Raw genomic sequence first — 60,948 nt, 5'->3', positions numbered from 1 at the left:
GATATAATTCACATATTATATAATTTACTGATCTAAAGTGAAACCAATGTTGTTTTATCTATCTCTCCTTCCACTCCTCCTTCTCATATAATTTATTTATCTATCTATTTATTTATTTATTTTTAGGCCCCACCTGTGGCATATGGAGGTTCTCAGGCTAAGGGTCAAATCAGAGCTGTAGCCCACGCCGCACCCACAGCAACACCAGATCTGTGCTGCATCTGCGACCCACACCACAGCTCATAGCAATGCTTGATACTTAACCCACTGAGCCAGGCCAGGGATCCAACTTGCGTCCTCACGGATGCTAGTCAGATTTGTTTCTGCTGAGCCACAATGGGAACTCCCTCCTCATATATTTAAAAATTTTTTTGAGGAGTTCTCTTGTGGCACAGCATGTTAAGGATCTGGCTGACATTGTCACTACTGTGACTTGGGTCACTGCAGTGGCATGGGCTCAATCCTTGGCCTGGGAACTTCTGAATGCTGTAGGCACGGCCAAAAAAGTGGGGTTTTTTTTTTTTTTTTGAGATACAATTCACATATCATAAAATTCACCCTTTGCAAGTGTACAATTCAGTGGTTTTTAACACATTAACAAAGTTGTGCAATCATTACTAGTCAATGATTTTGGTACATTCAGAGTTAGACAACCATCACAAGTCTCTCTCTCTCTCTTTTTTTTTTTTTTTTTTGGTCTTTTTTGTCTTTCGAGGGCCGCATCTCAGGCATACGGAGGTTCCCAGGCTAGGGATCTAATCAGAGCTACAGCTGCCAGCCCACACCACAGCCACAGCAACACCAGACCTGAGCCTCGTCTGCCACCTACACCACAGCTCACGGCAACGCCAGATCCTTAACTCACTAAGCAAGGCCAGGAGTCAAACTCGAAACCTCATGGTTCTCAGTTGGATTCATTTCCACTGAGCCACGATGGGAACTCCCACAAGTCTCTTTTTAACCTATAAAATTTTTTCCCTTCAAATCTGTTCTTCTATTTTTTTTGCTGAAGAGATTTGCTTGTTTATTGTGTAGATGTCCATAGTCTTCCGGATTCTGCCTTTTGCATCTTTGGGTTTTCTTTTTTTTTTTTTTTTCTCTTTGCTTTTCAGGGCAGCACCTTCGGCATATGGAAGATGCCAGGCTAGACACCAAATTGGAGCTGCAGCTGCCAGCCTAAGCCACAGCTACAGCAGTGTAGGATCCCAGCTGAGTCTTCAACCTACACCATAGCTCACTGGCAATGCCGGATCCTCAACCCACTGGATGAGGCCAGGGATCAAACCTGCATCCTCATAGATACTAGTCAGGTTTGTAACCTGCTGAGTCACAACAGGAACTGTATTTTAAAAAAAATGTTCCTGGGTCCTTGAATTTCCTATAAACTGGTCATTAGAGGTAGACATCTGATGAGATTCAGGTTCAGTTTTTTCTACAAGGCTACTTCTTGGGCATGTTTATTTTCTAGAAGCATATAGGTCTCAGTTTTCATTTTGCGATAACACCAGTGGTTGATGTTCAATGTGTTGATCTCCGAATTCATCAGGGGTTGCAAAATGGTGATAGTTTGTCATTCGTTATTTGTTACTTGGACTATTCTTTTTTTTTTTTTAGGGCCACACCCATGGCATATGGAAGTTCCCAGGCCAGAGGTTGAATTGGAGCTGTAGCCACTAGCCTACACCACAGCAACAGCAACGTCAGATCTGAGCTAGCATCTGCGACCTACACCACAGCTCCTGTTAACACCAGATCCTTATTCCACTGAGCGAGGCCAGGGATCAAACCCATGTCCTCATGGATGCTAGTCAGATTCCTTTCCACTGAGTCACTAAAGGAACTCCTGCTTGGACTGTTGCTATGAAAAGAAAATTTTCTTCATCTACTATTTGATTACTCAGTGGTACAGATTCTTTAAAAATTAAGATTTATTAATTTTGATTTTCCTATCTTAGAACCTTAGAGCTTTTTTTTCATGTCTCATTTTCGTAAGCAGTGCTTTCTAATGCTTCATGGGTGAAATACTTCCACAGGGCCTGGAAGTAGCAAAACAAGGAGGCGGGGCCCTGGGGGGATGTGAAATTTGCACTAAGGGAATAGCATCATGAACTCAGCAGGTTTTTTTTCTTTGCTTTTCTCTCCTATAGGAAGCGTCAAGCAAGAAAGAAAGGAAGAAAAAAGTCCTCAGATCTAAGAATCTTGAAAAGTTTTCTTTCTCTCGAGGAATGTATATAATTTCCCCTTACCATTCAAACATCAGTAAACACTCTATTTTCCCACTTTGCCCCGCGCCCCGTAAGTTCAAAGCCAAACTCTGTTTAATTTTGGAACAATAGCAATTTCTGATCTGTACATCGACGTTTTCCTTTGATCCTGATTCTCAGTACCTGTTCCTGTCTTGCAGCTGATTCAAATTTTCTAAGAGCAAAAAGGAGTTTGATTGAACAAAAGCATTTACATAGCCATAAATCACCTATGAAAGAACCTTTTTCTTGGCGCTCTGTTCACTGCTGGATGTTATTTTAAAAAATCTTTACTAACTTCATAAGCCTGAAGTGGTTTCTCATTGGGGTCCTTAATTGCATTTTTATGATTACTGGTGAGGTTGAACATCTTCCCACGTTTGTTAACCAGGTTTAAAATTGTTTGCTTGCGACGTGGCTTATATTGAATAAGGAGGAATTCCGCCAGTCGGCTGAAAGACAAGACAAATGAAACCTCATTCCCTTAGTTAAGCTTAGACTCCGCCCCTGGCTATTTTCCCCTCGAAGAGAGCTCTTTGTGTGTGTCAGAGAAAGGGATCTCAGTTTGTAAAGCAAGACACTGCATTGCCCCCAAATATGTGTAATATGTGCGCGTCCCGTTTCTGATTTAGGTGTTTATGCGGAAGAGTTCCCGAATCCTGAACTCCTGGAGTCAGGGCTGCCGCGGGGACTCTTTCTGCAGGAGTGGTCTCTCTCACTCGGCCTTCGATTGGCCCGCCTGATCCCGCCGGAGTCAACGCGATGCGGGCTGCCTTAACGCGGTGGATGTGAGTGATGAGTGGCTGCTTCTGCCTTTCTCTCCCCCGACTTTTTTTTTTTTTTTTTTAGCCATAGCTATGGTTACCACGTCTCTCCACACCTCTCTCAACCTGCCAAGAAGACGACTAGCCATTGGCTGCCTGTCACCAAGTAAGTCAGTCATTGGTCGCTGGTGAGACCAGGCGCTCCCCCTTCCCCTGTCTCCCGGGTCTCTTGAGGAGCGCAGGAAGGAGGCTCCGCTAGTGCCGCCGGGCCACGGGCTGCCGCGACCGGGCTGCGGCAGTCGTTAGCGGGTCATGTCGGCCGCCCAGGGCTGGGACAGGAACCGCCGGAGGGGAGGAGGCGCCGCAGGAGGTGGCGGCGGCGGCGGAGGTAGCGGGGCCGGCGGGGGCAGTGGGGGCAGCGGGGGTCGGGGGACTGGCCAGCTCAACCGCTTCGTGCAACTCTCCGGGCGGCCGCACCTGCCAGGTGAGTCGTGGGACACGGTCCTGATAGCCCGCGGACGCGGCGGGAAGGCTACTGCTTCCTTTTCTTTTCTCCTTGGCTTTCTTTTCTTTGGGAGGTGGAAAGGCAGGCCCGGGCGTAGCAGAGCGACCGGGGCTCAGAGCTAAGGAAAGGTGTCTTTGAGGTCAGGGAGGGAACAGGAGTAAAGCGGGAAAACAAAGTATTTTTGCTCTGTTGAAAGCTCTGTGCTGAGAGTTGTGTTTTCTTTTCAAAGGAGAGGTCGCTGTCTCATTGACATTCCCAAATGTTTCCTTACTCGATTCCCGGTCTCGTCCTCTTCCGCAGTTTGATCGTGTAAAAAAAAAAGAAAGACATTGGCGCCTAGCTGTGGGAAATCATTTTTAAGGAGAGAAGAGGGAAGAGCATTCCAAAGAGTGATTTTGGAAAACAAAACAAAATACCTCGTGTAAAAGTTAGGCATTCTGAAACAAAAAAGGAGTAAGAAGGGTGGGTGGGAAACAGAACCATGAGAATTAGGGAAAACTAGTAGAGTTATTAATATTTTGGAATGTCCAGAGACAGAATCGATAGTGTGTTTGAATTTTAACGGGAGGAAATGAAGATGAAAAATGTATAATTTTGAAGTGACAAAATTATGCTGTGTCTACCATATGAAAACAGATGGTTGAGAACTGGAATAATGTACCTCAGTGTGATTATTTCACGTTTTTGCCCACAATTTCCTATTGTTGTGTTGATATGCCTTGAAAGTCAGACAAATCAAATTGATGTGTGTGCAGACAATTTTAAAGAGCTACATTTTGCAAGTGAATATTTAGCACAATAAAATGAAGGTGTACTACCTAGAGTGTCAAATATTATATTGGGCAAGCTTATTTTTGCCATAAAGAGAAAATGATGTGTTAATCATTCACCATGTTTTTGTAAATAAGATTGAGGTTGATTTTATCAGTGCTATGTTTGTTTAACTGATGAGTCTTGAGACTATGATGGTTTTTGAATTGTTTTTTGAATTGTTTTTGAATTGTGTTTACTACCGTGCCTTGTACTTATAAGTAGTCAAAATTATCTTATTAATTCGAAGATAAAGGGAATTTTGCACTTTCACTGTGTCGATTGCTTATGTTTGTGATAAGGTTATTGATGTGTGCTAGAAATGCATATTAGTGCATTTATATGCGCCATTAAAATGAACAATGAAGCAGTTTTAGTCAAATATGTGATTCACCAGGAGCTGGGTTTGAGATGATAGTATCAGACTAGATATTGCTAAATATGTGTTCTTTAACATGAAAAAGAAAAAGGGGAAATCTTTTTTCTTACCCCAACTTAATAGCATAACCTTTCATTTTTGTGTACTAGCAGGTTAGAAGATAAATCTCTTACCAAAGGCTATCCACTAGTGTGTCCTCTACTACTGCAATCTTTAGGTCTTTGATCTTAGATTAATTATACCATAGTCTGCATATAGGCATTCCCAGGCTTCAAGAAACTGCTTGGTGCACTTCCCACTGCTACCACCTGATGGCAGTCGAAGCCATGATTTCTGATAAAGTGCTAAGGTGTGGAGCTATTTCTGCATTTTCTTAGCACACAAGGCCAAGAACAGCCATTTGGCCATAGGTAAAGATAAATGTGTTTAAACTCTGAAAATCCATGCAATGAATCAGCTCTTCTTTCTGCTTTCTTTTCCCCTTGACTTGCACTTCAGTCTTCCTTTTCCAAGTAGGAAGCCTCCGCCTTTTCTTCATTCTCAGAATTGATCTGATATTTCAGTATTTGCTTTGAAATTCCCAGAATTGATCTGATGTTTCAGTATTTACTTTGAAATTCTTTCACACCAATTCTTTAATTTTCAAAGTATTGCATTTTAAGTCTTCCATCTCTCCTGTATTGCATGGTTTTATTTTGAGATGTTTAAAAAGATTTTAGGTGATGAGGGGTGGAATTATTTAGGTCTGTTTCATGACTGATCCTGGAGGTTAAAAAATAATAAAAATACGTTTTTGCAGCTTTCTCCCACCTCTGAATTTTAATCCTATTTTCTGTTTTTTCATCCCCCCTCCCCCCTTTTAACCAAGATTTCCAGATACTGGGCACTTAGAACCCTTTCTTACTTGTTTGCACATCTACCCTCTGTCCAGCCCCCAAAGAAACAATAAAACAGCCTGGTCCTCTTGGACTGTTCTCTAATTCAGTGATAGCATCTTTATCCATGCAGTTATGTGAACCTGCAACTTGTGCATCCTCCTTAACAGTTTCCTCTCCCTTGCATTTCAGGTGTAATCAATCACCGAGTCATTTTATTTGTGCCATAACTCCAGTCCATGCTACCATCATCCCTCACTTATGTCTTCTGCACTAGCTCTCTAAGCGGTTTTCCTGCTTCTCCTCTTGCCCTCCAGTTTGCACAGCACACCAGTCTTTTGCAAGCACAAGTCTCTTCTCATCTCTGCTTACAACCCTTTACTAGCTTTTCATTGCTCTTAGGATAAAGAAAAAATTCTTAACATGGCCTTAAAGGCACTGCGTGGTCTGGCGCCTGTCTAGCTCTCCAGATAATCCCACATCATGTTCTATTGCTCTTTAATCTTTTTCCACCTCCTTAGATCATGGTCCCTTCTGTACAGGGTGGTCGTACATGCTATTCCATCATCCAGCAACCCTCTTCCTCCCTCGTCCTATTCTATTTTTTAAACTTATCTTCCATTGAATCTCAGCTTGATCACACTGTGTTTTTCAGGGAAGTTTTCTCTGACCTTCTGTTTGTCCTCTTCTCCCTACTTATACTTATAGCCCCATGTGGTTCTCTTTGGGCAAAATTACCATTTGTGTGTGATTCCTTGTTATGCATAATTTGTACTCTTGATATATACACACACACACAAAAATGTATATGTATATACATATATACATATACATATATACATACATATTCTTAAATTCTAAATTAATACATGGGCATTATGTGTAAGCAATTAAATTCCTATAAATGTGTTGATAAGTGTGGAACAATTCCCTGTAGCCCCACTAAGTCTGGACAAATGGATAAAATCAATTTCTTAAACATAGAAATAGTGGACTAGACTCTGCATCCATGGTAGCAGCACAAATAATATTTTGTTTGAGCAGCTTCTTGCTTCTCCTAAAATACAATAGTGATTATTTGTTTGCCCCATAGGGCAAGAAATTCATAGCTTCTTAGTCCTGGATTTCTCCTAATTTATAATCTCTAGAATAGGGAACAGTGCTCTCGGTAGAATAGGTTTGCAGAAGTGGAGCTCAGAGGCAAGGAGATCCTGGGGACAATGGAATCCATGATACTACTGTGATTTAATTTAACTCTGTGAATTTGAGTAAATGCTGTGTATTAACTGGGAAACAGTTAAACATTGTTGCTAAGGCAGGAACGAAAAATGACAGGATGAAAAATATAATTGGTAAAGCTGGGTAAAAATAAAACTGAAAATCTTAAAAATTTTCAATGTGATATATGTTCATGATCTAAAATTCAAATGGTACAAATGGTAAAAGGCAAGTTTTCCTTCTTCCTTTGACTCCAGCTAATAGGCTTCTTCCTTAGAAGTAGCCAGTTTTTTCAGAAAGGTGTGTTTGTGTGTGTGTGTGTGTGTGTGTGTGTGTGTAGGGGAGAGCAATGCTAGCATTTCTCTGGATGGGCATTTAAAACATTTATAGCCTTGCTAATGCAAAGGATGATACAGTTGATATTCTTGTACACGTATCATTTTGCAAGTGAGTCTGTCTTTAGAATAAATTCCTAGAAGTACAATTGCTGTGTCAAAGGATATGTGCTATTTAAGTTTTGATAGATATTGTCAAATTGCCCTCTTGTAGGGGTTGTACCAGGTTGTGTTCTACTATTGAGTGTTGGAATATTGGCTTTACATACCTTTGGTAGCAGAGTAGATTATTAGGTTTTTATTAAATTACCAATTTAAGAGGTATATTTTTCTTCATCTTTTTAATAGGTATAAGAACCATATTTATTTCCATTATTACATCTATTGATAGTTCTTATCATCTGGTTATAATTTTTGTTCATTTTCCTATTGGGATGCTTAATATTGTTTATAAGAACACTGTTTTAAGGAAATTAGTTCTTTGTCTCTGATATGTATATGATATTTTTCACAGTTTCATTTGGCTGTTGACCTTGTTCATGGTATATTTTTTCAGCAGAAATTTAAAATATTTCTTGCAGTCGTAATATTAATCTTTTTTGGGATTTTGGATTTTGTGTCATAAGAAAAGCTTTCCCAGAGTTGCTGTTGTGGCTCAGTGAGTTATGAACGTGTTAGTATCCATAAGGATGTGGGTTCAATCCCTGCTCTTTCTCAGTGGGCTAAGGATATTGCATTGCTGTGAGCTGTGGTCTAGGTCGAAGACACCGCTCGGATATGGCATTGCTGTGGCTGTGGCATAGGCTGGCAGCTATAGCTCTGATTTGACCCTTAGCCTGGTCCATATGCTGCAGATTTGGACCTAAAAAGAAAAAAAAAAAAACCTTCCCTGTTTCAACATTATTTCTAATTAAAATGAAATGAAAATCCTTGGAATTCTTCTGTGGTGCAGTGGGTTAAGGATCTGGTGTTGTCACTGCTGTGGCTTGGGTCACTGCTGTGGCTTGGGTTCCATCCCTGACCTGGGAATTTCTGCCTGTTGTGGTTGGGGCCAAAGAAAAAAATTCCTTTTTTTTTTTTTTTTTTAAAATCTTGTAAATTTAAGTCAAATGTGCTTATTCATAGAAAATTTAAGTTGTGTACAGTATTGAGGTAGGAATCCAACTTGAAAAAAAAATTTTTTTTAATAGCTGCACCCTTGGCATCTGGAAGTTCCTGGGCCGGGGGTTGAATCTGAGCTGCCACTTGTGACCTGTACCACAGCTGCAGCAATGCCAGATCCTTTAACCCAGCTGTGCCAGGCTGGGGATTGAATCCACACCTCTGTAGCGACCCAAGCCACTGCAGTTGGATTTTTAACCCACTGCACCACAGGTGGAACTCCTAATCTGGAGTTTTTGCTGGACTTTTGCTCTTTTTCTTTCTTCAGTTTACCTATTTATACCTAATGACCCTATTGTTTGATTATAGTCCTGTTTCATTCTACTTCCAAGTTTTCCTGGATATCCTTGCTGGTTTCATAGAACTTAGAATTATTTTATCAAGCTCCCCCTCCCATCTTGTTGGTATTTTTATTGGTACCGCATTGTATTTATATATTGATATAGAGATTATTGACATCTTTTTGAGGTTCTGTCTCCTGTTCAGAACAGGGTGTACATTCATTTCTTGTTTACCCTTCTTTTGTATCCCTCAATAACATTTTAACATTTTTGTTTTTTTTTTTTTTTCATGTAGACTTTTTACATTTCTTTTGTGTTTATTCCTTGGTATTTTATCTTTTTATTGCTATTGTCAGTGAGGTTTCTACTGCTGTAATGTCTTTGTCTTGTTTAAATATGGTAATGCTATTAACTTCTGAATATTAATTTTGTACTTAGTTACCTGGAATTCTAATACTATCTGTGATAGCTTTCCAGTTGTTTTTCTAGGGTTTTGCAGTTAAGTAATCATATCATTACCAAATAATGATACTTTTATCTTCTCCTTTCCAGTTTTTATACTTATTTCTTCCTTTTGCCAAATTGATTTGGCTAGTACTTTCCAAAAATATTAAACAATAAGATAGTAGTGGATTTTTCTCTTATTCCTGACTTCAATGGGAGTATTTCAGTGCTTTCCTATTAAGGTTAGACCTGACTTTAGATTGAAGTGTACATATTATGTTAAAGTTGTCAGCTCTTACCATTTTATTAAGATTTTTTTTAAAAATGGAAGTAAATTTTCAGACTGTATCAGAATTATATAATTTTTCTCCTTTGGTCTGCTGTTGTGGTGAATGGTACTAACAAATTTACTATTGCTGGACCATCCTTGCTTTCCTGAATCAGTTCACTTTGTTATTGTGTACTATTATTATTGTTATTCTTTTTGCTTTTTAGGGCTGCATCTGTGGCAAATGGAGGTTCCCAGGCTGGGGTCGAATCAGAGCTACAGCTGCCAGCCTATGCCACAGCTCACAGCAACGCCGGATCCTTAACCCACTGAGCAAGGCCAGGGATCCAACCTGCAACCTCATGGTTCCTAGTCGGATTCATTTCCGCTGTGCCATACGGGAACTCCTGTGTAGTGTTATTTTAAATGTGCTCCTGGGTTCTATTTGCTAAACTTTATTTAGACATTTTGCATCACTCATAAGCTAAATTGTTTTGTAGCTTTCTATGTTTTATCTTTGTTGGAGTATGCCACTTTCATAAAAGTAATTTCAAAATTTTATTTTTCTGTGTTTTTTTTTTTTTCTTCTCCAGTTAAATGGCTTTGAAGTTAAAGGTTTGATCGAGTTGACTGTGAATTATTTGGAACTTGAGTATTTTGGGGGAGAATGGCTCTTTGACAGTTACCTCTCTACTTCTATGATGTTTTAACTGCTTATAATTTATATCTCTGAGAGGATGCTTTGCTAGTTTATATTATCCTAGGAAATAATCCATTTCATCCAGATTTTCAAAATTATTTGTGTGAAGTAAGCAAGACACTCTTTATGATTTAAAAAAATTTTTCCTTTTAAGTTCCTGCTGTGGTGCAGTGGGCCAGCTTTTCTCTGTGGAGGTGTGGGTTCGAGCCCCGGCCTGGCACGGGGGATTAAGGGTCTGGCATTGCCACAGCTGTGGTGTAGTACACAGCTCCAGCTTGGATTTGATCCGTGACCTGGGATCTTCCAGGTGCCTCAGGGGTGGCTAAAAAAGGGAAAAAAATTTCCTGTGTCTGTGAATGCGTTATCTCTTTACTTTCTATCACTTCTGACCTTGTACATGTGAGGCCTTGCCCTTTTTGTTTTTATTTGGAAACCAGCTCTTGGATTAAAAAAAAAAGTTATATTTTTTCTTTTCTTTTTTAAATTATTATTATCATGTTCTGTATTTTTTTCTGATCTTTTTTATGTACTTTTCACATAGATGAAACCATATATATAGATAAATGTCCTGCACTTTTCATGTGTTATTAAATTACATAAATTCATAAAAGAAAATATTTGATATACAGGGTTCATAAATATAAATTTTAGTGATTGCATAACAGCCCGTGTTGACATGTATACCCTCATAAACATTGAAATGAAACTAATGAAGAATTATTGTGCTGATATTTCTAGAAAATCCACCCCAGATGGTTTTATTAGACAAGTCTTTCTTTTTTGTTATTCAGTGAATTTTATTATATCTATAGTTGTATAACCATCATGACAATCTAATTTTAGAAAATTTTTATCCCAAACCTCCAGTCCATCCCCATAAGTTTTTCAAAGTCTGTAAGCCTGTTTCTTTTCTGCAAATAAGTTCATTGTATCCTTTATTAGATTCCACATATAAGTGATAGCATATGATGTTTGTGTCTCACTGTCTAACTTCATTTAGCATGATAATGTCTAGGTCCATCCATGTTGCTGCAAATGCCATTATTTCATTCCTCTTTATGGCCGAGTAATATTCCATTGTGTGTGTATACCACATCTTCTTAATCCATTCCTCTGTCAGTGGACATTTAGGTTGCTTCCATGTCTTGTCTATTGTATATAGTGCTGCAGTGAACACTGAGGTACATATGTCTTTTCTGAGTAATGGTTTTCCCCTGATAGATGCCCAGGAGTGGGATTGCAGGATCATATGATAATTCTATTTTGGAGTTCTTCGTGGAATCTGTGTACTGTCTTCCATAGTGCTTGTAGCCATTTACATTCCCACCAATGTAAATTTTTTCTCACTGTTTTTAAATCCTTCCTCTAGGATTTCTTAGGTTTATTTTGTTGTTTTCCATCTTCTTATGTTGTATACTTAATGTTATTTTCATCCTTTCTAATTGTTAAAATTTGAATTTTCTTTTGAACACTACTTGAATTGTGTACTGTAGGTTGTAGGCTTCTTGTAATTTTCTTAGTATCTTGTAATTCAATTTTTAATTTATTTTATTTGGCACAGAGTAGTTAATCCTTTTAAGCTTTGTTTCCATTTATATGGTTTTAGTAGCTTTATTGACATATAATTCACATGCTATATAATTCATCTTTTTTTTTTTGTCTTTTTGCCTTTTCTAGGGCCGCTCCTGCGGCATATGGAGTTCCCAGGCTAGGGGTCGAATCGGAGCTGTAGCCACCGGCCTACGCCAGAGCCACAGCAACGCGGGATCCGAGCCGCGTCTTTGACCTACACCACAGCTCACGGCAACGCCGGATCGTTAACCCACTGAGCAAGGGCAGGGACCAAACCCGCAACCTCATGGTTTCTAGTCGGATTCGTTAACCACTGCGTCACGACAGGAACTCCTAATTCATCTTTTAAAACGTACAGTTCAGTGGTTTTTTAGTGTATTCAGATATGTGAAGTTACTACAACAGTCCATTTTAGAGCATTTTCATCACCTCAAAAAGAAACCTCATGTCCTTTAAGCTGTCACTCCCTTGTCCCTGCATCCATCCTCCCCTGCTCATTATCCCAGCCCTAAGGAGCCACTAATCTACTTTCTATCTCTAGGATTTCCCTATTATGGATTTTCTTATGTGAATGGAAAGTCTTTTGTGACTGCTTTCTTTCACTTTCCATACTGTTTTCAAAGTTTATTCTTTTGATGGAGGTGTCAGTATTTTATTCCTTTTTTATGGCTAATTAATATTCCATTGTATGGTTGCACCACATTTTGTTCATCCTTTGATGGACATATAGCTTTTTTTCACTTTTTGGCTTTTATAAATAGTGCTGCTGTAAACAGTTGTGTACAGATCTCTGTGACATTTGTGTACAGATCTCTCTGTGAGGCCATATTTGCATTTCTCTTAGGTATATACCTAGGTATAGAATCATTGTTCATTTAGCAATTCTCTCTTCTGTATTTATTCATTTTAGGAACTGTCAAGCTGTTTTCCAAAGTAGCTGGAGTTTTATATTCCCACCAGCAGTGTAAGAGGTTTCCAGTTTCTCCATATCCTTGCCAACACTTATTGTTACCTGACTTTTTGATTCTGATCATCCTAGTGGTATGAAGTGGCATCCATTGTAGTTCTTGCTTTTTATTTATCTGATGACTAATGATGTCAAGCATCTTTCCTTTTTCTTTTTATTATCTTTCCTTTCCTCTTTCTTTATTAGCTTTTTAAGAAAAAAGCTGTGATTGATATTGAGTATCTTTTCCTGTGCTTGTTGACTAATTGTGTCTTCTTTCAAGAAATGTCTCTTAGATCCTTTGATTAATTTTTAGTTGGATTATATGTCTTTATTATTGAATTGTAAGAATTCTTTATAAATTCTGGATACAAATTCCCTATCAGATATATGATTTGCAGGGTTTTTTTTTTTTTTTCCTGCTTTGTAGTTGCTTTTCACTGTAATTTTTTTTTTTTTTTTGTCTTTTTGCCTTTTCTAGGGCCACTCCCGTGGCACATGGAGGTTCCCAGGCTAGGGGTTGAATCGGAGCTGTAGCCACTACACTGGCCTACGCCAGAGCCACAGCAATTTGGGATCCGAGCCACATCTTCAACCTACACCACAGCTCACGGCAACACTGGATCCTTAACCCACTGAGCAAGGCCAGGGATCGAACCTGCAACCTTGTGGTTTCTCGTTGGATTCGTTAACCACTGAGCCACGACAGGAACTCCTCTTTTCACTTTCTTAATTGTATCCTTTGAAGCATAAAAGTTTTAAATTTTGACGAAGTCCAGTTTATTGTATTTTTTTCTTCTGTTCTTGCTTTTGGTGTCACATCTAAGAATCTTTTGCCAAATCCAAGGTTATGAAGACATACCTCTGTGTTTTTTTCTAAGAGTTTTATACTTTGCTCTAACATTCATGTTTTGATTAATTTTCAACTAGTTTTTATGCTTGGTATGTGGTAAGAGTTATCTCAGCTGGCTATCTTGTTGTGCCATCAACATTGTTGAAAAGACTGTTCTTTCCCCATTGAATAGTCTTGGCATTCTTGTTGGAAATCAGTTCACCTTAAACATATATAGGTTTATTTCCTGACTCTTGATTCTATTCCATTGATCTATATGTCTATCCATGTGCTTCAGTTACCATTGATTTATAGCAAGTTTTGAAATCAGAATCTGAATTATCCTGCTTTATTCTTTTTCAGGTTTGTTTTGGCTGTTTTGGATCCCTTGCGATTCCATATATGTTTTGAAAATCGGCTTGCCAATTTGTATGAAGAGCTCAGCTGGAGTTCTCATAGGGACTGGATTGAATCTGTACATCAGTTTGGATATATTACAGTCTTAATAATGTTAAGCCTTCCAGTCCCTGAACATGGGATGTTTTTCCATTTATTTAGATCTTCTTTAATTCTTTCAACAATGTTTTATGGTTTTCAGAGTTCACTTATATCTTTTTTTTTCTTTTTATGGCTGCACTCACGGCATATGGAGGTTCCCAGGCTAGGGGTCGAATTAGAGCTATAGCTGCTGGCCTGCACCACAGCCAGAGCCACGTGGGATGGGAGCTGTGTCTGTGACCTACACCACAGCTCATGGCAAGACCGGATCCTCAACTCACTGAGTGAGGCTAGGGATCAAACCCCCATCCTCATGGATCCTAGTCGGGCTCGTTAACCCTGAGCCACGAAGGGAACTCAGAGTTCACTTATATCTTGCTTGCTTTTCTCAGTCCTGTTGTCCAGGTCCTTAAATATGTTTTCAACAATGTTTAAACTGCTTTGTGCTACTTCCAATGAAGATTTCATTTCTGTATTTTTAGTTTTCCTTTCCATTCTGCCTGCTAATACTTCATCTCTTTCTGTTATTTATCTGCTTAAAGTTAGAATCACCTAAATCTTTTCTGTCCTTGAAGCATCATTGATTTTGGTAAAGCTTATTGTCATCCACCTTTTACCATCACCACTTCTAAAAGGAATACAGGAGTTCCCATTGCAGCTTAGTGAGTTGAAACCCAACATAGTGTCTGTGAGGATGTGGGTTCAATCCCTGGCCTCACTCAGTGGATTAAAGATCTGGTGTTGCTACAAGCTGCGGCATAGGTCACAGATATGGCTCAGATCTGGTGGTGCTGTGGCAGTGGCATAGGCCAGCAGCTGCAGCTGTGATTCAACCTCTAGCCTGGGAACTCCCATATGCCACAGGTACAGATGTTTAAAGAAAAAATACAAGCTTCCATAGCAGCACTATTTACAACAGCCAAGATACGGAACTTCTTTAGTTCTCTAGTCTCTCCCTAGAGGTATCATCTGTTAGAGTTTCTGGTGTACCTTTTCAGAATTAGAATTTGCATATATAGGTATACGTTATCTTTATTTTTGGACAAATTTGAGTATAACATAAAATATTCTCTACCTGTCCTTTTCTTTCTTTTTTCTTTCCTTCTAACAATATATTTGGGGGATTGTTCTATATAAGCACGTTTAGACTGATCTAATTCTTCTTCATGGCTGAAAGTATTGCATTGTATGGATGTGCAGATATTTATCAGCCACACGATAGATATTTAGATTGTTTCTTCAGAAACATTGTGCTATGCATAGTGATAAATATTGCCAACTTGCTCTATAGTATCTGTATTTTTAAAGCTTTTAAGTTATCAAATTTAAAAACTCATAATAATATATCTCTTTCTTTTATTCAGCTTTTCCATCCAGCTAGTCTTTTAAGTCCTTATATTTTTTCCCCATATAATATTATTAACTTAGCACTTTATAAACATTTACTCATACTTCAGTGAGGTGTGGGTACTTTCAATGTCTTTTCATAGAAAGAAGGTGAGGTCCAGAGGATAAGACCTTGTCCAAGGCCATATAACTAGCAAGGGACAGAGTCAGGATTTGGATACAGCCATGTGGCTCCAAAGTCCACGCTTTTAACCACTGCGCTGTGCTCTTTGTTGCCTGACCGTCTCAATTCTGCTGTAATTTAGGCCTTTACATCTCAAATTGGACTGTATTAATACAGATAGCCCCAGCTTTCTAAGTTTTGCCTTGTGCTTAACTTTACTTTTAAGAAAGACCTACGTTAGTGCCTGTTTTCACTAACTGGAAGAAATCTGAAGAGGATTTTTACTTTTCTTTTTTTTAGGGCCGCACTCTCGGCATATGGAGGTTCCTAGACTAGGAGTCTAATTGGAACTACAGCCGCTGGCCTGCGCTACAGCCACAGCAACACAGGATCCGAGCCACATCTGAAACCTACACCACAGCTCACAGCAACACCGGATCCTTAACCCACTGAACAAGGCCAGTGATCAAACCCGCAACCTCATGGTTCCTAGTAAGATTCATTTCTGCCTCACCACAACGGGAACTCCAGGAGTTTTACTTTTATGAAAAAAGTTGAAACGCAAAAATAGGGTTCAGCATTTGTTTTGCAGTGAGCTGTTATAGAGGCAGTGCATACCCTGGGCAGCCAGAGTGGCATTGCCAAGCACCTTCCTTAGGAACTACACTCAGCATGTCAACTTCAAGCCACCATAGCTTTGCACTATTTGTGTGAGCATCTGTGCTTTATCGGGATTTATTTTGTGCATCAGTTAGCACAAAGGTAATTAAGGTAATTGCTTCTTCGCATTACACCATTTTGGCTTAATAAAGGTTTCATTAGGAACAGTCTACTTTAGGATAGCAAGGGAAACCTGTAATGTTTTTGTCTTTCTCAGCCTTCCTTTCCTATTTCCTTCTGTATACTGACACAAGATGAATTTTCTCAAAGCACAACTATGATTATTACTTCCCAGATCAAAATCCTTCAGAGGCTTTCTATTGTATTTAGAATTCAGCTTGATCTTCTCATGCTCTTCCCTCTTTTATATACTATACTGTCAGTGAATTTACTCCAAGCTTTATCTAAGGTATTACCATTGAGTTGTCTATAAGACTAGATAGAGAAATATGGAATACAATGATATATTAAAATAATTAATTCTCAATTAAAAAAAAAGACTAGATAGAGAAATGGAAGTAATTAGGCAAAAAAAAAAAAAAGGGTAGGTAATCATTGAATGGAGTTGAGTGGTGCATTTTAAAATGTTGTTTCCCTTTTTACCCACAGTAGCTCTTGCCATATGGTTTCATCAAGAAACTGTTAACGCAGTTAATTTGAATCAGATGTGACAAATCTAACCACAAATATCTTGGTGTCACATAAAACAAATTCCTTAAAACACACAAAAACAGATAAACTTGATCCAGGAATGGGAAATTTTTAACATGAACTCCAAACTAGGTACCTTAGAAAGAGGTGATGTATTTAATTTTAAATACACATGCATATACAAAAGAAAACATTGAGCACACCATTCAGGGAGAGAAATAACTTCTAAAGCTACATCAAATTTTTTTCTGTTCAGTTATTAAGTTCAAAACTATTCATATATAGAAAAAATACTTCAGTGCGGACGTTCTTGTGAAACATTATCTTTTGAAATTTTTGTTTCTGAGTAAAGAATAGCTGGTATTTCTGAGAATAATGTTTCATGCAAATGTCTTACTAGAAATCATGTCTACTTTGGCTATATTCGTATCTGACATTTTTTAGTTTTGCATTTGAGTTATTAATTGGCTTTCTGCTTGTTACATAATAGGACGATTATCAGTTTTTCACAATAGCTTGTTTCTAAATATTTGGCTTTTTAAAATGTTTTTTAAGAGTACCAGACGGGGAGTTCCCATCGTGGCTCAGCGGTAATCCGACCAGGATCCTTGAGGACGCAGATTCGATCCCTTGCCTCGCTCAGTGGGTTAAGGATCTGGCTTTGTCTTGAGCTGTGGTATAGGTTGCAGATGAGGCTCAGATCTGACGTTGCTGTGGCTGTGGTATAGACCAGCAGCTGTAGCTCCGATTTGACGCCTAGCCTGGAAACCTCCATATGCTGCGGGGTGGCCGTAAAAAGCAAAAAAAAAAAAAAAAAAAAATCCAAAAAACCAGACATTACAAATTTGTTATCTAGGGAAGATTTTGTAGCTTTTTGCCAGATTTAGCCCAACACAAGCTCTGATTGCTTTTGGTCAAGTCTAAATATTTTCTGTGAAGACATTGCATTTGCCAACAGAAAATGGTAACCTGAGAGAAAGGAAAGTGAGTTCATAGAGAAGAGTTGTGTCTTCTCTTTGAAAACTAACACTTTTCTAGTTTTAATTAAGGAACAGAATGGGTAGCAAAAGTAATAAATGATGTTTTTGGATACAATCATTTAACTGTATTTGTAATTTCCAAACAGAATTTGTAGTTTCCTTCTCCTTAGTTCCTCAGTTTCACTTGCAGAAATAGTGAGGACTCTTGTCTTTAAAGAGCTACCCATTTTTGATGCTCCTTAAAGGGAGGTTTTAGAATTGCAGTTCAGCAAGCTTTGTCAAAAATGTATTTTGATTTTGTTTTGTTTTTCATGTTTAGTCTCCTACATATATACTCTCCCAGTACATAAGTCTTTTTTCCACACGCCCCCCCCCCCCTTTATCTCAGGGCTATTTTAGGGGAGAGAGGTTATTCTCTGGAAACTCAAGTTATAGAGGACAAGAAATCTAGGAGTAAGAAAAGACCAAATAATGAATATAGTCTCGCTTTTGCGTGGGTTATTACTATACGCTTTTATTTCAGTATAATTAGGATTCAGGTAGCTATTAGTGAAGAAATTGATTGGGATATTTTCTAGAGTTGTAGAATATATTCTATTCTTGTTTTTTATTTGCTTGTTAATGAGATTTTGCTTGAGATAAAAAGGAAGGAGATGATATTAAGAAAAATAGATCCTTTGGCTAGAGTTTACATTTCAAGAAGGCACATTGGCATAGCTAACATAGAGCACAAATGCAGACAGTTTGGGGTATTTTAAAAATCTTAAACATGGAAAACAACCTATAAGGAGTAAAAAAAAGTTTTGAAATTGACTTGTTATCTTTTGAAATTGACTTTTTATCTTTTCCTTTCCCCCCTTCTTCTAAAACTCTTTGGTATCATAAAATATTAAAGTTGAAAAAGACCTTGGAAATCATCTTGCTTTATCTTTTGCTGAATGTGGGAATCTTTTCCATAGTCGTGCTACAGTAAATCTTTTTTTTTTAACCTCTTTTAAAGAGATCTACTTTTTTTTTTTTTTGTCTTTTTGCCATTTCTTGGGCTGCTCCCATGGCATATGGAGGTTCCCAGGCTAGGGGTCTAATCGGAGCTGTAGCTGCCAGCCTACGCCAGAGCCACAGCAACGTGGGATCCGAGCCATGTCTGCAACCTACACCACAGCTCACGGCAATGCCGGATCGTTAACCCACTGAGCAAGGGCAGGGACCGAACCTGCAACCTCATGGTTCCTAGTCGGATTCGTTAACCACTGGGCCACGACGGGAATTCTGGTCTACTTATTTTAATCTAAGTTAATGGGCTGCTTATTTGTGGAGAGAGCTGTCAGATTATTTTTGGCTATAAGTGTTTCAAAGAGTTGCCTTAAATTCAGCTGCAACTTTATGGGTTTCTCCTAGTTGTGTCTTCTGATAGAATATGGAATAAATCTATTCCTTCCTCCATTTAACTACCCTTTGAAAACAATTATAACATTCTAGGTCTTTTTAATTTTTTAACTTGGGGTCCATAACTTCATGAGTCTGTGGATGATCCAGAAGGATTATATCATATTTAAAATTGTGAGCCTATATATGTATTTTTCTGGACTGAGAGCAATATGTTTTATTAGTTTCAATAGAACCTGATTCTCTACCGAAATTAATATGATAGACCTACTGGGATGGACCTGGTAATCTGCTTTTTGTTTTTATTTTTATTATTTTTAATAAGCTTGCAAATGAGCCAGCTAGTCCAGCATCTCAGGAACCATTGCACTAGGTAAGTTCTAAGATTCTTAGAGCATTTGATACCATTGAAAATTGTAGAATTTTTAGAGCTCTAGAGACCATCTAGTATACATATAGTTCGTAGCATATTTATAGTTAATTTTTCCCATCAAAAGATTAAGCTGGTCCAAAAGGGTGGGGTTTTTTTAATTTAAAACTTTATTTCAAGCTCTTAGCAGCCATTCATAAACATTAGGAATGTGATGATGCTGTTTTAAATCAGGAATATTCCTAGGATTTTTGTTTGTTAGATCCAGAGTTAATATATTAATCTAACACAGGTTTATGAATTACAGTACCTTTTTTTTTTTTTTGCGTTTTAGGGCCTCACCTACAGCATATGGACGTTCCCAGGCTAGGGGTCGAATCGGAGCTACAGCTGCCGGCATACACCACAGCCACAGCAATACAGGATCTGAGCCCAGACTGTGCCGGCGACCTACACCACAGCTCACGGCAATGTCGTAACCTTAACCCACTGCGCGAGGCCAAGGATCAAACCTGAATCCTCATGGATCCTAGTCAGATTACTTAACTGCTGAGCCATGAAGGGAACTCCCAATTACAGTACTTTTTCATTATTTTTTACTCTGTAAAAATTTTAGCCTATTTTTTTTTTATTCTTTGCTTTTTTGTTTTCGTTTTTATTTTTATTTTTTTGGCCTTTTTAGGGCTGTGCCCATGGCATATGGAAGTTCCCAGGCTAGGGATTGAATTGGACCTGCAGCTGCCAGCCTAGGCCACAGCAATACCAGATCTGAGCCATGTCTGCAACCTACACTGCAGCTTACAGCAATACTGGATCCTTAATCCACTGAGCGAGGCCAGAGATCTAACCCGAGTCCTCGTAGATGCTAGTCCGGTTCATTACTGTTGAGCCACAATGGGAATTCCTGTTTTTGTTAACTTTATGGCTGCACCTACAGCATATGGAGGTTCCTGGGCCAGGGACTGAATCTGAGCCACAGCTGCCATCTACACAGCAGCTGCTGCTGCAATGCCGGATCCTTTTACTTCACAGGGCTGGGAATTGCACCTCTGCTGTGGCCTTAGCCACTGCAATCAGATTCTTAACCCACTACACCATGGCAGGAACTCCTGTTTTTATTCTCTCTAAAGAAGGATAGTATAGCTTAGAATTCCGTCATTTATAAACACTGGTTTCAATATCACATCTACCTTTTGGAACAGTTTGAGCCTGATATAGCTCCTCCTGTGCTCCTTTCCTCCCCCAAAGATGGAACGCTTCACCTAGCAAGGCTGTTTTTTCAGCAAAGTAGCATTTGAATAACTAGTGATATAAACCAGAACAACAAAGAGAAGCTTAAGATTTGGAGATGTCTTTTAATGTGCTGTGATCACTTCATTTTTATAGAAAGAAAGAAGTCTATGTTAGGCCTACCTTTTGCTACAAATGTTAGAGGAGGAATGTCAGAAGAGACAAGAGTCAAGTGAAGGAAAACAGAAAAAAATGAAGCAGGGCAGGGGAAATAAACATGTTTTAATGACCAACAGAAGTGACAAGCAACAGAAAGGCAAGAACCAGCAATTTTCATTCATTTACCATTTATTTATCTCTTAGTGCTAAAATTTGGGTTGTTTTGGTTTTCTGAGTTCCTTGTGTTTACGAAGTTTCAGATTAGCTTGCAAAAATGGCAGATGGGGTTTTGATAGTGGTTCCTCAATTCTCTTTTCTATCTGAACTTTTGAAAATGCATCCCACCTCTTTTTCCTTCTATACTAATTTCTTGCCTCCATCTTTTAGATTATTAATTTAGTTTGTTCTTTATATTTTTTCAGTCCTTAATTAGGTTTGTAGTTCAGTGATGAAAATTTAATTTCTAAGAATCCCAGTTTATTTCTTTTTTAATAAATGTATTATCATCTTGCATATCTCAGATTATTAATTGTACTTAATCTAAGGTTAACTCCCTTTGTTTGGGAGTTCTGTTTGTCACATTAATACTTCTTTTTCTTGTTTTGAATTTTGGTTTTGTGCTCATTCATCTTTATTTGAGAGTCCTTGTTAGCCTTCGTATGAATGTTACATCTGTTTATTGGTATCCACTGATTGTGCATAGAGGTGAAATGTGCTAAGATAAGAGTATATTAAATGCCAGTTTTCTTTACTGTCTGTCTCCTCTTTTGCCTCAGGTTTAGTATCTACTCAGGGCTCTGTCCTGTCTTTCTGATCCAAGTATTTATACCTATTGTTTCTACCTGGGGAATGACACTTTTCTTGTTTGATCCATACCTCAATTCTATAATGCTTGAACCAAAATGGTAAATGGTGAGAGAGGTTGACCCGTTTTGTAATTTCTGTGCTCTCCCCTAACAAGTCATGCTGTAAATTCTATAAATTATTTTACTTCTTTCTGCTGTCTTCTACCTCTGGGCTTAGTTTACTGTGAGGGCTGTTCAGACCACTTGCAGTAACCCTTTACTCTGGGTTTACTCTGTGATTTCCTCCTTTAAGCTGATTCAATCAGCTTTTCATCTTTCAGTGATTTACTAAGAACATTTCTGGCTTTCTTTTGGTTACAGATTTTCTTTAAATTTTTTTTAATTATTATTTTTGAGGCTTTGAGGGGAGGGGAGCTTGCTTACAGAGCTCTCAGCCTACCGTCTTGATTGTCTATGACTATGTCATATGTATAGTGAAAGAAAAAAAGAAAAAAATTTAAGCTAGCAAAAAATATCAATGAACTGATTGAAGAAATTGTTTTTTGGTTTTGTTTTGAGGAGTAGAAGTGATTACAAATGAAGATTGGCATTCAAATATATAAAAATTATAGCTTCAATGAATAAGACTTCAGGAATATTTTTACATGAAATTGGAAATGCATATATTTGCTGTATTGCTGGTTTCTCTTTTTTTCTGCTCTTTGACTGAAGGAAGAAAACATGGGTTCTGAAGTTAGTGCCTACTTTGCGTGAATAATCTCCATAGAGTCAACATTAGCTTATGCCTGTGACAGACTTATGTTGTTACTGAGAGAGAAACAGGCCAAAGATGTTTGACAGTGCTCTGAGAAAACATCAAAAAGGATTTTTGATTATAGTTTTGGTTCAGTAATTTCAATATTACTCTCTCACTGTTATTCTAAATTTGTTTTATATTTTTACATTTTAAAATACATCTTAGAATTTTGGCATTTTATAAAAGGGGTGGTAATCCTCAACCCAAATCATAACCACTGTTAACACTTTGGTATGTTTCTTTACAGTATTTTCTTATTATAGCTTCAAAAATATATATAATATGGTATTGTTTTTCTTCCAGTCCAAAAGTAATGCCTAACTCAAAGTTTGGAATGCTTGGAAAATAAAGACCAGCACTAAGGAGAAAAAAACAAAATCACTCATAATAACTGCCCAGAGATAACCACTATTAAAATTTGATGTATATCCTTCCTGTATTTTTCATGGATATATACAAATACTTTTTTCTTTGTTAATACGGTATCATACTCTACTACTGTTTTGTACCTTGCACCTTTCATTTGCAATGTATTGTGAATGTTTTCTTATGTTAGTAAATATCCTTATATATACTTTTATTGGTGTGTAGAATATGAATATATTTAAGTATGTTTATTTAGCATACTTAACCATCTCCCTATCATTGGCCATCGAAAGTGTTTCTGATTCTTTACCATTATAAATAATATCATAGTGAGTATCTTTGTCCATACATCTTTCCATGCATCTATGATTGTTTCTTTAGGAATAAATTCCTAGAAGTGGAATAGCTGGGTCAAAGGGTATGTACATTTTAATGCTTTTTTGATACATAAAAATGTCAAATTTTAAGCTAATCCCTTGTTATATTCTGTCTTGTATTGCTATATGATTGTTTTATGTGTCTGTCTTGTCTCCCTAATTAGAATATAAGCTTCTTGAGGGCAAGGGAAGTTCCTTATACATCTTATGTATCCTTTGATAATGTGGTTTACAATGTTGGACTTACAAGTCATTGACAAATACTATAATGATTTAATACTGTGGCTCTCCAGTTTTTGGATGTCATAAATCTATAAACAAAAACAACAACAAATATATATATATATAAAAATTTTTGAGACTATACTATGCTTGCAAATTTTCTATTTTTCCAAGGAAGAATATTAAAAAATAAAATCAACTACCATTTCCTGTCACCTTCATCTTATAAAATAGAAGAATATTTTATAACAGAAGTTTCTAATTTCCGAAAAAAGGCCAGGCTTTTATTTATTTAAAATTAAAAAATTTTTTGTTTAAATTTTGGACCCACCCACAGCATGTGGAAGTTCCTGGGCCAGGGATTGAACCTGCACTGCAATTGCGACCTGCACCACAACAGCAGATCCTTAACCTGCTGTGCCACAAAGGAACTTCTAAGGACAGACTTTTTTTTAATGCCCATACCTGCAGTATATGGGAGTTCCTGAGCCCAGATCACAGCTGTGATATGTGCTGCAGCTACAGCAATGCTGGATCTTTTAAACCACTGCACCAGGCTGGGGCTGGTACCCATGCCTCTGCAGTGACCTGAGACGCCACAGTCATATCCTTAACCCACTGTGCCACAGCAGGTACTCCATCCAAGGACAGGCTTTTAATTTTGTTATTTATTTATTTGTTTGTTTGTTTGTTTCTATAATTTTTTAGGGCTGCACCCATGGCATATGGAGGTTCCCAGGCTAGGGGTTGGATTGGAGCTGTAGCTGCTGGCCTATACCAGAGCACAGCAATGCCAGATCCAAGCCACATCTCCACCCTACACCACAGCTCATGGCAATGCCGGGTCTTTAACCCGCTGACCGAGGCCAGGGATTAAGCCCATGTCCTCATGGATACTAGTTGGGTTCATTACCACTGAGCCATGATGGGAACTCCAAGGACAGACTTTTAAATGGAACATTTTAGCTTTTTAAAAAACTCACTGCCAAAATAAATAAATAAATAAATAAATAAATAAAAATAAAAATAAAAAACTCACTGCCTTGTCCATGTTTTTCTTATTTTGTGTTGGACTGGTAAGTCTTCACCTTAGTCTTACAGTGATCTGTAGACCAACATTTGGGAGCTACTGATTTTAAAAGACTTAAAGGATTAACAGATAAACCCTTTTGCAAAGTAAATAATTCTTCCCGTTGCCCACAGTCTCTCTTTTCCATGTTATTAAGTATACATGTGCAGGCAATGCCATTTCACTACACACAATTTGTGTATTTCTTTGTACAAATACTACAGTAAACAAACCAGATCTTGTTGAACATGTAAGTGTATTTCCAGTTGCCAAAACCATACGCTTTCTAAGGAATTTGACACAGGTTAAGTGTGGTGTAGTACAAAGAAGGCAGGTGTTAGAATCAGACAGCCCAGGCTTGACTCCTGGTTCTGGCATTAAGTCACTTTAACTTTCCTTTAGCTTCCTTATTTGTAAAACTAAGGTGATAATACCTTCATCAAAGTGTTTTTATAGCCCCTGTTAGAGCAATTGCTTCACTGGAATGTAATTATTTGTTTAAGCATCTGCCTTCCTTACAAGAAAGGAAGTTTTAGGATAGGAGTCCTATCCTTCTTTGGCTACTGAAGCCTAGCCCTTGGGCTCAGGGCATAGCAGGTGCTTGATGAAATGACTGTTGAATCCATAGAGGGTTATTGGAGGATCAAATGAGGTAATATGTGTAGAAGCTCTTTGTAAACTTTAAATTCTATACCAATAGTAATTGTTTTAATTGCCTGTAAGAACTGTCTTTGGGAGCTATCAAACCTTTGGGAAGAAAGAAAATTATCCCATTTAACAGTTCTATTATGCTTCACATTTTTCTTCTATTGTATAAGGAAACGAGTTTTAATTGGGGTTAATATGCAGTTAATTTACTTCCTGGGGAGGCAGAAGAATTTCTCTTTTTTCCAACCCCAGTGGAAGTGTCAAGGTATTAAATGTTTTTTTTTTTTTTTGGTTGCTAACATAAAATTTTAATTATAGAAAGATCAGCGTATTTCATATTTAAAGAATGGTACCCATTGCTTTATCCTCTTAACTGTATAACTGATAAAAAGAATGCCAAACCTGGAAGAGAACAGGAGCTATGTTTAGTCAGAGCTCCCTTTTTTAACATTCACTGACTTTTAAAAATGTCATAGTTTCTAATCTGTTTATAAAGCTCCTGGTGAATTTTTGCCACAAGATGGCATTGGTGATTACTGAATGCATATTCTTTTGAACCAGAATTCCAAAAACTGGTGCACATAATTATTTGTATTCCTTTGAGGATGAGTTGAAAACCTTCATCACTGTTTATATATTAATTTAATTTTGTTTTGACTTACAAAACAGGGTTAAATGCTACTTTACATCACTTCTTTCTGTATTCAAGTATTGTTTTGTTTCCTGTTTTTCTGTCTTTATAACTACAGTAACTATGTATTATTTGCCATGTGTTGTATGTGTCTGACTTATTGCTGATAATTGTGGTAACAGGTAAGAAGAAAATACGATGGGACCCAGTTAGGAGGCGCTTCATTCAGTCCTGTCCCATCATAAGGATCCCTAACAGGTTTTTGAGAGGTGGGTGATAACTAGCAAGAGATCTGTGCTTAAAATGGGTTAAAGGGAACTTTGAATGAATTTTCTAAACTCAAAACTCTGGTTTTTAAAAATTGTCTTAATCAGCTAAAGTTGGATCAAGGAAAGTCTAGGACCTAATTTTAAACCTACGTTTTATATTGACCACTGTTGGAATTGTAATGATACATTTTAGGGAGTCAGAATCACTTAATGTGTATTAGATGGTAGAAATAAATCATCTCACAGATATCAGATTTATTCTACTGTAACCATATTAAAAAGAACTTTGAATAATTTATAAAATATGGGTATGGGAAAGAATTTTCTAAATATAATTTTAAGGAAGAGATAAAAATCAATTTATGTGGCAATAAAATTAAAAACCTCTTATAACAAAAACCATGAATGAAAAGATAAAGAGGGAGTTCCCATTGTGGCTCAGTGGTTAATGAACCTGACTAGTATCCATGAGGACGAGGGTTCAATCCTTGGCCTTGCTCAATGGGTTAAGGATCAGGTGTTGCCGTGAGCTGTGGTGTAGGTCACAGCCTCGCCTTGGATCCTGCATTGCTGTGGCTGTGCTATATGCTGGCGGCTACAGCTCCTACTTGACTTCTAGCCTGGGAACCTCCATATGCCACAGGTGTGGCCCTAAAATGACAAAAGACAAAACAAACAAAAAAAACACGTATAACATATGGTTAATTTCACAAATATATAAAGAGCTCTTATAAATCAGTAGTTTAAAAGCAAATATCCACTAGACAAATAGATAAAAGAACATGAATAATCAATTTGTAAAAAGAAAGTTCAGTAAATATGAAAAAATATTTGTTTCCACTATTGTCATAAACAAATTAAAATAATATATTTCCTATTATGTTGGCAAAGACTAAAATAAGAATACGCAGTGCTGGAAAGGGTATTGTAAAGTGTTGCTCATATATTGAAGGAAGTGTAGATTTAACACAGCCTTTCTGGATTTAATTTGGCAGTATGTATCAGAAGCTTTAAAAATGTTTACATCCTTGACCTAGTAATTCTTACTTTTAGAAATGTTGCATTCTTTCTATTTTTAAATTTTTTTCTAGTAAAAATACTCCTTACTGAGAAAAATCTCAGAAGAGGGATGAAAACTCTGGTTCACACTATTTTTCTAGATAGAACAAATAGTCAGATAAGTACACTTAATTTAGACCTTATTATTTATAAGCCAGTATATCTAATTTTGACTGAAGATATTATTTACCAAAAAAAAAAAAAAGAGAGAGAGACTAGGAAAAAAATATACTGCAGTAGCTAGAAATGTTTCTATACCTAGTGCCTAACCTATTTTTAGCAGCTGAGTTCCATAGCGTGACAAAAATAAAATCTAGCCTAAATGGGTCAAGATAAAATACTTAGGGTGCTCTCCTCCCTTTTAGCATAAATAATTTTGTTGATAGAAACTGAGATAATTTTAGTGCTATGTGACCAAAAAAAAAAAAAAAAAAATTCTGCATGTGTGGCCAAGCAGTGGTCTAATTCCATAACATTTTTCTATAACATTTTTTTCTATTTAAAAATTAAAAAGCTAATTTATTTACAGTGAGAAAGCTAACTTTGACTAAATTTGAGTATAATTAAGAAATTGTTTAATTAGGATAGAATTCAATATACTATCAATTTAGTACAAATATAAACATAAAAAACAAGGGAAATAGTGAAATAATTTTATATCTGGGCAGTGGGATTTTATTTTATTTTGTGTGTTCTCTGTTTTTCAATATTTTAAGCATGGACAAAAGAGACTAGCACAGGTAAGTTTCGTACCTCTGGTGGTTTTTGTAAGCCCTCTATTGCCACAAACTGTGGCTGAGGAAGACGGTCTCTGGCAGTGCTGAGAAGAGGGCGGTGGGAGTAACCTCAGCACTGGCAACATCGAGATCCCCATGGACCGCTTCTAAATCAACGGCCTTCTCTTAGTTCTCATCTTCTTTGACCTGTTTGTAGTGTTTGATCTGTTGACCACCTGCACCTTCTTAAATTTCTCTTCTTTTGGGTTACTTTGCTGTACAATCTGAGATGTTTTCTTCCTACCTCTTTGACTGTTCATTCTGTTGCCTTCACAAGCTTCTTTCTTCCTACTCACAAAGATGGATATTGCTCCAGTGTTCTGTCCTCTCCATTATCTCCTTTGGTTATCTCATCAGATTTCAGACTTAACTAACCTCGTTCGTTCGTTCATTCTTTCATTCTTTCAGTATTTCTTGATTGCCTCCTGTGTAACAGGCTTTGTGCTAACTCAGTGATCTAGATAATAGAGGTTCGGAAACAATTATAGAGTAATTTGCGTGTAATTCTTTGTGATCAGTGTCCTGATGAGGAGCGTTCAGAAGAGGTACCTGACTCTGCTTGTGGGGAAGACAGAGGAAGAGCAGTAGCCGTCAGGGTGACTTTTCAGAAGAGGTGTACTTTAAGTCCGAGTAGGAGTTAGCAGGGGAGGGTTGGAACATCTCAAACCACAGGGACCAGGTAGCTTGAGTAAAGGCAATTAGACAAAACAGAGCATGGTCTTGCAGAAAACTGTAGGAAGTTCGGCTGAGTGGGAAAGAATGCGGAAAGCAGCAGCTGGAGAAGGCCCAGACCAAGTGGAACACCACCTAAGGGGAGTTTTCGGGATCTGTTTATTTAATTAGTGAAGAAATTTAATCGAAAGACCAGTTACGAGGTTATTACAGTTATCAAGGTGAGAAATCATGGAAGCTGCAAGTAAGGTAGTTAAGTAGGAATAGAGAGTAGGGACTTGATTTAAAATATAAGAAAGTGGAATTAGGTGAGACTTGATGACCAGTTGAAGAGGAGGAGGGAAGAGTCAAGAAAGCATCCAGCTTTCTGTGTGGACCATTTTCTCTTTTGCAGGTGTTATATAGATGGATGGAAGGGGAGACGCAGGGAAAAGATGATGAAGATGACCAATAGAGCATAGCCTTGAACATTCTGTCTAAGAGCTATTTCCAGGGACATCTCCTTGGAAAGCCTGCCTTTTTGTTCTGATGGCACCCTCTGTGTACCTGCCTGTATCGTAGCACCTATCACACTGAATTATAATCTTTGTTTACTTGTTTGTGCCTGCCTGCCTGCCGTAGACTGTAAGCTCTGTAAGGGCAGGGACAGTGGAACACTACCTTTCATTTCTTTATCTCCAGTTTGTAGCATAGTGCATGTAGTAGGTCTGTCATATGTATCTGAATTGAATTATTTGTAAGGCCACTGTCAGGGAATAGGATGGGACTGAAACGTTAGTACATTCTCAACTTCTCTCTGGTGGTGGTGACAGTAAACTAACGAGCTGCTGTTAGAATATGAAAATGCTGTTAGTATTTCCTTAGATTAAAACAACAACAACAACAAAAACAAAAACCAGTTGGAGTTTTGGAGTTCCCACTGTGGCTCAACAGGATTGGCAGTGTCTTGGGAGCACTGGGACCCAGGTTTGATCCCCCACCCAGCACAGTGAGTTGAGGGTCCTGCGTTGCCACAGCTGCAACTTGGGTCACAACCAAAGCTCAGCTCTATCTGATCTCTGACTTGGGAACTCTGTATGCCTTGGGGTAGGGGTGCAAGAAAAAAAAAACCTCATCTATACTTTTGAAATTGCCACTTTCAAGCCTCCTTTCAAGCTCCTTTTGGAACTCCTACATATTACCTCTTTTGATTCTAATTAAACAGTTTCATAAAGCTCATTTTCTGTTGTTAGATTCATTCACTGGATCCTTTCATTAGACCCTACATCTTCTCTAAAAGGTATTTCTACCCATTAAAAGTGTGGTGTGAAAACTGTGTGGATGGACCAGTGATGGACCAATTACACCCACTTACCCGCCTATATTCTCAGATATTATTGAAAATGACAAAACAGACATACAAAAAAGAATGAATCATAATTGTATCGAAAACCATAAAAGGGAGACTTTGAAGCCAGATTTTCTATGTCTGAATCCAGGCTTTGCGATTTAACAAATGTATGACTTTGGGCAAGTTTCTTATTCTTTTTTTTTTTCCACTTCAATTTCCTTATCTGTAAAATTAGAATGATGATAATAGTATCAACCTCCTACCATTGTTGTATCAAGAGAGGTAATATGTGCAAAGCACTCAGAGGAGTTTTTACACTTAGTCAGTGTTGAATTAATGTTAGCTGCTGTCATTCTTGCTATTGTTTTAATACCAGAACATTTGAGGAATTTCAGAGTAATAGAAAGCAGTTGAAATTATAATGATGGAGAACCCAGAATAGAATAAAACGCAACCCCAAACAGGTACTTCTGCTGCATGCTAGAAGTCAGAGAATTTCTTTTTTTGGCAAGTACCTACAGCATGTGTAAGTTCTTGGGCCAGGGATTAAACCCACAACACTCAGTGACCTAAGCCAGAGCAGTGACAGCACTGGATCCTTAATCCATGAGGCCACCAGGGAACTCCCAAGAGTTTCTTAATAGAGCCCCTTTTCTTTTCTTTCTTTTTTTTTTTTTTTTTTTTTTTCCTTTTTAGGGCCACATCTGTGGCATAAGGACCTTCCCAAGCTAGCGGTCTGATTGGAGTTGTGGCTGCCAGCCTCCACCACAGCTGTAGCAACACAGGATCCAAGCCACACCTGCAACCTACACTGCAGCTTGTGGCAATGCTGGATCCTTAATCCACTGGTTAAGGCTAGGTATTAAACCCACATCCTCATGGCTACTAGCGGGGTTCTTAACCTGCTGAGCAACAGTGGGAACTCACTAGAAGCCCTTTTCTGAAACTCTAAGGTAGAATTAGTAAGTGTAGGAGGAAGGAGCATATTGGGGGAAAATGGAACATTGGGGCAACTAATTAAGGGACTATCTTCAAAACTGTTGTTTCCCTTACTCCTCCTCTCCCTCCCTGGCAATGAATGGCATTGGTTCCAAGATAAAGCTCTGAGAAAAGCTCTTTAAGCAGAGTAGGGGATCTGTTGGGGGATGGGTTGAGCAGGCAGTGGCAGTGGAGAAAGTGTAGGCCAAAACAGAGCTTTAGGTAATGGAACTCCTCAGTAGATTGGATGAGGAGGGTGGAATGGAGGCAAGAGAAGAAAGTGAGATCCACCAAGGATTGATGTACTTTAAATGATTATACTGCATCAAAATGCAGCCTTCCTTATTTTGGCAAAACTGCTTTTTCTTTCCTTGTAAGGAGAAACCTGTCTGTCAGTGTACCACTTACCTGCAGAGACCTACAACCAAACATCTCCTATTTGGAGGTTTGGAAACAAGAGTAATACAACTGTTGAGGAAATCCATATCTGGTAACAATACTAATCAGTGTATTCCTTCATTTATTAGTATGAATAAGTGATCCAGGCTCAACGGGCATTTGAGGAAAACTAGACTTGAAAGAGGATGACTAAGATGAATAAATGAAACAGCTGACCATGGTGGAAACAAAGATACTAAGGAAGCAGAATGAAAGTTGAGGATGTTCTGGTCACAGCAGGTTTCCTCAGAGTCAGGAGTGAATTGGGTTAAGATGAAGAATAAAAAGTCAAGTGCCTTGCAGAAAAAAGGAATGATTAAATGATTAGTTCCATATTGAAATTTGATGGCTGAAATAAAGATACAGTTGGAACGTTAAATTTAAGATAAACCAATTTTTAGGAAAATAAAATAGAGGAAATTTATAGACCATAAAACGAGAGGACAAAAGAGAAAGTAGATGAGGAAAGTTCTACTTTGAGGATAGATCTAAATGATCCAATATCCACTTAATAGAATTACATGAGGAATGAAAATGGAAGGGAAAAAGTAAAGAATATTTCCCCATGCCGAAGAAAGACTGTGAGTTTTCAAGTATAAAGGGCCCACCAAGGAACAAGCTAGAAAAATGTAAGAACAAAAAGCATCTATCTATATATTACATAATTACTTATGAGTCCAGGGATAGAAAAGCAGGCTACATAGAAAGACTCAGAACTAAGAGTCAGACTGGTGTTGGATTTCTCACCTGCAGCATGGTTTGCTAGAAGATAAGTGTCTTCAGTATTCTGAGGGGAAATTATTTTGAACCCAGAACTCACCCTCACTAATGTTTAAACGGGGGTCAGAGTAAACAAGAACTCTGAAACACACCCTTTCTGCAAAATTATTTGAAGAGGTATTCCCAGTAAAATGAAAAATCCAAGAAAGAGGAAAGTTTGGACCCTTCAAGAAGCTATAGTGTGCAAAGATACCAGTAGAACTTAAGAATTGGGTCTGGGAGTTCCTGTTGTGGCTCAGTGGTAACAAAGCCAACTAGTATCCATGAGGACGGGGATTCAGTCCCTGGCCTCGCTCAGTGGGTTAAGGATTCGGTGTTGCTGTGAGCTGTGGTGTAGGCCAGCAGCTACAGCTCTGATTAGACCCCTATCCTGGGAACTTCCATATGCCGAGGGTACGGCCCTAAAAAAAAAAGTGGCCTCTAAGTACGTGGACTGTGAAGCCTCATATATTTATTAAGAAAAGATTTCTAAATGTATAGAAGGATAAATATAAACATGGTATATATGTGTGTGTGTATAAAACATTCTGTAACATCTCAGATGACAGGTTATGGAGATAGGAAAAAAGTAAAATGTGCTTAAGATCTTACAGTTTTTTGTTGTAGAGTTTATAGTATATGCTTATTAAAAATCAAATAATATTAGGAGTTCTCTTGTGGTTAACGATCCATCATTGTCTCTGTAGTGACTTGGTTTGCTGCTGTGGCACAGGTTCAGTCCCTGGTCCAGGAGCTTCCATGTGCTATGGGCATGGCCATGGCCAAAAAATAATTCAAATAATATAGAATTATATAGTGGAAAATGAATGTCCTTATTTCAAACATATGTAATGAATTTGTACAAATCAATAAAACATCTCAATAGGAGAATGAGCAGGCCCTTCCCCAAAGGAACAGTCCATTTGACCAATAAACATGAAAAGGTGCTCAATTTCATTCATAGGTGAGAAATGCATGAAACCACATTGTTGGAGTTGCCATTGTGGCTCAGTAGGTAACAAACCTGACTAGTACCCACGAGGACGCAGGTTCAGTCCCTGGCCTTGCTCAGTGGGTCAAGGATCCGGCATTGCCGTGAGCTGTGGTGTAGGTCACAGACATAGCTCAGATCTAGTGTTGCTGTGGCTCTGGCGTAGGCTACAGCTCTGATTTGACCCCTAGCCTGGGAACTTCCATATGCCATGGGTGTGGCCCTAAAAAAGACAAGGAAAAAAAAAAAAAAAGAAAAGAAACCACAAGTCTACAAACCCAAAGGAATCGCTAAGTTAAAAAAAGACTTGTATGGAGTTCCCACTGTGGCACAATGGGTTAATGATCCAGCTTGTCTCTGTGGAAGTGCCAGTTCAGTCCCCAGCCTGGCACAATGGGTTAAGGATCTGGCATTGCTGCAGCTGTGGTTGTAGGTTGCAGCTGTAGCTCAGATTCAATCCTTGACCCGGGACCTTCCATATGCCACGGGGGCTGCTGAAAAAGAAAAGAAAAAGAAAAAAGACATGATACTAATGCTAAATATTTTGTAAACAGTTTGACCCTATCTAGTAATGATAAAGATTTCCATATATTATGACTCAGAAATTCCATTTCTACTTTTATAGCCAACAAATATGGGCCCCTATGCATCTGAAAACATGGTCAGAAATGCTTATAGCAGCATTAAGAGCCACTAAACAACCCAAATGTCCATCCACACAACATGGACTGGATGAATTTTGTGGTATATATTCGTACAAAGAAAATACTATTTGGCAATGGAATGAACAGACCACCTCTAACCCCAACATTACGGATAAATTTCAGAAACATAATGGTGAAAGAATGATCCCAGAAAGAAAACATAATATATCATTCTATACAAATACCCTTCAAAACTAGACCAAAATAAACAGTGTTGTTTAGGAATGTGTACTTAGGTATAATAAAGCTATTAAAGGAAACCAGGTTTTATGATTGCCATAAAAATCAGGAAATAGGTTTCCTCTAGAAGTGAAGGAGGGAGGGGGTTGTGATCAAGAGGGGCAGATAATGGGGCATAAGTGTGCTGCTAATATTCCACTTTTGATAATTTGTTAAACTATACATATATAGTTATATATGAGCCTATAAATGTGTTGTATTTCAGGAGTTCTTGTTGTGGCACAGTGGTTAACGAATCTGACTAGGATCCATGAGGTTATGGGTTCGATCCCTGGCCTTGCTCAGTGGGTTAAGGATCTGACATTGCTGTGAGCTGTGGTGTAGGTTGCAGATGCAGCTCAGATCTTGCATTTCTGTGGCTGTGGTGTAGGCTGGTGGCTACAGCTCCGATTAGACCCCTAGCCTGGGAACCTCCATAAGCCAAGGGTGCGGCCCTAGAAAAGCCAAAAAGAAAAACGTGCTATATTTCAAAACAAAAGATTAAAATTTAAAAAGCAAGGTGTCAGTTTTCTTTTGAGGCTCAGTGGGTTAAGGATCTGGCGTTGTTGCTGCAGCAGCTTGGGTTGCTGCTGTGGCATGGGTTTGATGCCTGGCCTGGGAACTTCTGCATGCTGCAGGTACAGCCAAAAAAAAAAGGGTTCTGTCGTGGCACAGCAGAAAGGAATCCGACTAGGAACCATGAGGTTGTGGGTTCGATCCCTGGCCTTGCTCAGTGGGTTAAGGATCCAGCGTTGCCGTGAGCTGTGGTGTAAGTCAAAGACCCAGCTTGGATCCCGAGTTGCTGTGGCTGCGGTGTAGACCAGCAGCTGTAACTCCAATTCAACCCCTGGCCTGGGAACCACCATGTGCCATGGGTGCGGCCCTAAAAAAAAGCAAAGTCCTATTCGCATTTTCACTCCTCACCTACCTTATTCTCCTTTCCAGAAGTAAACACTGTTAATAGCCAAATTTCTTTCCAGACTGCTTTACTCTTAATATTGTTAGTGAAATAAAAATTTATGGGTTTTAAAAAAATTTTACTCTTAATATTGTTAGTGAAATAAAAATTTATGGGTTTTAAATTTATGGGCAGCTCCCGCGGCATATGGAGGTTCCCAGACTAGGGGTAATAGTAGATCTTACTAGAAAAAAAGAAAGGGGAAAAAAGAAAGTTTGATCAATTCAGTAAAATTAGAAAAGTGTGAGTAGTATCAAGTTCTGCCTACTGGTCCGGGATGGGAACCAGCTGGCCCAGTCTTCCCTGGCTTTCCTGTCCAGGCTTCCTGGTGTATAACAGGAGACCTGTCTTCTCTGGTAGAGGTAATGGTGGGCTTTATATTTGGAAAGAAGTGATCAGTTAAGCGGAAATGTTATGCTACCTTATTTACAAGCTTTTGCATTTAAGATTGTGTGATATTGCTTTATATTGATTGTGTGCATTCTTTTTTTTTTTTTGTCTTTTTGTCTTTTTGCTATTTCTTGGGCAGCTCCCGTGGCATATGGAGGTTCCCAGGCTAGGGATCCAATCGGAGCTGTAGCCACCGGCCTACGCCAGAGCCACAGCAATGCAGGATCCGAGCCGCGTTTGCAACCTACACCACAGCTCACAGCAACGCCGGATCGTTAACCCACTAAGCAAGGGCAGGGACCGAACCCGCAGCCTCATGGTTCCTAGTTGGATTCGTTAACCATTGAATCATGATGGGAACTCCTGATTGTGTGCATTCTTAAAGAGCAGTGGATTTTGTATCCAAGGTGATTAGACCTGGATATTGGGATTTTCCTAGTTTTACTCTAAAACAGGTCAATTTAGTATATAATCAAGATTGCATTTCACCTCAGTGCAGAAGGGATGGTTTTCATAAGTGGTTTAGGGACAGTGGCCTGTCTGAGGTGAAGTATTAGAGCCCACCCTCATGCAGTACACAAAAATACATTCTGATTGTATTCATGTTCTGAATATAAAAATCAAAACTATAAAATCACTAGAAATAACTAAGTATGGTAATCTTGTAATGTGCAGAGGTAGACGAGATGTAAAGCAAATGAATACTTTTTCGTTGTTACAAAAGAGCCTTAAAAGATTGAGAGATTCAATTACACAAAAACTTGTTAAAAGATACTATAAACAAAATTAAAAGACAGTAGCAGGCTGGAAGAAAGAAATATAATAAATCAATAATTTCTAGGAGTTCCTGTCATGGCACAGCTGAAGCAAATGCAACTAGGAACCATGAGGTTGAGGGTTCAAACCCTGGCCTCGATCAGTGGGTTAAGGATCCAGTGTTGCTGTGAGCTGTGGTGTAGGTGGCAGACTCGGCTCAGATCTGGCATTGCTGTGGCCATGGTGTTAGGCTGGCAGCTGTAGCTCTGATTAGATCCCTAGCCTGGGAACCTCCATATGCCGTGGGCGTGGCCCTCAAAAAGACAAATAAATAAATAAATACTATAACTCTGTGAGAAGACAACACAGTGGATAGAAAAGTGGGTAAGGGATGTGATCAGGCAGTTCCCCAAAGAAAAAATACAAGTGGGCCAATAAAGAACTAGTAAAAATCAGGAAAATGAAAATTAACCTTATACCCATCAGATTGGCATGAATTGAAAAGGTTGAAGAGGGCATGAAGAAATAGACACTTCCAGGGAGTTCCCTGGTGGTCTAATAGTTAGGACTTGGTGCTTTCACTGTTGTGGCCCAGGTTCAATCCCTGGTCTGGGAACTGATATCCTACATCACAGTGTTGCACATCATGGCCAAAAAAAAAGCCCCTCTATACACTATTGTTGAGGGTATACATTTTTGGAGAGCAGTATGGCTCCATAACCATATTGCATTTATGACAGTTTTAAGTGTATATTCCTTCGACTCAAGATATTCTGTTTCTAGAAGTACTTAGACATTTGCATATGAATCTCTGTAAGGGAAGCTTTGCACAGAATTATTTATAATGTTGAAAACACGGTGCAGCCTAATCATTTGTCACCTAATCTCAGACAGCTAGCTTCTTTCTTCGTTTGGGCTAGAAACTAAAGCCTGTGTCTCTGGTTACTGTAAGCTCTGGCATAGTCCCTGGGGTGTAGAGCAAGTATTTGTAACGTGATGAGCACATTGAAGCAGAGATGGCTTCATCACCACAGGTACACACTCCCTCAGCTGATGTTGCCTTCTGAGTATTAAGAGTTCACCTGTGGGAGTTCCCGTCGTGGTTCAGTGGAAGCAAATCTGACCAGCATCCATGAGGATGCAGGTTCAATCCCTGGTCCTACTCAGTGGGTTAAGCATCTGGTGTTGCCATAAGCTGTGGTCTAGGTGGAAGACTTGCTTGAATCCCGCATTGCTGTGGCTGTGGCATAAGCCAGTAGCTAAGGCTCCGATTGGACCCTAGCCTAGGAGCCTCCATATGCCGTGGGTGCAGCCCTAAAAAGACCAAAAAAAAAAAAAAAATTCACCTGTGCATACAGGTTCAGTTTTACATTTGACTAACGCATTTTCCAAGTGGAGTTCCTCTGGGTAATTAGATGACCTAATTCTCTGGGTTATTTTATTAGTAGCAAGTAATTTTTTGGAAAATGAAGTTTGCACATGGAGAACTAGGGGCAAGATTCAGAGAACTACTGTTAAGATCATTTTGGTCAAGGTTGAGGAGCCTCTGCTGTTATATTCGAGATAATAAGAAGTAATGTCTTGTCTCCACATGCTACCCCTGATAAATTCTGATGACTTATTAAAATAAAATTTGGCTTTCTAATATGTTAGTCACTCTTGGGCCATAAATATGTACAAAGAAATCTGACTAAAGAGAAAGAAGAGTTACGCAGCTGTAAGACTTCTTGACAAGATGTTTAGTATTTATCAAACATCAACCAGATGCTCTTTACTCAGAAGTTTAATTTGCATAGGTAATTATTTACAGAAGCCAACAATTGAACCAGACCAGTGCTGTTTGATAGAAACATCATGTGAGGAGTTCCCGTCGTGGCGCAGTGGTTAACGAATCCGACTAGGATCCATGAGGTTGCGGGTTCGGTCCCTGCCCTTGCTCAGTGGGTTAAGGATTCGGCATTGCCGTGAGCTGTGGTGTAGGTTGCAAACGCGGCTCGGATCCTGCGTTGCTGTGGCTCTGGTGTAGGCCGGTGGCTACAGCTCCGATTGGACCCTTAGCCTGGGAACCTCCATATGCCATGGGAGTGGCCCAAGAAATAGCAAAAAGACAAAAAAAAATCATGTGAGCCACAAAATTTACAATTTTTTTTCTTTTCTTTTTTTTTGTCTTTTGTCTTTTGTCTTTTTAGGGCCACATCCGCAGCATATGGAGGTTCCCAGTCTGGGGTCTAATTCGAGCTGTTGCTACCCGCCTGCACCAGAGCCACAGCAACACCAGATCCCAGCCGCGCCAGTGACCTACACCACAGCTCACGGCAATGCCGGATCCTTAACCCACTGAGTGAGGCCAGGGATCGAACTTGAAACCTCAGGGTTTCTAGTCAGATTTGTGTCTGCTGCGCCATGATGGGAACTCCAAAATTTAAAATTTTCTAGTAGCTCATGGGAAAAGTAAAGGACAAGTGAAATTAATTTTAATAATATTTTAGTTTAACCCAGGAGATAAAAAAAAAAAAACAGTTTCAATGTATATCACATATAAAAATTAGTAATTTTACATTCATTTTTGGATACTACCTTTGAAATCCAGGGGATATTTTACATTTAAAGCATGTCTCGGTTTGGATCAGCCTCATTTCAGGTGCTTAATAATTGTGTGTGGCTAGTGACTACTGTGTTGGACAGTGACTAGACTATAAGCTCCAGCAGACAGAAACAGTATTGGTCTTAGCATTGTATCCCCAGCACCTAGCACAGTACCTGGTCTGTAGCAGACATCCAGTAATATTTTTGGCTTAATGAATGAATGAATGAGTGGATAAATACTATCTTTTCATTGACCCAACCTTTAATCCATGCGAGTTATATTTATCTCAAAAATAATTGGCAATAAACTTGTAATGGAATGCCTTCTCTCCTGTACAGCCATTTAGAGAAAAATTACAGAATATACTGTATGTCTTTTCATATTGCCCAAAAGCAGTTTTAAAAAGTGTCTGTTGGCTACAGGTAATAAAGCAAATGACATTATAGAGATTCCTAGTGTTTCTGTCTGTTGACCATAACACCTCTATTTTAATGTTTTTTCTTTAAATTTGTCTTGCTAATTTTTAGAACCACTTATGATTTGAGAAGACCATTGCATAATCCAACCCTGTCCCCAAAATTGTATCTCTCTTAAGCACAATATCAAAGTCCACTGAGAGCTGTACACTGTTTTGATTGTCTCTGTTTGTCACTGTTTACTTTGACCTGAAGTTAAAATCAGTGAAACTTCTAGTATCTGTTATGTATGTCCAACTGTTATAGGTGTTGTGGGTGATACAGGGTAATTGCTTATACATGATTTTAGTCCTTAAGAAACTTACAATTATTTGGAGAAGAAAAACGTTAATGAAATGAGTAGAGAAAAATTAAATTTGTAAATTTTGTTCAGTGTTTTCTGTGTGCCTTAGGCTTGGTGATAGGTGAATACAGTAGTTCCCATTGGGGCTCAGTGGGTTCAAGACCCAGCGTTGTCTCTGTGAGGATGCAGGCTCAATCCTTGGCCTCATTCAGTGGGTTAAGGATCTAGCATTTCCACGAGTTGTGGCTTAGGTTACAGATTTTGATTTGGATATGGTATTGCTGTGGCTGTGGTGTAGGCCTCAGCTGCAGCTCCGATTTGACCCCTACCTAGCCATGGCACAGGTATAGCCATAAAAGGAAGAAAAAAAAGAAAGAAAGGTGAATACAAATATATTCCTCTTCCTTCAGATAGCTTATAGCTTCCTGGGAAGATAAATATATTAACCAATAATCACATTTTAACATAATAGCAAGTATAAATCTGTGAGGCACAGGAATGATATTCCTTCAAACAGATAAGGAAGCTGAGCCTCAGTGAGGGTCAGTGACTTGCTCAAGGTTGCAGTTAGGAAGAACCTGGGGAGTTAACTGGTGGCCTAACGCTTAAGGATCTGGCATTGTCACTGCTGTGGCCCAGGTTTAATCGTTGGCCTGGGAACTTCCACATGCTGCAGGCACAGCCAAAAAATAAAATAAAAAGGGGTTCCTGCTGTAATGCAGCAGGTTACGGATCCAGCATTCTCTGCAGTAGCACAGGCTTGATCCCCAGCCCAGCACAGTTACTAGAGCTGTGGCGTAGGTCGCAACTGCGGCTAAGATCCCTGGCCCGGGAACTTCCATATGCCAAGTGTGTGGCAAAAAAAAAAAAAAAGAACCTGGATTCAAATCTTGATATTTGTAGAAGTTATTGCTCTGTCTTCCATACCACATTTTCTGTGTTTCTAGATTTTTAGGAAGAGAAATTGAGTGCCTCACTTGAGGTAAATCACATCTATTGAGTAAATTTTCTGATTATAGTTTGCCTAATATTTTATTAATTATTTACATAGTTATAGTATAATAGCCTTTTTAATTGAACATCTGTATTTGAGTGGTAGAGTACTGAACTGTAAGGGCTGAAGAATTTTATTGACAAGAAAGAGCTGTGTAGGCCAGACTCAGAGGCATTTCCAACTAGCCACTGAAGGCTAGCTAGGTAGCCCAGGCCAAGGGCTGAGGGAAGGACTCAGCTTTCCTAGCAGAGAGAGAGACTTCAGCAGGCAGGAAGGAGTGTGAGAGATCAGAAAAGGCCCTGCCTTGCTGTTTGAGAACTTTGAGCTGGAGCAGTAAGGAGCAGGAAGGAGAATCAGAGACTCTCAGGACTGACAGGTTGGACATGAGTGATTCAACGATTCACAGTTCTTCATGTGATTTTTAGTTTTTCCAGATCTGTGCATTCTCTTTTCAGTTCCTAGTACCCTAGTAAGTGGCATTTTGAGTTAAAAAAATGAGTATGTGAGGGCTCTGTTAGGCTGGTAGTAAATGTTTACATAACAGATGTATATTAGGTATCCAGCATTGTCATAAAGATTGTTATACTAGGATCGATTCCTAATATATGAAAGTAGATAAGTCTTTAGGATAACAGACAATCATAGTGGCTTATTCCATCCAGTGTGCTATTAAGCATCTTCGATTCTAAAGCTATGTAAGGATTTGTGTAGACTGGTATGAAAATTGTAAGGGTAATAGAAATAATATAAACTTTGGGGTTTTTTTACTCTTAAATAATATTGAAGTAATTTTAAGTGAACTAGTGCACATGATTTAAATTTCAGAAGGCTTTCAAATATAAATTGTAGACATAGCTTTTCTTAGTAAAACTCTGAATAGTATGAAAAATGTTCTTTGAGATAAAATATAGGGATTTCTTTGTTAACTACTATAATGTCTGGAGTGGTATGTAATTTCTAAGCTTTGCTATAACTCTTTGAAAGCCAGTTTTATTTTTAAGTTTATAATTATATATTGTGGAAAAATCATAGATTTGTGTGTATGTATTTTTATTTATACATGACTCATCCACATTTGTGATTATATTTATGTAGTTCTCTAATATTTTCAGTTTACTTTAGTTGACCTGTATTTTTTTTCTCCTCTAAGAAAATAGAAATTTTGTCCTCTTAGGTTTTGGATTATTAACCCCTCCTCCTTCTTTTCTTGAAAATTCCAAGTTATCAGCTATTTTCTTGAGTTTATGATTCTATTTTGCCTCCCTTGGGAAAAATCTTTTTACAGTTATCAAAATCTGAAAATAGACATATGAAATAGAAATGGAGACTAGCTCCTTAAAATTCTAAGTAGTGTGTGAATGTATAAAATAATCTAAGTAAATAAAAAGTACATCCACATTATAAATTTGCCCTGATCCCTTTTAAAGATAAAATGTTTGTTGCCAGATTTTGTTTGTGCTTTTAGTCTGCTGTGCCATCTGTGGAAAACGGTCCTCTTCTCTCCTAGGCCACAGACCTCCACCAGCACGAAGTGGACATCGTTGTGTGGCAGATAATACCAATCTGTATGTGTTTGGAGGTTATAACCCAGATTATGATGAATCAGGAGGGCCAGATAATGAAGACTATCCTCTCTTCAGGGAGCTTTGGAGGTATCATTTTGCTACAGGAGTATGGCATCAGATGGGCACAGACGGCTACATGCCCCGAGAATTGGCATCCATGTCACGTGAGTGCAGGCAGCTCTGAACTTTTGACTTTATGAAATGTCTCAGAAGTCTGGTTCAGTGCCACATGTTCCTTGTTAATAATTTTTAGTAATACTATAATATGATTAAGCCCTATTAATGTAAGACTCTTTACTATGATAAAAGTATAGACTCACTTGTGAGCTGGATAGTCCTGAGTTTGAATTTAGCCATATGCCGTTTACTTGCCAGATGATTTTTAGCTTCTAATTCCTTACCTATAAAATGGGATTAGTAATACCTCAGAAAGCTCAACATAAAGTATCATGTGTATTGCTAGACAAATATATATGCAAAATATCAGAGATCAACAGATGTGGTTTTAATGATGATAATAGCTGTTGAGGAAGGTGCTTCACACATAATATCTGTTTACTCTTCACAACATCCCCATAATCTGGTACTGGAATTATTGCCTTGTGCAAATTAGGAAACTGAGACATTAGAGGAGCCCTAAGGGGCAGTGGCTGTGAGTATAGGCTTTGGAGCCAGACTGCCTGCTATTGAATCCTAGCTTACAAGGTTCTTTTGAGGAAACCTTCAACAAGTTATTTAAACCACTCATCATTTGTTTTCTTTTCTTTTTTTTTCTCTTTTCTTTATTACTCAAATGAATTTATCACATCTGTAGTTGTATAATGATCATAACAATCTGATTTCACACCACTCACCATTTCTGTTTCATCTCTATAAAAATGGAGATGATAATAATAGTTCCTACCTCATAGGGTTGCTGGAAAGATTAATTTAGAGGACTAAAAAACTTTCCTGAGGTCACATGAGAATTTAAACCCCAGCTCTTAGGAGTTCCTGTCATGGCTGAGCAGGTCAAGAACCTGACTAGTATCAGGAGGAGGCGTGTTCGATCCTTGGCCTCGCTCAGTGGGTTAAGGATCCAGCGTTAGCACAAGCCTCAGCATTGGTCAAAGATGTGTCTTGGATCCCCCCGCGCTGCTGTAGCTGTGGCCCTAAAAAGAAAACAAAAAACAAAAAACAAAAAACTCAGCTCTCACTGGCTCCAGAGCTCGTGCTATTGACTCTTATACTATATCTATTGAAGAATTGGTATAAAATGTCATGAAATAATACAGTAGTAGTATTTTCAAAGTATTTGCCAATCAGAGAGAGACGGAAAGGATATGCACGTGTGTGTGATGATAGGAATAGAGTTACCAGCAGGATATTTGTGTATTTTTTATCTGGTAGGGGATTAAGATAAAAGTAACCCGAGTTCCCACTGTGGCACAGTGGATTAAGAACCCAACTACAGCAGTGTGGGTCACTACAGAAGGTATGTGTTCAATCCCCAGCCCAGCATTGGCCTAGGTCACAGCTACAGCTCGAATTCAATCCCTGGCCCAGGGGACTTCATATGCTGTGGATGTGACCATTAAAAAAAAAAAAAAAAAAAAGATGAAAGAAACCATAATTTAAAATGTAGAGATCATTCCCTCTGCAAAACCAGAATGATCCTTATGATTCTTTTACCCCTTCATCCTGAGTCCCACTGGGTCTTTGCAAAGATGATACTTCATTTTACTCTGCTTTGCCAAGTACTTGAACTGTGTTATGCGGCAGTGGTGAAGTGTAGTTCATATCAGTTGGTATTGTATCTACAGTTTCATGAATTCCACAAATATGCATTGACATGTCACAGTTCAAACAGTGAGATCTATGATAAAGTGTGAATTAGACTTTTTTCCTACAAAACTTTATAGTAGTTATATGTCAGTGGTTTGAGCTATCTTCTGAAAGCACTAAAGCAGACATTTTGAGTTTCTCATATTCTGGGTTAAGGTGGGAACACTTTGCAGGTAGCCAGGCCGTAAATGAAATTTATGCTTCTCCTTCCCCAGTTGTGCTGCATGGAAACAACTTGTTGGTGTTTGGAGGTACGGGCATCCCATTTGGTGAGAGCAACGGCAATGATGTCCATGTCTGTAATGTGAAGTATAAGAGATGGGCTTTGCTCAGCTGTCGGGGGAAGAAACCCAGTCGTATATATGGACAGGTACCAGTCTGCGGCCAGTCATGGTGGATGTGTTTTTTCTAATGAGAATAAATCCGTTATGCTACTATGTGATTTTTCAGTTCTGACATGAAATTGTAGTTTATAAATCTGGTTGCTTGCCTTCTCCTTTCCTTTCTTTCCTTTCTTCTTTGTTTCTAATTCAACTTAGGATCAATGATCTAGACCTTGGTGAACGTTTCTTTAAATGTCAAGACCCCACCCACTCCCAGTGAGAGATTGGGCTGCACATGGTCCAGGTTCTGTCATCTTTAGAGTGATATGATGCTTTGAAGTGCTTTCTAACCTAAGTAGTAGAATAGATGATCCATGTACTTGTTTAAGAGACTTTTACATGGATCTGAGCTAAAAGCAGTTAGGTTCTGTTGCTTCAAACCTTAGGTTTGAAAAGTTATATCAAAGAGGTAGGAAGCAACTCATCATACATCACAGACCCTTTGACAGTAATGGGCTAAGCTTAAAACAACCAAGCTTTGGCTTCTTTTTCAACGGGCTGGCATTGGTACTCATAAAAGCTTCTGAACTATGTGTAGAGGCAATACTGGATGACTCTATTCCACCACAGGAGGCATTTAAACTCTAAGAAATGACCATAACAGTAGCCAAACTTACATTGAGAAGAGTCTGGTAGAAAATGTCAAGTTTTCGGAGTTCCCATCGTGGCGCAGTGGTTAACGAATCCGACTAGGAACCATGAGGTTTCGGGTTCGGTCCCTGCCCTTGCTCAGTGGGTTAAGGATCCGGCGTTGCTGTGAGCTGTGGTGTAGGTTGCAGACGTGACTCAGATCCTGCGTTGCTGTGGCTCTGGCGTAGGCCGGTGGCTATAGCTCCGATTGGACCCCTAGCCTGGGAACCTCCATATGCCAAGGGAGCGGCCCAAGAAATAGCAAAAAGACAGAAAAAAAAAAAAAAGAAAATGTCAAGTTTTGAGGACTGCCAACTCTAGACTTCTTGCTTAAGAGGTTCTGGTGTCTCTTTTTCGTATACACTCCTTCTTAATAGCATTTTTCTTCAGACTACTTAAAAAGAGAAGCAGGGAGTTCCCTCATAGCTCAGTGGGTTAAGGATCCAGCCATGTCACTACTGTGGCTCTGGTTATAGCTGTGGTGAGGGTTCAGTCCCTAGCCTGGGAACTTCTGTATGTCACAGGTGCAGCCAAAAAAAAAAAAAAAAAAAAAAGAAAGAAAGAAAGAGAGAGAGAGAAGCAGGTTTCAGTGGAAATGAATGTGTCCTTGATCTGTAAATTTTTTTATTTTCTCAGATCCCTGAAGATCATCTGATGCCCTTTGTCTACCTAGATCCCTAAGTTCTTTCTTGCTTTCCAGTTGAACAAAGTTTACTTTTCTAAAAATAATCTCTGTGTTCTCTAAAATCTTTTGTCCTTTAATGGTTTGATTTTTAGAGGGTTAAAAAGTTCAAGAAAATTTCATAAAACCTGGTTCTGGGGTATCTAAAAAGTTTACATTCTTTGATCGAGTGTTAATGAGGCAGTCTTGTTCACACTTCCTCCTTACCCAGGCCATGGCTATCATCAATGGCTCCCTTTATGTCTTTGGAGGGACAACTGGCTATATTTACAGCACAGACCTGCACAAATTAGATCTCAATACCAGAGAGTGGACACAACTGAAACCAAACAACCTATCCTGTGATCTACCAGAAGAAAGGTGAGATTCTAGGATTAAAGCATACTTACTCCTTCTTGCTAAAATTTTACTCTTTTAAAAATATTGGAGTATGGCGTAAAGAGGACCCTTTGGCCTGGTTAAAATAGCTAACCGGCTGTTAGATCCCTTAAGTTCAGTATTAAAGAAGGGTCTTCTGGTGAGTGAATGATACTTTCCCTCTGAACTATAGAATTTTTAAAATATTCTTCTTCTTACACTTCAGTGTTCCTGTAGTAGGAAAATGGTAACCCTTTAAAAAGAAACTAATGGTAACAATTGTAACTAAATTTCATGTTATAGGTAAAACAATGACTTTCTGGTTACTTTTTGATTTCTCTTCTTAACTTACACATTAGGATTCTTTGGCTCCTTTGCTTCCCACTGTATCCCCAGTACAGGACACAGTGTCTTGTCTATAGTGGTACTCAGTGAATGTTAACTGGATGGATGGATGGATGGATGATAGAGTGGGAGAGAAAGGTCATTTAAGTGCTCTGTTAAACACTCAAACATTACATGATTCCCTTAAGTTGCCTTCTAGTAGCAGTCCTAGATGTTTCACTTTTCGTTCCTAATAGCAATTGCCTCTTCTTAGAATTAAACTCACTGGAAGACTTAAAGAGGTTTTTTTTTTTTTTTTTTTTTCCCACTCTAATTCAAAAGCAAAGATAGTAAACAATTTCTTATTTACTCTGTTTAGACTAATATCTCTTTGTTGTCTTTAAAAAATGACATATGGGTGCCAAAAAAGTCTTAACCTCTATTGTAGTATGTTAGTGGGCTGATTTTGCCGAACTGCTATGAGAGGACTTGGGAGATGGCTTGTTATGGGGAATAATTTTGATGTAATTTACTTTATCAGCACCAGGGCCTTCAGGGAAAGAAGGAAATAGATTAAGTTTTCAAAGCATTTTTCACATGGTTGCCTTTTTTGAATCATTTTGTAGACATATTATAAATTATTTCAGCTTTTAGCTAGACTCTTGGATGAAAGCTCTGGTAGGTGTTTCATATTCACAGTTTTATTATATCATAATTTTTCTGATATCTTTATATCTGTTAAATAAGTGTCGTACTTTGAAAGCCCATAGTCTAAGATTTCTAATTAAATGTAGGCAGATCACTTTGTAAAACTCCATAATAATTTCCCCTCTTATACAGAGTTATCAGAAAAAAAATGATTAAAAATCTAGAAAATACAATAAGCAAAACGAAGGGAAAAAAAGCAAAATCTAAACTCAAGAATAACCAGGGTTGATTATAATCTGTCTGCTCTTATAGAACCGTTTTTTTTTTTTTAGTTAATGACACAAAAAGAAGTTCTCAGTATATTAAACATCCTCTGTGCCTACATCTTATTGGTTGCATTTAATCTGTTTTATATATATTGTATAATTTATTTAACCAACTCACTATTATTAAACTCTTGGGTTATTTCTAATAATTTATTATTATAAATAATGTGCAATAAAAGATCTTTCAGGAGTTCCCGTCATGGCTCAGTGGAAACCAATCCACCTAGGAACCATGAGGTTTTGGGTTTGATCCCTGGCCTCGCTCAGTGGGTTAAGGACCTGGCATTGCCACGAGCTGTGGTATAGGTTGCAGACTTGGCTCGGATCTGCTGTTGCTATGGCTGTGGTGTAGGCCAGCAGCTGTAGCTCCAATTTGACCCCTAGCCTGTGAACCTCCATATGCCAAGGGTGCAGCCCTAAAAACCAAAAATAAAGTCTTTCAGCTAAATCTTAAGTAGATCATTTCCCCCTTAATTATTAATGTATTTTATGATTTCAGATACAGACATGAAATTGCACATGATGGACAGAGGATTTACATCTTGGGAGGTGGTACTTCTTGGACAGCTTATTCCTTAAACAAGGTATGTTTAAAAACAGAGAAAAGAAGAAGGCTAGAGAGAGGCATATTTTATGCTAAGGAAGATAATTCTGTTATTGTAGATATTTTAATTTTCTTTTTTCTTTTTTTTTTGTCTTTTGGGGCCGCACCTCTGGCATATGAAGGTTCCCAGGCTAGGGGTCCATTCGGAGCTGTAGCTGCCAGCCTGCACCACAGCCACAGCAACTTGGGATCTGAGCCCTGTCTTTGACCTACACCACAGCTCACTCATGGCAACGCCGGATCCTTAACCTACTGAGTGAGGCCAGGGATTGATCCCGAAACCTTATGCTTCCTAGTCGGATTTGTGTCTGCTGTGCCACGACAGGAACTCCCTAGATGTTTTAATTTTCAATCAGGTTCTTCATCAACACCTATTTTGTGTTAGATGCTCTTTATAATATAAGGTTGAACTCTGTTCCCCTGATAAGTTTTCCTGTTGAAAACTTTAAATTATCATGCACTGAAAATACTTTATGAAAATTATCCCTTTATGCTAGATGAGAAAAGTCAGTTAAAGGAAGATATAGTAGTTTCAGTGGAGCAGCTACTTCAAATTAGAACCAGAATTCTGAGAATGTCACATCCCCCTTATTCTCAGTGCTGTGTGTCCTAAAGAACAGGCATGATTGGGACTACATATCACTAACTTCAGAAAGCTGACCTCTGGGAGTTCCCATCATGGCCCAGTGGTTAACGAATCTGACTAGGAACAGTGGGGTTGTGGGTTTGGTCCCTTGCCTTGCTCTGTGGGTTAAGGATCCCGCGTTGCCATGAGCTGTGGTGTAGGTTGCAGACATGGCTCGGATCCCACGTTGCTGTGGCTCTGGCGTAGGCCGGCGGCTACGACTCCAATTTGACCCCTAGCCTGGGAACCTCCATATGCCGCGGGAGCGGCCCTAGAAAAGGCAAAAAGACAAAAAAAAAAGAAAAGAAAAGAAAAGAAAGAAAGCTGAGCTCTGAAGGGCTTTTATCCGTCTATCTCTGTGGCATTTCTAAATCCACATGTCTCGGGAAATCTATAGGGCTCAGAGCTGCTGGTATGCTTTGGAACCTTAATGATCTATGTCAAGTTTTGTCAAAACTGTTTTCCCATGTTTTCTTACCAACACTTGCTCTTTCTTTTTTTTTTTTTTTTGTCTTTTTGCCTTTTCTAGGGCTACTCCCTTAGCATACGGAGGTTCCCAGGCTAGGGGTCGAATTGGAGCCGCAGCCACCGGCCTACACCAAACCCACAGCAATGCAGGATCCGAGCCGTGTCTTTGACCTACACCACAGCTCACAGTAACGCTGGATCCCCAACCCACTGAGCAAGGCCAGGGATTGAACCCGCAATCCCGTGGTTCCTAGTCAGATTCGTTAACCACTGCGCCACGACAGGAGCTCCAAACACTTGCTTTTTCTATTATAAAAATGATACATGGGAATTCCTACTGTGGTGCAGTGGGTTAAGGATCTTGCATTGCTGCAGCTGTGGCATAGGTTGCAGCTGCCGCTCGGATTCGGTCCCTGGCCCAGGAACTTCCACATGCTGTGGGGGTGGCCAAAAGAAAAAAATGAAATAAAGTATTTGCTTAATTTTCAATTGCTTCATTTACTATTTTGCTTTTATTAGAATTAGGAAAGATCAGAGAAAAGCAAAGGAAAAGCAGGCTTTCAACCAAGAATATTTTTGTATATGCTATTCTGAAAAATCTAGTTTTCAGGCTTGCTAAAATTATTTGTGTATCTTCTTTTTTTTCTTCTCCAAGATTCATGCATACAACCTTGAAACGAATGCATGGGAGGAAATTGCAACAAAACCCCATGACAAAATAGGTAAATTTAAAATGTTGATTCATTTATCTTTAATAAATGTATTTTGGTTTTACTTGTTCTGAAAGGGAAAAAGTAATTTTATTGTATTATATGACAAGAAAAATATCTTTTGAACTGGTATTAGGAATGACTTGTATTCCTTAGCCCAATTATCCCAAAAGTCTATGCTTAGCAATTGAGTGGAGACTTTTAATAGAAGATTGCTGAATTCTGTGGAAGAGGGGAAATCTGGGTAGAATAACAAGTAGGCACTTGAATCAAGATCTACCCATTTCTTGGTGGGTAAAAGGGCTTGGGAAAGCCACTGAGTAACCCCTGCCTCCCTTTACCTCACTTTGTTTTCCTGATACCTTAACACTGTATCATGATGAAACTTGTAATGGCTTTGTCTTAGTGTGAAATGAGGAAGTATTGGAAGGACTAGTCAATGTTTGCTTAATGCCACAAGGGGATTAAGTTACTCATAGTATATCTTCTGCTGTGTCATATCATCATTATTCCCAGGCTTTCTGTGAAAAATGGAATTTCTGTGTTTATGTGTTTGGCAGGTTTTCCTGCAGCCCGAAGATGTCACAGTTGTGTTCAAATAAAAAATGGTAAGGATTTCAAATAACATGCTGGTTCCATTTTTGTAATTGTACATATGAGAATATTTTATTTCTTCATGACAGCTCCTTAAAAGAGACATAACTATGGGGGGAGGGTCTTTTTCTTGTAGTTTATACTTAAAGGGAAATCTATAAAGTTATGCCTCTTTCAGCAATTTTCATGAAGTAAACCACTGTGATGTTTGGGTTCCCTCGGTTATCAGAAAACTCAAAAATAAGTGATAAATAGGGTTTTTTGGTCTTTTTTAGGGCTGCACCTGGGGCATATGGAAGTTCCCAGGCTAGGGATCGAGTCAGAGCTATAGCTGCCAGCCTACACCACAGCCACAGCAATGCAGGATCCAAGCTGCGTCTTCGATCTACACCACAGCTCATGGCAATGCTGGATCCTTAACCCACTAAGCGAGGCCAGGGATTGAATCTGAGTCCTCATGGATACTAGTTGGGTTTATTAACCACTGAGCCACGATGTGAACTCCCAATAAATAGGTTTTTATTATACCACCTCATCTTGCAGCTCCCCACCTCAACAGATAGCCATAATAAAATCTTTTTTTTTTTTTTTCGTCTTTTTAGGGCTGCACCCATGGCACATGGAAGTTCTCAGTCTAGGGGTCCAATCGTAGCTAGTAGCTGTCAGTCTACACCATAGCCACAGCAACACCAGATCCAAGCTTCATTCATGACCTACACCACAGCTCATGGCAACACTGGATCCTTAACCCACTGAGCGATGCCAGGGATCAAACCCTCATCCTTCTAGATACTAGTCAGATTTGTTCCTTTTGAGCCACGATAGGAACTCTGTCCTAATAGTCTTGAAATCCAATAGAGACCTCAGGAGGTTTTGTATTAAAATTGTAATCACTCCTTCAGGGTGTTATTTCATAAAGTTTATCCTGTTCTCTGTCTGATGCCAACTAGAACTCTTAGCTCATTCTTTGGCTGTCTTACAACACAGGCATTGTTTGGCTTCAGAAAGTAGCTGCAGCTACTTTATCTAAGTATGATAAATGACACCTCTTTGGACAACCTTCTTGTCTTTTAATTTATAGCTTATTTTTTAGTGGATATACCACCTTAAATTGGGTGATGGCGCAGAGGAAGGTGTGTAAATGAGTTGGATAGCCTATGTCCTTTCAGAAGCTTCGTTTAGATTTTACTAGGATTATGCTGCCATCTCTAGTACAGAGATGCTTTTTATTATGTTTCTACTCTTTGGACAAGATTTATAGATCGTAGCATTATTTAGCTTTCCCCTCTAACAATGGATCCATGCTTTTCTTGAATCCTAGCCAAAAAAGTTTCCAGTGTATTTTATAGCTTAAGTATTGGCTTAAACTTGATCTAGACTTGAATTAAGACATGTATTCATTTGATTCTTTGAGTTCAGGCACGCACAAACAGAATTCAGCCATAATTCTAGGCATTCAGTTTGAAGGTTCACATAGCCTTTGTTATATGTTGTCTAGTTAGTTATAACTAACTGATTTTATAAAAACAAAAATAAACAAAATAACAGTAATAAAACATCTTTGATTTGGGAAAGGTTTTGTTCCTGACAAATAATTGATATGGGAGTTCCCATTGCGGCACAGCCGAAACAAATCTGACTAGGAGCCATGAAGTTGCGGGTTCAATCCCTGGCCTCGCTCAGTGGGTTAAGGATCCGGCGTTGCCATGAGCTGTGGTGTAGGTTGCAGACATGGCTCGGATCTGGCGTTGCTGTGACTTCATTGTAGGCTGGCAGCAATAGCTCCAATTAGCCTGAGAACCTCCATATGCCGCAGGTGCGGCCCTAAAAAGACAAAATAATAATAATAATTGGAATGGATCAAATGGAGTGTCCTACTGTTCTCTTTGGGCTGAAGAAAGCTTGGAAGAACCTCTTGTGTGCCCTCAAATTGAGCATTGCAGTGACTGTTTCCTCTTAGGTTAATTGCCTGTGTAGAGGACATTTGTCTCTATGGGTAGATAAGTGTCCTTTTTGGGATGTTATTCAAAAGAGGAGTTTGCAAATGGGTGGTCTGCAGATGTGTTTTGTTTAGCTCATGTATATATTATAGTTTTGTTTTGGGTTTTTTTTTTTTTTTTTTTGGCATGCAGAAGTTCTGGGGCCAGGCATTGAATTCATGCCGCAGCTGGGACTCAAGCCACAGCAGTGACAACACCAGATCCTTAACCTGCTGCACCACTAATGAACTCCTATATTATAGTTTTTTGAAATAGTGGCCAATACTTAAAAATCAAAATTTTCACTTTTCAAAAAATCTGGGTTACCAGCTTCTCTCTTAAAAAACTGGAAGATCTAGGAAGTTCTCTTGTTGTTCAGTGAGTTAAGGATCTGGCATTGCCACAACTGTGGTGCAGGTCAAAACTGTGGTACAAGTTCAGTCCCTGGCCCAGGAACTTCCATGTCCCGCAGATGCGGCCAAAAAGAGAAAAAAAAAAATTTTTTTTTTTTAATTGGAAAATCTGGCAATTGCTGGCAGTTGCTGACCTTAAGTCCTACTTGGTATCGATCAGCTGGAGCTGCAGCACCATCTTCCCCATTAGAGCATATGCACTCTTATTTGTTCCCAGGACCTCCTGTTTATTTTCCCTAAGCTTTCTTGCACATTCACTTTCTATGCATGGCACTGTAGGTATTTGAATTTGAGACCCTGACATTAAGCCTCCTCAGAAGCTTACATCCTTAGTCCTAGCAAAGATCCCGACATAGTGTCCATCTCCAGTGAGGGACAAGACAGCAGCTTGAGCAGCCCATCAGCTGAAGTCCTTTTTGGTATTGGGAGAATCACTGAATTGGTCCCATGTCAACTAGCCGTGCTGTTGCAAGACCTGTTGTCGCTCTGGCTCTTTCCCTTTGTATGATCTTGGCTTTCCCTTTTCCTGATAGATGTGTTTATTTGTGGGGGCTATAATGGAGAAGTGATCCTGGGAGATATCTGGAAGTTGAACCTGCAGACTTTTCAATGGGTAAAGCTCCCGGCTACCATGCCAGAACCAGTTTATTTTCACTGTGCAGCTGTTACACCAGTAAGTTTTCATTTTCATATATCTTTTTTATGTAGTTGCAGATGATAAGGAAATATTTTAGGGATGTTAGCAAGAAAAAAAGATTCTGATATTAGCAAAGCTTGGATCAAGAACGTGTTTTTAAAACCTTTCTCCCAAAGCTAGCATGTCCTCTGAGAAAAGGCAAGGAAAACCATCATAAACAAGCTTAAAAGAGTAGCGTAAATGTGAAAGAAATGCTCCTTGTGACTTTCAGGCCCAGACAGTGATATCAGGGTGTTTCCTGGGAGGGCAGAATGGTTTTACCCCCGTGATGCCATGTTATTAAAGATTCTACTAGTTACTTAAATGCAGAGACTTTTATTTTCATCCTTGTATTCCTGGTATTTGTCACAGTGGATACTTAATATAGTCTTAGTTTAATGTTTGTCGAAGTTGTTGAAGTAAAAACAATCTGTAGTTTCTTCCTTAGTAACTCATTCATTATTTAAACCTTTCTCCATCTCTGTGCTATGTTGGGATCAGTGAGAAATGTTTTGTTTCACCTCATTTCAATTCCTCCCACTGTGAATTTTTTTTTGCTGAATTTTCAACTTAAGTATGTGTTTCTCTCCCATTTGAATTTATCCTGTTTTGACTGCCATTTGTTCATAGGCTGGTTGCATGTACATTCATGGAGGAGTGGTGAACATCCATGAAAATAAACGGACTGGGTCATTATTTAAGATCTGGCTGGTGGTACCTAGCCTGCTGGAACTGGCGTGGGAGAAGCTGCTCGCGGCCTTCCCCAACCTAGCCAACCTCTCCCGAACACAGCTTCTGCACCTCGGACTCACGCAGGGACTCATCGAGCGCTTGAAATGAGGATTTCTGGACTGTTCATTGATACTGGAAATGTTAATTTAAAAGAGACTCCTTTATTTATGGGCAGTGTAGAATGTGCTACAGAGAGGATTGGTTACCCTGATCAAGGCCTTATTCAGAAAATACATCAGATGCCTTTCTGTAAATTGTTTTAAGTTTATGGAATCTCACTTTCCCTTGTGCTTTTTTTTTTTTTTCTTTTTTGCTTCTGTCCCTCCTGCCCCAACACACACATATTCTCTCTTCCTTGATGGAGTTGAAGGAAAGTCTGAAAGTATCTTAATTATCTTATGAATCAAGATAGGATGAAGAAAATTTTAAAGGAACTCTAAACATATGACCATGTCAGCCATTACTCTATAAATTAAAGCAACATCATCAATAAAAACAAAAATTAAAAAAATTAAATCCAGCAACAACAATAAGACGTTAGGGGATAGAACAAGAAGGCTGACCTTGAGAATCTTGCAGATTTTAGGTAAAGCTAGATGCTTAACTTCCTGTTTTCAGAGATACATCTGATTTGAGTAGCTGGATCTAATGGCAGCGGTGGTTGGTATTTTGCTCCCTGGATGCCCATATCTATCCTTTGATTTTGGAGGAAAGTTAAACAGCTAAGCAGCTCTTGACTAGTGATTTCTTTTCTCATCCTTATGGTGCCAGCAGTGGTTAGAGTTGACTTATCAAAAGACTTTATTATGTGTCATAGTTGTGCTGTTTGTTGTTGCTCTTAGAAATTTTGGCACCAAGCACATTTCAAATCAAGAAATTCATGGTGGTCAGAGTTCTTTGTTCTGGGCAGCTTTGAGATTCTCCTATGCTTATTAATGGTTTCAAGTGTCTCTGACTTCATCATGGAGAATTGCAGGCCCTGTGTGGCATAAATGCCCTGGGACATAAAATAGGCTCATGAGAGGCCAGAGAAGAGTAGGGCAGGGAGGGCTTCTGCTCTGAGCTGTGAGCTTTGACTTTTATATTGGCCATTTCCTTTCAGAACTGTTTCTTTTCTAATCCTGGGCCGTGCACCTGCCATATCTCAGGCAATGAGAATTTTGATCGCCGGAAAGCCAGTTGGGCCTTGATTTTTCTCTTAGCTTTTTGCCTGTCTTCTGTCTGCTTTAATGTGCATGGTGCTGTGAGTAATTGCCTAGTAATTGTTTAAAAGGTCTTGGGGGGAAAAGCCACACGTTATTCTTCCTAAAGAACTAAGTATCATTTTAAAAAACCAGCATGAGGAAGGAATGAAACGAGGATCATTCACTTTGATGGTGTGAAATTTTAGTTCTGGCTTGTTTTGTGTTGTTCTAAAAAATAAATGACCCAAATTTTCGCTTGCATTGCCTTCAGGCTGCTATAGTAGTTGAGCAGGTCACTGAGATGGGAGCATTTGGCAGTCCTTAGGTGTATGAAAGGTGCTAGAGGCGTGCAAGAGGGCACAGTGCTGGTCAGCCCGTTGCTTACATTACAACAGGAGACTGGGACGGGAGACTAGGGACATGTTTTTCCTTTAAGTGCCTCATTTGCTTAGCTTTTAAATTTGTTCTCCTTTTTCCTTCATCCCAGAAGGGAATCTCTTAGGCTCATGTGTGGGTTTAAAATCGCCTTTGAGTTATGGCTAAAAACTTAGCATCAGTTCTGGGGGAGAGAAAACTGTGGTCTCTAGACTTGGACTCCTAAGTTCCAGGCCTTATTGTAACCACCCATCCATGTGGGATTAGGTTCATGGTGCCTCTGTTCTGCAGGGTCTTGTAATAACCATTCATCTGTGAATCTGGGTCCTTTTGGGGGAGTGAGGGGGTAGGGGGAAGAGGTAGGAAAAAGAACAGCTCCTCCAGAGCCCCCACCCCCATCTTGCCATGACCAATCGGGCCTTTAACCTCTTACCACGCACTGCTAGGCTTTTTCCAACCAGGAGCTCTCTCCAGAGCAGTCTGAGCAGCTCCATTAGTTCAAAACAAAGCTTTGCTGCCTGACTCCAGTCCAGTCTCTGGGTATTAGGGGGAAGAAACTATCCGTAATGAAACAAGTCACCCAGGGTGGCAAAAGGATCTTTGTCACAGATTTATAGAGGGACCAAAGACTGAATGCTCAGCCTCTGCGCTTATCCTTCCAGAGTCCTTGGGATATGAGCAGGTCTCTAGTTCTGCAACACCAGAGAGCTGAAAGAGAGGCTGGTTCAATTCATACTTGCTAGCATCCTTTTAAAGCATTCTGAAGGTGGTCTTCTTTGAGGCCTGACATCTAAGACCTCATGTGTGATGTTTTCATAAAAGTACATATCCTTGGTCTAAAGTGTCTTCTTTTAATATATCACTAGTGGAAACGAGGAGGTATGATCAGCTCTGAGTACTATAGAACCGCACATAAGCACATGTTCTGGATGCCAAATGAGACTGTGTGTATGATGACTTCTGTAGATGAGTGGACTTTTATATAGAGGGTCACCAGGCATTTTAGTAATCCATAACCAGCGCTCTGAATTCCTGATACTGTTACTTGATTTAGGAGAGTTTATGCCTGCTGCTTCTCTGCCTCTTTGAGGTGTTCCCAGCCATCTTACTGCAGTCCTGTAAGTTTAAGTGCAATATATAGAAACACGTATGGATATATACAGATTATATATAGGGTGTGACTATAAAGCAGGTAGACTACTTTCTTGTATCTGTCTTGGGGAAGCCAGCTCATTACTTTAGAGTCAGATTATACCAAAACTTGAGATGCAATCGGCTGGTTTAGGCCAACTCTTGGCTGGATTTTCAAGTCCAGCATTTCCTTATTCCAGTTCTTAGAGACTTGTTGTTTCTTGGTTTTGTTAGAATTGAAACTTTTCCCCAGTCATCTTTGTACTGTCTCATGGTTGCATATCTTCTTACATTTCTTTGCCTAGGAACAAGGAGGTCTACCTGTAAGGAGTTTCCTAAGAGGAGAATTAAAACCTAATATTTAAAACTCTAAGTTCTCCCATGTATATACTAATTTATCTGTGAACATAATACTTTATTAAGTGAAGTGAATGATGCTTTCTTCACTTAATGTATTTTCCGTATTCTGGAAAAATCTATAAACCAATATAGAGTAGACTAAAACTTTAACTGTTCTTCAGGGGCCAAACTGAAACTCTTTCCGCTGGCAGAATCTTTTTTTTCAGGGCCCTGGTGACATGATGTAAAAATTTGCTCTAAACTATTCATGTCCATTACATAGTTAGATGTAAAATATTATAATGAACATTTACATTTCTAAGCAAAAGGTATATTAACAATGACCTTTGGTTACCCAGAGTAGCCAGAGAAAAGCACAAGTAATTGAAATCCATAGGTAATCAGCGTTTCAACTTTTCTATCAAACGGTTGATTGATTTATAGTTCCTCCTCTCCCTAGCCCTTTCCTACAAGCACCTTCTCAGTGGAGTGGGGCTAATGTGTAGTTAGAAATCGAAAAGCAAGAATCACAGAGGGGCTAGAAACCAGCAAACAAAAGTAGCCCTGTTAGCTGTAGTTGGTCAACGTGATGACAGCTGTTCATGCTGAGTTTAGATGTCACTCTTCTGCTTTGGCACAGTCTCCTGCCCTGAGTTCTAGGCTGTTTTCTCCTGTCACCACCAAAGAACTCTTAGCACATATTGGAAGAAAAAGCTGTGTAAGATGCAGAGGAAACCCCATCATTTGAACACATTTCTGTGGCTCTTGGCAGATACTTGCTTTTCCACTATTCTTAAAGGAGCCTTAGTTTTCCTTAGGCGATACCTTTTCTAGCCATGTAGCTTGGCGTATAGGAAAGGTTGAGTTACCCTCTAAGACTTCGTCGGTCTTCATCCTGTAAAACCAGTTTGTTTTTATGTGGTCTTATAGATGTGCATAAAGTGGCACAGGTGACTGGTCTACCTGCCAGCACTCTGATGTAGCACAAAAAGCCATTTTCCTTATTCTTCATTGTTCTAGCATTGAGCTCCGGGATGGATGAGGGTTTATGGTCCTATGATCATAAGCTTCCAAGACTGGTCACCATTCGCTTAAATTGCTTCAGTTCCCCAAATACCTTGGGCCTCTACAAGTGTTGGGAGGGCCTGAGGTGTGCTTGGGAGGGCTCTGTAACCTGTGTGTGTGCCGCCACAAGGTCATGCCCAGCAGTTTCCCTTCTAAGGTCGTTAGATTGAGTGGAAAGCGACCTCTTCCTTCATCTGGTGTTAAGAAGTTTTGAGTTGTGCATCAAAGTGGTACCATCTTATAAATATAATTTTCAAAGTTTTGTTTTCCCTTTCCAGAAGTTTTTTAAAGGCCCCGCTTAGTCACTGTACAGGGTGAGTCAGAGGCAGTTTCACCAAGCTGTAGTAATTGCTGTTTTACTAGTTGCACATTTAGAATACAAAGGAGGCATCAGAAACACAATGACTTTCTCTAAAGCCACTTCCTTGTACACAGAGTCTGAGCAGGAACAGCGCCAGGCATCTCCCTGTAAAGGCACCTGCCAATGAGGATTTTACTGGAAGAACCTAGGCAAGAAAGGGAAACCTCACTCATATAGTCTCTGAGGGCAAGCCTGGGCTTGGCTCTTGGTACAGGGTAATGCTTAGGCCACACATGATGCTTGCCTTACTTTAAAGCTATTTGCCACAGTCCTGTTAAATAGTGTGGAAGTCCTTTTGCAGTCTGGTGTGCATGCCATATGATAAGGACAGCTTTTCCACCTTACCTGGTTTCCTACAAACAGGTAGGAAATATAGTGAATTTACCCTAAATGTCCAATCTGTATTTATGTACCTTGTCAGTGTTTTGCTGTTGGTTTTCTAAAACAATCTGATCAATAAATCTTATCCAAATCTATTTGATTCAAGGCCACCTTGATTGTCTGATGGTAACTGTGTATGTGAGCTTACCTCTGTGACCTAAGCATCAGTCCCAGCCACCTCCATCACCCACTTTATTGCCCCACCAGGGTCCGATTTTCTTTGTAACGTCTGTGTATCATCTACCTTCTACACCCCCCGCCTGTGGGCACCTACTCCCTGCTCTGCCTGGAACTCCTGGACACACAGTAGCCCCCTCAACACAACGCTGCTCCCTCCAGGACATAGCGAGGAAGTAGCTATGGGGCCAGTCATACTCCTTTTTACTGCCCGCTCCCATCTATTCCCCAAACCACCACTAGACAAGTTTGTATGATGTATCAAGCCTGCTGAAAGGCTGGAGGAGCTACAGGGAACTCAGAGGAAAACTATGATCCTTTACATACAAAGTCATGACTATCTGTATGATTCAAGGGACAAGCCCCCCAAGAGGATATGAGCCCTTCCCCAGGGTCCTTTAGGGATAAAACCACAGTTCCTGGTTCTGGTCTTGGTTTTCCACATGCTTCCTTCTCCAAAAACTCCGCCTTGTGTTGCTTCACTCTGATGAGATCCCTTCTCCCGGGAGTAGTTTTCCTCATGTCTCTTAAGTCTCCAGTAGGTGTGGACACTCCAAGTTTGGTCACTTTTAAGGTCTCCCATCCAGAATTGCACATGTGCCTTTTATTTTTCAGTGTTTCCACTGACAAACCATTGGATAAAATATACCTTCCCAGGAGAGTAATCTTAGATACTATGCTTAAATCCACCAGGAGGAAAAGATACAATGTTTGCCCCTAATGAATTTTATAAGCTTTCCTAGCCTAGCCTACAGTTAACACTTTACATTTATTATGCAAAGAAGCTTTATTTACTTTGGCTTATTTCTCCTGTCTCTCCTGTATATGCCCCTCAGACATACCAGGAATAAGAAACAGACCCTATACCTTTTAGACCAGCCAGAGCTTTGACATGAATTTGTGTTAGTATCTGATTTGGTTCTTAGATAAGGCCCATCTTAGCTTAGTGGGAGGGGCTTCGGTGGCTTAGTTGGTTTGGGTGGGTTCATTCTTCCAATCTGATGAATAAAATTCTAGTTTGTCAACATGCTATTACTAAGCTGCTATAACTGACTAGAACAACCACATTCTCTTACCGTTAATCTTCCACAGTAATGGTTTGAGAGGATAAGACATGGATAAAACCATCCAGTTTCTATACTACCTTCAAATGAAAGGCCCAAGTTCCAGAGCAGCCCTAGACTACATAGAATTTTCCACAGTGATGGACGTGTTCTGGGTTTGCATCGTCCACTATGTCATAGCCTCTAGCCGCTGGCTGCTTAGTACTTCAAATGTGGTTATTGTGACTGAGAAACCAAATTTTAAATTTGAATTAATTTGAATTTATTTAAATGTAAATAGCCACATGTGGCCAGTGGCTGCCTAGACTGCAATACTAGAAAGAGATGCCCTGGAGAGTTGGGAGAGCTGGGCCTGGCTCTTGGCTCAGTCCGTAATAGTTCTGAATGCAATTTGCTTTCCTTTAGGCCTTGGTTTACTCATCTGTCAAATGAGGTGTTTGGCTAGATAATTTCCAAAGTCCCTTTCAGATCTAACATTCTGTCATTATGACCAAAGGCCTGGAACAGAATGGTGAGCATCGTAAATGAACAGGGGCGAGAATGGACTAGAACAGGCCAGCTGCCAGCGCCACCTATGACCCACTGGTTTCCAAGCATGAGGCATTCTTGTTAAAAATACCGATTCCTGGAATTCCCATGTGGCCCAGTGATAATAAACCCGACTAGTACCCACGAGGACGCAAGTTTGATCCCTGACCTCACTCAGTGGGTTAAGGCTGTAGCGTCACTGTGGGGTAGGCCAGCAGCTGCAACTCTGACTGAACCCCTAGCCTGGAACTTCCCATATGCCACAGATGTGGCCCTAAAAAGGAAAAGAAAGAAAGAAAGAAAGGAGCAAAGGGAACCTGGAGGCAGAGGTGTGGGAGGGAAAGACAGAGGGACAGGTCAGGCAGATCATGAAGAGCTGGGCAAATGGTTTGGCTTTTACTTTCAGAGCAATGGGAAGCTTTAAGCCAGAGGGAACACCAAAGGATGCTTCTGGCTGCTGCAGGGAGGGTGT

The 60,948-nt window shown here is 39.3% G+C and overlaps 1 protein-coding gene across 2 annotated transcripts; it reads left to right on the top strand.

The window, feature by feature from the left end:
* Positions 1–3,070: 3,070 nt before the first annotated feature.
* On the top strand, positions 3,071–58,802 carry KLHDC10 (kelch domain containing 10). 2 transcript variants are annotated; one of them, XM_047763142.1, is made up of 10 exons: positions 3,071–3,491; positions 25,875–25,961; positions 41,839–42,060; positions 43,936–44,090; positions 45,627–45,775; positions 47,570–47,654; positions 49,423–49,489; positions 50,038–50,085; positions 52,997–53,136; positions 53,770–58,802. In XM_047763142.1, the coding sequence occupies exons 1-10, from the start codon at positions 3,320–3,322 to the stop codon at positions 53,977–53,979; spliced, it is 1,335 nt and encodes a 444-aa protein (XP_047619098.1). In that variant the 5' UTR covers positions 3,071–3,319; the 3' UTR covers positions 53,980–58,802. The 2 variants fall into 2 exon arrangements, with proteins under 2 accessions (XP_047619098.1, XP_047619099.1); XM_047763143.1 differs by lacking the exon at positions 25,875–25,961 and having other exon boundaries at positions 3,219–3,491.
* Positions 58,803–60,948: the final 2,146 nt, after the last annotated feature.

The sequence above is a fragment of the Phacochoerus africanus genome, chromosome 16 (genome assembly GCF_016906955.1).
Source record: "Phacochoerus africanus isolate WHEZ1 chromosome 16, ROS_Pafr_v1, whole genome shotgun sequence".
NCBI classification, from domain to species: domain Eukaryota; kingdom Metazoa; phylum Chordata; class Mammalia; order Artiodactyla; family Suidae; genus Phacochoerus; species Phacochoerus africanus.
Note: the sequence above shows the minus strand (reverse complement) of the source record. Positions and strands in the feature narration are given on the sequence as shown.

Coding starts and splice junctions, on each gene's coding strand:
- KLHDC10 (XM_047763142.1), top strand. CDS start 3,320: ATGTCGGCCGCCCAGGGCTGGGACAGGAACCGCCGGAGGGGAGGAGGC. Junction 3,492..25,874: donor CGGGCGGCCGCACCTGCCAG/GTGAGTCGTGGG, acceptor TTGTGGTAACAG/GTAAGAAGAAAATACGATGG. Junction 47,655..49,422: donor CAGCTTATTCCTTAAACAAG/GTATGTTTAAAA, acceptor TTCTTCTCCAAG/ATTCATGCATACAACCTTGA.